Source organism: Moschus berezovskii, chromosome X, assembly GCF_049115385.1.
Source record: "Moschus berezovskii isolate FMDL1 chromosome X, NW_MosBer_1.0, whole genome shotgun sequence".
Classification (NCBI taxonomy): domain Eukaryota; kingdom Metazoa; phylum Chordata; class Mammalia; order Artiodactyla; family Moschidae; genus Moschus; species Moschus berezovskii.
This window is the reverse complement of record NC_142488.1, coordinates 127,641,949-127,714,037: the sequence shown is the minus strand read 5'-3', so window position 1 is coordinate 127,714,037 and position 72,089 is coordinate 127,641,949. Positions and strand designations below refer to the sequence as shown.

The window sequence follows — 72,089 nt, the reverse complement described above, 5'->3', positions numbered from 1 at the left end:
ATTCTTTAATCAGCCTCTCAATTAACTGCAGATGCACACAGTGAACAGAGAACAGAGACAGCTAGGAAGGTGGCCTTTTCAATATGCTTGCAATATTCACTCGGAGAATTACTGTGCTTGGGGAGAAGGCTACAGAAATCAATAGCAGCTTTCTCAGGCTTCAATTCCGGGAGCTGCAGCTGCCCTGGAAAAACTACCTTTCCTTGTGTCACTTTTGATTTCTTTCCTCAAACAGGAGAAAGGCCAGATTCAACAAACATTGACTGAGCCCCCACCAAGTGTGGAGCCCTGGGGTGTAGGCTAGAAGGGTTTTTCAGTGTAGAAAACTTGGTAAAGAGCTCTAACCCAGTGCTCTTTCTTGCTCCCATAGAGTAATGATTAAATGGAGTGGTTTGGATTTTGAGGAAATATGAGAAATGTATGAATTGGGTATTACATGATGACAAGAGAGTGTTATTAATTATATTGGCTATATTTTCAAAATGGCATTCTGGTTATCTAAGAAAAAGCCTACGTATTTTTAAAAAGGCATCCCAAAGTCACAAAGGTGAAATGACACAATTCTGGAATTTGCTTTAACAGTATGCAGCCCAAACACAGTAGGAGGTAAGGAGATGAAGCAAGCGTGGCAAAAATCATAGGTCCTGCTCAGCCTGGGTCAATGGGGCTTCCCTGTGCTATCTTCTTTACTTGTATAGTTTGGAAATTTTCCTATTAGAAAGAGTTTGAAATGAGTGGTTTAATTTGAACACAGGTATATTTTTCTTATTGCATTGATAGGATTTTGGAGGCAGAGTCTTTGGGATGGCTAATTTTTAAAAACTAAGAGTGGCATTGTTAGATGTTATATGACTTATTAAAATATTTATTTATTTGGCTGCATCAGGTCTCAGTTGCGGCATGCAGGATCTTTAGTTGTGTCATGTGAGATCTAGTTCCCTGACCAGGGATCGAACCCAGGCCACCTGCATTGAGAGGTCAGAGTCTTAGTCACTGGACCACTAGGGAAGACCCAATCTTTATGTTACTATTTTAAGCAAATTCATAGTTCTAGAAACTCATTCCTGGAGCCAGCCTCTTAAGAAATGCAGCCTTATTAGAGATATACAGGTACAATAAATGCATGAATCACAGTATAGCATTGCAATATTGATGGGGGTGGAATGGGGATAGGAAATGACAAGTTTCCTTTTGACAAAAAACTTCCTTTTTGACATTTTTGCTAAATAAAAGGTAACACTGAGCCCAACCAGAAGTAGGGGCAAAGATGAGCTGTGACTATACCTTTGCATACAGTGGCAGTACCATAGCAATGGTTAGATCACAGGGTAATTAATCTAAAAGATCTCCTGGTTTAACGAGCGTGTTTGTAAATATAACATGATAGTTCTTCGTTTAGGCAAGAAATTGGCATAAGAGTGAAAAAGTGAAAAACGCCTCTAGGTGACATGGAAGACGTTCCTCAGGGTCCTTTATAGTGCTGTTTCCCCTTGGATTTGAAAGAGTGTTTATTGTTGTTTAAGGAAATGACAGAGCAGCTTCGTTTATCCAGCTGCAGCCTTCAGGAGTCTACAGCCAGATTATGAGGTGAGCTTTCTGGCACCTGAGTAACTAACACTGTGTCCTACAGGACCCTTTTTATCTCCGAGATGATCTCTCCCCAATACAATGGCTTCCTTAACTGGTAAAGGTCTCTCCTGCGTGAAGATAGTGCTCCCGATCGACCAGATGAACCCTGACCAATGGGCATCTGTAAAGTAGGCATGCATCCTTAAAAATTAAATTCACCAAGCTAGGACCCGGAGTTGGGTTGTAAACTACTTTTTGCCTGGGCCAATCTGGCAGGATATGCAAATGAAGTTTTTCTTTAACAGACTCCTGACTGTGCTGTTGGAGGGGGAAAGTGGGTCCCCACAAGTGCCCATGATATTAAGGATCATTTGTAAAACTATAAGCTGAGAAGCCTCCAAGTTTGATACAGAATTTAGGAACAGTAAACATTTTTCTTAGGTTCGTTAAAGAAAGCTTGCATCTACATCTACAATTGAATATGATATTTAAGTTTTGAGAAATCATTGTCATGCTTGTCAACTGATGAAAATGACAGATCTGGCATTGACTGCATTGAAGAAGAGGTGGCCCCGGGAGGTGACTGTGGCAGTCTGGGACCTAGCCCGTTAGGCACAGATGTGCTTGTCTTGACTGAGCTGATGTCTTCCAGAAACGTGGACTTCGATGTCTGGTTTTGTAAATTATACCACGTTGCCCTCATCAACCTCTGTCATAAAGTTAGAGCTGTTTTCATGAGGGTTCTCTGGCCATTAAGAAGTTACACAAATCATATTTTAGAATGGGAAAAGGTGTTTGCTTGTTTTGGGGTTTTTTTTTAGCCACGATAAAAAGTGTGCAAGACTTTCAAAATTCCCATAATTTAAGATAAATTGTCCTTTTATAGCAAACGATTAGAAACGCTGCTCTGATTACATCTGAACAAGGAAGCATGTCCTGTGTGTTACCTTAGTGTTAGATGTATTCCATTGCTCACCTCTCCCTAGATAAATATTTTCTTTGAAAACTCAAAGCATTTAGCTGCCCCTTCTGTAGAAGGGTTTGTCTTATAGGAAATCCCTTCACTGTTTGTTTATTTAATCACCCTGTTCAAGGCTGCCAGGAGTTGCAATGTTTGCTCAATACCCTTTAAAGTTCAGTAGGGAGAAGACACCATATTTTTTTGCATAGTGAGATATCAGATGCTGGCTGAAGGATTATTAATATATTTTGTTCTGTAAGTATATTCCACTAAGGAGTTGTGTTTAAATAAGATCCACCTATATTCAAAGATATCCAAGACCATTCTGACAATGAAAATTCTATTTTTTTGAATAAAAAATTATTTTTATTTTTACCTATTTTTTTTGCCACACCAAGTGGCTTGTGGGATCTTAATTCCCCGACCAGGGATTGAACCCGTGCCTCCTGTGTTGGAAACATGGAGTCTTAACCACTGGACCACTGGGGAAGTTCTGAAAATTTTCTTACTATTCTTTTTTCTCCTTAACTTGTCCCCTTATTTGTGGAGTTTTATCTTACTACTAGTAGGCACCTTTTTCTTATAGCTATTTCTAAAAACTAATGGAATTTAAGTCTTTAGACACTTCTCCTTAGGATAAAATAATGTTTAAGTTGTATGTCATGGAAAGAACCAGGTAAAATTCTTCAGGGTCAGTTCTCTTTATTAGTGTTAACCCTCGCCTCCTCAACTTCAGGAGATGCAGAAGATACCAGTTCAGTCCTTGGGTCCGGAAGATCCCCTGGAGGAGGAAATAGCAAACCACTCCAGTATTCTTGCCTGGAGAATCCCATAGACAGAGGAGCCTCATGGGCTACAGTCCACAGGGTCGCAGAGAGTTGGACCCGACTGAAGGGACTGAGCACTCCAAGTTCTCCAGATTAGAATACTGGAGTGGGTAGCCTTTCCCTTCTCCAGGGGGTCTTCCAACCCAGGGATTGAACCCAGGTCTCCCACATTGCAGGTGGATTTTTTACCAGCTGAACCACCAGGAAAGCCCAAGAATACTGGAGTTGGTAGCCTATCCCTTCTCCAGCAGATCTTCCCGACCCGGGAATTGAACCAGGGTCTCCTGAACTGCAGGTGGATTCTTTACCAACTGAACTACCAGGGAAGCCAACCCCTGCCCCAAAGCTGTATTTTCCTGGAAGTTTCTAACCTACCTGAAAGTAGCATTAATAGTTGTTTTTTTTTTTTTAATTTGCAACTATATTTCAGCTAAAAAACTACTAACAAAATGGAAATGAAGGCACTACTGTAATAGTACCCATTCTCCAAAGGGTGTATTGTCCTGAGTGTCGTATGGAGACTAGTCAATAATTCTCTGAATTCAGCTTCCTATATTTTTCTTAAAAGTTTGAACTCTGAAAAAAATCACATAAAATGAGTCAATGAAAAATAGTAATCACAGTCTAAGAAATATTCTCAAAGAAAAATTTAACAATGCAAGTTTCATTCATAGGAAACTTCTCTTTATTCCTAAAATGTGACATTTTTCAAATCCTGATGTTTGAAAAACATAACATGAGTCTTTATCTGTGTCTACATCACATTATGCATCCAGACTTAAATAGAAAAATATGTATTTCTTAGCTACACAAGGACAAACATTTGCAAATATCCATAGCATTGACGGTTCCAGTCAGTTGAGGTTATATAGAAAGAGCCAGTGTCACGTGCACCAATATGCCAGCTATTCAATAACAACCCAGATTTAATTTCCTTCTGAATTAACATGATATTCATTAAATTGCTACTTCCAATGAAAACACATATACAAAAGACTCCTGGCTGCATTTTAAATGAAAACCCGCAGCATGTTAGAATCAATCATTTCCCTAATGTTGGTAAATTCATTGTTTTTCTTTTATTTCAAAAATTTTACCCCACTTATAGCATGGCCTTTCCCTGTGAGTCTGCAGGCACATTGTTAATAAATGCTTTTGCAAATATGATTATGCAAAGAACAAATGAATATTGATTAAACTGAATAATGCATTATTTTCTAGGATAAGTATATTAAATTAACTCTCAGTGAACAAACAGCATGAATTAAACTAGTTAATTTTTTGAAGCTGTAACTAGCTTATTTTGCACTGCAATGAACATTCAGATTGAAGTTTAAGACAGCATTTGCACTGCTTTTTTCTTTTTCCTTATAATTTAAAAGATGTAATATAAGTTCCTTAAAGGATAAAGAAGATACAGATCTGTTGAAAAAAGAACACCTACAGCTTCATCACTGACACACAACCATTGTTAGTGTTTGTGCTTTCTGGTTTCCTTGTGAATGGCACTGGGTTTTTCTTTTTAAATGTTTACTCCTTTTTGGCATTATCATCCAAACTTTACATTTTGGTCTTCTTTTTTTTTTCTCCATGTTTTCGTGTTTCCTTAGATTGCAGGATACTTAATACTGAGCAAAATCAATCACAGAAAACAAATCAATTCTTTCATAGCTTCAAACATTGTGTTTTAGGCTAATCTTTTTTGAGACTCTTTATTCCAGAGAATTTAAGGAAGTCTCTAAAAGGGTTTGTTTGTAGCATAAGAAGTAAGATATTAGATTTGAGGGTGGGGGTGGGGAAGGAGTTTGAATTGCCAAATGTTTTTGAGACAGATCATAGTAAGTATTCAATACCTATTATTAACATGATGTCAGATACTTGGCATGTGCCATCCTATTTCACCCTCACAACAATCTTGTGAGGTTGGTAATATTAGCTTCCTGATTTTCTAGTGGGTAAACAGAGGCGGACAGAAGTTGTTTTAACCCGTGTCGCCTAGCAATCTCACGTTTTGCATTTAGGCAGTCTGACTCTTGACTTTTGAACTCTTGTTCAAAACCTATACCATGCATAGGGTAGAAGGATGTGATCCCGTAAAGTATTTCCAAGGCCCTGAGCACATTCTGGACAGGGCCTCCAATCTTTGGACACGAAGAAGCCCTAAAGCACAGGCAACCACAGAAGGATATTGAAAGCACTATTGTCTCCGAAATCTACCCCTGTAACTACTCCACCAGTTAATTATAAACCAGGATCAAATGATACATTCTTCTTACACCTCCCAGTCTTGAGACAAATCCCTTGTGTACACTTGAGATGATCCAAGCTCTCTCTCTCTGTGGCCCTCTCAACACCCCGCCCCACCCCAGATACATCACATTTGTCTTCCTCCTGCCAGGCTGATGAAAATGTGGCCTGAAAATGCCCTACTGGGACTTGCCAGTCCTACCACTCATCACCTGAAGCAGTAAGTGCTGCCAAGCTATTTGGAATGTCAGCTTTAGGGGGTTCTGAAGAGAGGTGTGATCTAAACACATCTTCTTTTCTGCCAAGCAAGGACATATTTCTATCAGATGCCCAAAGGGCTATAGGCAAGAATCTTGGCCTCCTGGCAGAGGAAAATAAGCCACTTTCTATTGGTAGAAATGATTGTGGTTTCAACATGGGCTTAAGGTGGAAAAGGGAGGAAGGAAGCCACAGGTTTCTTCTCCTGCATGCGCACCTATCCCTGGGGTGGTTACAGCAGGAACAGGGCCGCCTGCTCTCCTCTGGACCCCTACCCCATCCATGCTGCACTCCACAGTCAGTGCTCTTTTCCCAGCACCAATCTGATCACGTCCTGTCCCACTCAAAACCTCTCACTGTCTTCCCATTGAAGCTTCACTTGACGCACGAGGCCCTCTTCCCAGTATTTCCCCTTATGCTCCACATCCTCTCACCCCAGGCCTTTAGACTAGCTGTCTCCTTGCCAGACACACTCTCTTCTTCCCTGTCCCCCTGCCCACCTGCCCCAAGCCTTTTCTACTTTCAGTTCTTGTTGTCGAGATTACTGCTTCTGGAGCTCTCCCGTGATGGACTCCACCACCAGAACCCATGACTAGATTTCTCTGTCCCCTAGAGCCGTGCATTTCTCCTTCATGGCACTCGCCCCACTTTATAGTAATTTCTTATTTGGCATCTGTATTCCCTGATGCTAGACCATTAATTCAAGGAGGGCCTGGACCGGGTGTGTATTTCTTATTCATGGAAAAAGGCACAGAGATAAGAATGATCTGAAATTAGTTAAGACGTTATGATCAGAAGCTAGTTAAGCACCAGGGCCCGAGATGAAAAGAAGTCCTTTTGGCTGGCTGGGACTTCACGAACAAAGGCAGGGAGGTAAGAAATCACTGAATAGAGGCAGGGCTCTGCATAGAGTTCAACAGCCTCATGATATAAGCTTACAGTAGGGAGTATAAGCTCTACTGTGTAAGTATGTGTGGCTCCTTTTTTCCTGAAGAAATCCATAATTTTGATCACAATCCCAAAAGGAATCAGGTGGAGGGACATTTAGGGACAGTATTTCAGGAGGTGCACAAACTTCCCTCAAGCATATCCATGGGCCCCAGTTAAGACCCCCTTTTGGAGACCTGCGTTGCTACTAGCAGCTATGGACTGCAGCTGAAATGAGGGCAGGGCCTGTGTGTACTCTTCTCCCTCAATGAACCTCCAGTGCCTAGAATAGATATCTCAAATTTAACGTGGCCTACTCCAACTCATGGGTCCCACAGCACACCCCTACCTGCCCCTCCAAACTATTTCTAAATCAGATTTCTTCTCCCTGCCCCCAGTTCTTCCAAACCTTGATTCCTCACTTTTCACTACTCCCTCCTCAACACATCGGTGAATCCTTGCTCCACCTTGCTCCACCTCCAGGGTTGTCAGCTCCAATCAGATCACAATCTCCTCCTTTGAGAGGTACTTCTATTTTCCTAACTGAAAGAAAAGTTATTTTTTTACGAACTTTTTTGTTTTGAAAACATTTTACTGGCGAATGTATAAATGGATGGGCAATATTTTATGTCCCTCAAACCTTGAATTAAACTTGGTGCCTCTAAGTGAAAGAATATTAGACAACAATCTCAGAAGAGTACTTTTCTGGCCATAGCACACCATCTTGGTACTGTTGCCTAAATTTTTTTTACATGCTTTTTCATATTCATTTCCATGATGGTTTATCACAGGACACTGAATATAGCTCCCTGTGCTATATCGTAGGATCTTGTTGTTTATCCATCCTGTATCTCGTAGCTTGCATCTGCTAATCCCAAACTCCCAATCTGCCCCTCCGCCAACCTCCCTTCCCACTTGGCAACCACAAGTCGGTTCTCTTTGTCTATGGAAACTGTTCCTCTTCTCCCTCTGCCTGGAATCTCTTCTCACATCTGGTGGTTACAGCTCAACAACCTTCTCCACCTCCACCTCCTTCTCCTCAGAAAGATCTTCCCTCTTTTATTGTCTTTCTAACATCTACTTCTATGGGAAATTAGCTTGCCCAATACATTTCTTTGTAAGTTAATTTGTTTTCTCCCCTCTTTAGGATATACATATTCTCTAAGGGCAGGAATCTTGGTGGCTTTTGTTGTTGTTCATCTATGCATCCCCTTCCCCCAGAACAAGTCTAGCTATTTGTAGGTGTTCAATAAATATGTGTTGAGTGAATAAATACATTTTGAAAACATCGTTGGGATACTGGAGTAAAGACCATTGACTATGACTTTCAGCATGTCCTCAAACCTCTCTAGGCTCCACTTCGTCTGTAAAATGGGGTTAATCATAATTGTTCTTCCGTACAGGACTTCCCTAGTGGCTCAGATGGTAAAGAATCCACCTGCAACGTGGGAGACCTGGGTTCGATCCCTGGGTTGGGAAGATCCCCTGGAGGATGGCATGGCAACCCACTCCAGTATTCTTGCCTAGAGAATCTAGTGGACAGAGGAGCCTGGTGGGCTACAGTCCATGAAGCTGCAAAGAGTCGACACGACTAAGCGACTAAGCACAGCACAGGAATGGCATGAGTTGAAAGTTGATACCAATCTTGACTGTATGTTGCATTCTTGAAAGAAAGCAATCCTGAGTACTGAGCACAGTAGGGTGATTCCAGGTACTAGATCTCATGGATACCTGCACACTCTCAGAGGGCAGCCTGGGAGAAACAGGCTGCCCTCATAACGTCACCAGGAGACTGTGGTTCTGAAGTTAGCATAGCCAGTTGCCAGTTCTGCCAGGCAAGCCTGTTCTCTGCCCAGAGCCCTGGCATCCTGTCTCTCTTTCCATCCATTCCTGTTGCCATTCTGCCTTGAGTAGGTAACCAGCTGGGTCTCTCAGGTCTTTCCTTTGGGCAGAGAGAAAAATGAAAACAGAAATACATATATTTCCCAGTTTCCAGAGGCCTTTTACATCAATCTTGTTTAACATTCCCCAAAGCCTTCAAAATTGGCTTCATCTCATTTTACTGGAGAGAAAGCTGAGGTCAGTGAGCTCGTGTGACATGCCCAAGGTCGCAAAGGTGGAAAGCAGTGAGGCCAAGATCTACCAGGTCTGCCGATGGACTTGACTTCACACAGTGCTGGATTTCCTACACGCTGCAGTGTTGGGCTCTTAAGGTGAAGCTCCCATCTGGAGTCCCACCTCCCTCTGCAGACCTGTCCTTTCGTAGCTCCCAGGGTGACAGGGCCGCAGAGTGTCGGGGCCCTCAGGACAATCACCGGGAAAGACAGCCCAAGGCTGCTGGCCACAGCAAGCTTGTGGACCCAGAGGCTAAAGTTAGAAGCAGGTCACAGCAGGCTTGAAGGACTATTTCCTCAGAGGCCTCTTAATATCTTTTAAGTGAAATAAAGTGAGTCAGTATTTCTAGTAAACTGCCCTAAGCCATGAATTTTGTGGTTTCTACTTTTGGGCTGACTGCCAAGGCCATGACAAATGTGGTCACCAGCCAGAGTCTTGGCCAGTAGCTGCCCCTGGAAAGTTGCACAGGCCTGTGCAAACAATGAGGAGAGAGATAAATAAGGTGAGCAAGAAGTGTGTGTGTGTGCACAAGTGCGTGTGTGTGCATGTGTTCACAATCTCCCCTTTAGGACTCCACTGAGCTGGGACAGGAGCTGTTACATTTTTTCCAGTTGTGTAAGGGGAATCTGGTGAAAACTTGCAGTATCTAGAACCACATTTTGATTCCTCACAGGGTACTCAATGCCCCTTTGAGGTGGTTAACCAGCCAGGAAACCTAGGGTCGAGATTGGCCCTCAGCAATGACAGTTTGGGTTCTTCTCCCCTTTCCCTGCTTTTCCAGATGTGCTCTCAAGAGTCTCCCTTCCTCAGGTGGCAGCATGGTCTCCATCAGTTGGGTTGCACCTGTGTGCTCTGGGGCCCCACCTTCCCCGAGCCCCACAGCTCCAGCCCTCATCTTGCCTGCTGTGTTGCTTTCCAGACCTCCTGAGTCTCATGAAAACCCAATTCCCCTTTGATCTGGCGGTTGGTGGACTTCCCCTCACAACTTCCAAGCCACTTCTGGGAAGTCTTCAGAGCCTCCTTTACCCTCCCTAAGTCTCATCCAGACTAGGTGGGGGTTCCTGCTCTCTGCTTCCTGAAGGTTATGGACCTCCCACCAGGGACTGTCATTGTCCCATCACTTGACCGTTTCCTGGGCAGGACAGAGAGTTCTCTAAGGGCTGTGATTCTTCTCCCTGCTTCTGGGGCCTAGCACAGAGCGGATTGTCAGTAAACAGTCCTTCATCGAATCCAGGAATGCATGCAGGAACACATATCTCTGTGGGACTTTTGGGAAGTGTAGTGTTTTGAGACTAGCTGTCGAACAAGGGGTGGTATTTGTATTTCCTTGTGTGCATGCTAAGTTGCTTCAGTCATGTCCGACTCTTAGCGATCCCATGAACTGTAGCCTGCCAGGCTCCTCTGTCCATGGGATTCTCCAGGTAAGGATATTGGAGTGGGTTGCCATGCCCTCCTCCAGGGCATCTTCCTGACTCAGGCATCGAACCCACATCTCTTAAGTCTCCTGCATTGGCAGGTGGGTTCTTTACCACTAGAGCCACCTGGGAAGCCCTTGTATTTCCTTAGCACTGGTCATCCTTCTGTAATCCCACTTGCTTGTCTCGCTCCTCCAAGGGATGACTCTGAATTCTGTGATGGAGGATTTTCTTCACCTTGTACTATACCACCTGAACAATGATGCTTAGTAAATATTTGATGAATGAATGAATGAACAGGAGTAGGAGTTAGACAAAGAGGGCCCCACACAGCAGTGGCACAATCACACTCAGTGAAGGCTTGCTGTGTGTTCACCTCAATGCCTCAGACTTTTAGCATTAATTGCAAACTGTCCAATCTCTGGGGCTTAACCCCAAACAGCCTGAAGTCTCGAAGCTCAGCAAAGAAACTGACAGGGAAGGGAATATCACCGTGTAGCCCACCTCATTGCCCATGCCCCACTCTGACTGGAACATTTGCTGGGAAATTTAAATCTAAGCACCAAAATCTTAGGTCTTAAAGCTAACATTGGGAGTGAGAGAGGGGATTGGATTTTTTGTTCATTTTATTTTTATTTATTCATCATTTATTTCTATTTCATCGAATTCCGTGTCTCTGAAGCCTGCTGAATTTTCACACCTGGAGTTTGACAATCTTTGTTTTTATCTAGAAAACTGGCTTAATTTCAGTCCCCATGGAGGATTTAAGAAAGTCGTACTCCAAGGACAGATTGCTGAAGAGGCTGGGAGTTTGGCCCAGAGAACAAATAAAAATGAGGAGCAAATGGAAAGTTATAACTCAGGCAGGTCTCAGGGACTTCTGTGTTTGCAGAAGGTAAATTGGGGACAGGGGAGCAAAGTGGTTAGTGGCAAAGCTTTAGGATTTATACACATCGAGGTCCTTACTTTGACATGTATACAGTCTGTGTGTCTTTGGGCAAGTAAAAAAAACTTCTCAATGCCTTGATTCCTTTATATGCAAATTGTAGATGATAAAACCTGCTTCACAGAGTTGTATCATTGGTGAATTCAAATAGTGCATGTAAACAACTTAGCACAGGGTCTAAGTGCACAATAAAGCTAGCGATCATTATCTTATAATGAAAATTCTTCTGTTAAAATGAGGTCAGCCTTGTGCAATCAGGCTCTGTGACTTGGAGAGGCAGACAAGGTTTCAGAACAGGCTTAATTTTTCAATTGCTGTCTCTCCACATTCTGCCAAAGGGAGAGGTGTAAGATTACATAATAGATTTGAGAATAGCCAGGGAAGAAAGATTTGTAAAATCTTATTAAAACATAGAAACCTATAGGTCCACCTTTAAATAAGTAAACAAGGAGAAGGAAAATCTCCCTGCATAAAAAATCAGCTAATAAATGTTTAAGGGATGACTGAATTAGAAAAAAAAATCACCATTTGGCACCCATCATAGTAATAATTAATTTAGCAAGAAACATCAATGGACGCTAAAATTACTGGGTGAAAGTTGATGAGGAGTGGGATATTGACATAGTCTCAGAGTACCTCCCCTCCCCACGGAATACTTATTAATTACAAAGGGAATAATTTTACTGTGCAGAAGGCTGGCAAATCCTGCCACCTTAATGAAGTGATCAAAGTGAACAGCCTTAGTAATGGGACAAATTGAAATCATGGGCCACCTGATAGGAGGCAATGAGAACATAGCATTGCTTCTATGCTATGCCTGCAAAAGATGCAGAACTGGAATCTAATCATGAGGAAACCTCAGATAAACTGAAACTAAGGGACACTATAAAAGGAAGGGTGTATAGTCTTCAAAAATGTCAAGATCATGAAAAACAAGGAAGGACTGAGGAAACATTCCAGACTGAAGGAGACTAAAAAGACAAGAAAATTAAATGCTACTCGTGATCCTGGATTGGATCCCTTTGCTATAAAGGACATTCATTGTTGGTGACTATGGAAAAACTTGGGGTTTAGGGATTAGATGGTAGTGATGCATCAACATTAACTTCCTGGGTTGAATGACTGTATTGTGGTTATATAGGAGAATGTCCCTCTTTGTAGGAAAATACACCAAAGCATTCAGGGGTGATAAGCATCAAGTTGACAGCTGACTATCAAATTAATGACAAGTATGTGTATGTGTTTATTTGCTCATAAGATTAGTATGTTTTGGTACATTTAGAGTTGAGAGTTGTTGGAATAAAAGAAAAATTCAGAACAAAACCACAAAAGCAGGAATTTTGCTTGCTTTTGTTTGTAGGGCTGAAAGAGTGCTTTGTGCAAGGTGGGCACTCCCTGAAGAGCTGTTGAATAAATGAATGTGGTTCTAAATTTTTAGGGCAAAAAAGTAAATACTCAGGGAAATTATTTCCTTTTTTTCCCCCCAAAGCCTCAATTTGTTTTTCTCACTACAGGAGACCGTGCTTATAACTCTAAGCCAACCTGATCATGGAGACTGCTCTGTGGGAAGCTGGAAAATGCCTTGCAACAATGACAGATGGTTCTGCCCAGAGGCCTATGTTACGGGAGATTCTCGAGCTTTCCTTCTAATAGTTGCCTTAGCTCTTTACATGGATCTGGCTTTGCCACACAGGTAGTATCCTGAGCTGGTGAGGTGTGTGGTAACTGGAGCCAAACTGCCCATGTTGGTTTGAACCATGGCTCTACCACTCACCAGATGTGTGATCTTGGACAAGCTACTTAACCTCTGACTCTTGGTTTCCTCATTTATAAAATAGAAATAAGAAAAATACCTGTATCACATGGTTGTTGTGAGGATTAAGCCAGTATATATACAGAGAGGGAGAGCGCACACTCTAGAAATGTTTGCAATTACTCCACTTCACTGAGCTTGTTAAAGCTCAGCCTTGGGCATAATTTAGGACTTCCCTGGTGGCTCAGATGGTAAAGTGTCTGCCTACAATATGGGAGGCCTGGGCTCGATCCCTGGGTCAGGAAGATCCTCTGAAGAAGGAAATGGTAACCCTCTCCAGTACTCTTGCTGAAAAAACCCATGGACAGAGGAGTGTGGTAGGCTACAGTCCATGGGTTGCAAAGAGATGGACACGACTGAGTGATTTCACTTTCACTTTGGGCATAAGTTATCTCAGAGTGTTCTCTCAGACTGCCTCGGCACTTCCATCATCAATGTGTCCTGCTTACCTGGATTTCAGGGCCTATGTCCAAAGGAAGGGACATTTGAACTACATCTTAAAGGACAAGTAAAAGTTCACTAGATGGAAAAAGAAGGCATTGGAGCACACTTCAGAGTTCCCAAGTATCCCAAGTCTCACAGGCCAACTATCCCTGGCCCCTGGGGGCCCAACCTTGGACTGAAAGTCATTTACCAAGAATGGACTGTGTTGTCATCATTTCTATTTAAACAGTGCTCTGGCACAGTGTTTGGTTGGCAGTTTGATGTGACCTAAAATAGCCCTTTGAAAGCCTTCGGAAGCCAAACTAATAAACTGACTCATAGAGACAGCAGAATGAGGTAGGCATGAACAGGGATAGCCTGCGATGGATCTCGGCCCCACCATTTCCGGCTGTGGAACTGTGTGAAAATTCCTCACCTCTCTGTGCTCCGGTGTCTTCATCTCTGAAATAGGGGTAAGATGGGAATAGTATCTGCCTCATGGGGTTGTTGTATGGCCACGCCAGGGAGGTTGGTAGGTGGCAGGGGGAGAGGAAGAAGAAACACTTCCCTGACCAAGAATCAAACCTGGACTGTGGTGGTGAGAGTGCTGAATCCTAACCACTAGACCAAGGGGTTGTTCAGAAGAGGAAATGTGTCCGTATTTGTAAAGTACTTAGAACAGTGACTGGTACAGAGTATGTGCTATGTAAGTGTCTGTTAAGTAGTAAATAAATAAGTGATGACAACACTCAGTATGGAAACAGAAGATGAGAGGCACTATCCATGTAAACAAACATTAATAGTGATAAATTAGTAATACCCTGTAGATGAAGCCGTAGATGTCTTCACTGGCTTCCCCCCAACTTGGTGCATAGTCTGGGGGTGGGGACGGGAGGTAAAACCTCTCTCATTACCAAGAAGACACAATTATTTTTAAGTAAATTATTAGTTACATATTACAGTTCTAAGCTAAATCAGAGGGAGAAACATGCCTTTCTTGCTGCTATTATTGCTTACAAAGTGAAGATGCATCTGTGCGAATAGGTTTTGGTGACTAATCCACTCGTTTTTACCTCTTTGTAAGCAGCAGTTTGGAAATCCTAGCACGGCAAAGAGAAAAATCACTTTTTTTTAAATGAAAAGATTGAAATGAAAGGAACAAAAAAATAAATAAAAGCACTGTATTTTTACCACCATCATTACATTTTAGGAGGAGGAAAAATGTTCTCCAGTAATCGTTAGGGCATGAATAAGCACCCATTTCATTTGTTCACCTACTCCAGGGTCAAGAAGCTGTGAATTCCAGCATGTGCATGAGTGTGGTGTCGGTCTTCTGAAGCTGCTCGACAAGGCCCTGCATTTTGGTTTGGGCCCTGCCAAGTCAATGGAGACTGGGAATCACCGTAGGAAGCACAGCAGGGTGGGCTGGGACGGATGAGCTGACTGGCAGCTTTGGCACAGCTTTCCTGGAACACTGGGTTGCCTGAGGAATTCCATGCGGAGTAACTGGGGCAATCAGGGAGACTCTAAAAGTCAAGTTTCATGGGCACATGCCAAAGCCCACCCACAAATGGGTGAGCTCTGTTTGCAGCCTTTTGCAGATGACACCGAGAAGCAGAACTCTTGGGAGAATTTTCTTTCCAGAGCTGGCAGAGATATGGCTGGTACCAAGTGTTCTGCCCATAAAAATGATAAAGTGTCAGTTACTGTCAGTCCTTTGCTAAGAGCAACAGCTGGGGCCTCTGTGCTGGCAGAGGGGGGTGAATTGTATACTCAAGCTGAGCCTAACTCTCAGGAGCATGACAATAAGCAGCTCTCAATACTCTGGCTTGTAAGGATGTGTGCCCGCCACCCTGGGACACCCCTCCCCCCCATTAGGACTCCACACCCCACATGGAGTCCACATACCTTTGGCATCCACAAGGCTTGTGGAACCAATTTTGTACTTTTTATGGACACATCCGTCTAGCTCAGTTTTTATTGTGCCAACAGTAAGTACTGTGTCACAAGAACTAAGTTCACCCAGTTAGTTACAAGTTAGCGAGTGGCTCTCGCTTTGGTGGTGTCAGCTTCACAGGGAGTGAACATTCACAGCTCTCACATGAGAGGGCTGTGACCAAGAGCACATTGAAAGCCAAGTATGAAGGGTGATGGTTGTTATTACTTAGTAGGTCCGCAGTAAGAACTAACCAGTAAAGACTCATAAATCTCAGCATGTTGAAGTAATTATTGTAACCTCAAATAGTCCTGAGGCTACAGTAAGTCCATGTCATCTTAATAGTCCCAAATACTATTTTAATTGATTCTATCCATTTGACAGTCCGCTTGTAGTAACTATGGCTTTCTTCCTTCCCTTCACCATCGCCCCTTTAAGAAGACTTGTCTGTATCTCCTTCCTGCATTTCTTAACCCTGCTCCTTAATCCCTTGTGATTTGGCTCCTGCCCTCAGCACTCTACGCACAGTGCAGTGTGTTAGTTTTCAATCGCTGCATCACAAATTAGCCCTAAGTTTAATGACTTAAGACAACATACGTTTATTCTCTCACAGTTTCTGTGGGTTGGGAAATTGGCGTGGTATAACTGGAGCCTCTGGCTCAGGGGCTCCGGAGCTACACTCTTCTGGAAGCTTGACTGGGGAAGGATTCAATTTCAAGTTCAGTCATGTGATTATTGGCAGGATGCAATTCTTCATGGACTCGGAATTAACGAGGGCTTCAGTTTTTTGCTGGCTGTTGGCTGGAGGCCACCCCCAGTTCCCTGCCCCGTGGACCACTCCACAGAGCTGCTTGTAACATGGCAGTTGGATACATCAGCCTGAGCAAGTGAGAGAGCAAGAAAGAGAAAGAATGTCAGTAAGATGAAAGTCACAGTCTTTTTAAATTTAATCTTAGAAGTCATATCCCATCATGTGTGCATGCTAAGTCACTTCACTCTTTGCAGCCCAATGGACTGTAGCCCACCAGGCTCCTCTGTCCATGAGATTGTCCAGGCAAGAATACTGGAGTGGGTTGCCCTGCCCTTCTCCAGGGAATCTTCCTTACAGAGGGATCGAACCCATGTCTCTTATGTCTCCTGCATTGGCAAGCGGGTTCTTTACCACTAGCGCCACCTGGGAAGCTGCATATCCCATCACTTTCTCTGTATTTTGTTCGTTCAAAGGTATTCTATTTGCTAGATGCAAGTCACTAGGTCCAACCCATAGGAAAAGGGAAGGGCTTACACAAGGGCATGAAATCCTGGAGGCAGAGATCACTGGGGTCATCTTAGAAGTCTGTCTAATATATGGAGATCACTTGAGACCTCATTGACATACCCAATGAACTCTTCTTAGGCTTCATCCTCTCCAGCCTTTCTGGAGCCACTCATTCTTGCAATAACCCCAGCTTCAAATGCTGTCTTCACTGCAACTGCATGGCACTTTATTTTCCCACCTCTCTATCACTCCTCTCTTGTCTCCATCTCTCTTCCTGTCCCTCCTTCTGCCCACTAAATACGTGACCTAACTCAAAGTAAGGACACTAACAAAAATTTCCAGGCTGACAGGGTAAGCACAGAAGGGCCAGTCTTTGACTCATACCTACCTTCCTGCCCTACCTTCCCTTTCCTCCCATGACAGTCCCCTCCCATCTCCCACCTCAGTTATCATCTTTATAGACATACTTCCGAAATCTTGATCTATTGGGTTGGTGAAACAGTTTGTTCAGGTTTTTCTGTGATGTTATTGTATGGAAAAAGTTGAACGAATTTATTGGCCAACCCAATACAACTTTGGTGCTTTTCTTGAGCCTCATTTCTGACTGACTGCCGTGAGACAACCCAAAGGATGGTGGGCTGGGATCTCAAAATCGGCTTACCTTTTCCCACCTTTTCCCACCAAAGCCTGCCAGCACCGCCACAATTCCCAATTTCTGGCACTGCCATTTGCCAGTCACCCAGACCTAAAACGTCAGCATTATATATGATTCCTCTTTTCCCTCCACCTGTCACATCCAATGAATTACTAGATTTTGTCTATTCTTAACCTTGCATCATCTGTCCTCTCCGCTTTGTCCCCAGAGACTGTAATTGGTCTCCCTGCCACTGGACTCTATCCTTTTTCATCTCTCCTATGCATTCCCTTCAAATGAATCTTCCTGGAGTACATCTCTGATCATTCCACTTCTTGCTCACCCACCATCAATGGTTGCCCATTGTTTGCAGAATAAACGTCAACTTCCTTAGCTTGTCTGTCATTGAAGGCCTGATGTGATCTGGTCCTATCCTTGGTCCCTACTCACTTCATGTGCTGCGTCCTCAGTCACGTGGAGCCCCTATCTTCTCCTCCTAGAGCTCTCATGCTTTCCTGCCTCAGTGGCTTTGTTCCTACTCTTTGTTCCCTCAGCCTGAAATTCTCTTTTCCCACTCTTTACCCCGATTCTCCACAGTCAGTTCCTACTTCTCCTCCATGGCCTGCCTCACAGGACACCGTCTGCTTGGAAGTTTCCCTGGGTGTTCCACACTCTCTAAGTCTAGCCTGAAGTTTATACTTTTGTTCTGAGACCTCCCAGGCTCCTTCACTTCTCTATCTTATGGCACTTTCCCTAGATATTTCTGTTCAATTGTACCTTTTCCTACTATACTGGGAGCTTCTTGATGGTAGGGTACATGCCTGATTCTTTTTTGTCCTCTGCATCCCATAGTTTTATATATCTGTATCTGTATTTAAATAGATTTTAAATGTTTTTGTAAAATCCCCATTGTATATGTATGCCCATTTGCCACATGGTCACAGAAAAAGAGGGCAGATTCAGTTAATGCACTATTATTGCTTAAAGTATAATTTTAGATTTTGATGACATCTTATTATTTCTTTTTATGTTCTTGATTATATCTGAATTTGTCTCAAAAGGGTAAACAATATGTAGTTCAACCCTAAGAAATGATGTCCAGGTTTTCCTGTTGGAAATACTAAATTAATAAGTGAATTAGTCAGACTTGTTCACTGGAAGACAATTGTGGTATTAAGCTCAATACAAATAGACATGGGCATCTGCAGTAGATGATAGGTAAGCCCTAACTCTTTAGAAAAGTCTGTCAGTGGGGGAATGGGAATATAATACAAGACAACAAGTAATATAAATGCTGAACCTCTTCCCTGCAGTGTCCAAAGACTGCCACCATCAATTAAGTGCATAAACTCATTTGCTTCAGTGTGGGAGAATCTCTAGGCAAGACTCAGTCACTTACAGAGGTAAGGGCATGGACTCCTAAGTTTCAGGTGGTTTACCTTAGAGCAGAGGTTCTCAGTGTGGTGCCTGCACTAGCGGCAGCATCACCAGGAGCTTATGAGTGATGCAAATTCTTATGCCCCAACCTAGACCCACTGAGTTGTAAACGCCACCAGTGGGTCTCAACAATCTGTGTCTCAATAAGCCTTCCCACCCAGGTGATTCTGATATACATTACAGTTTATGAAGCACTGACTTAGAACATTACTCAGTCTCGCCAAGTTCTTCCAGTTACACTTACTCCTTCTTCAATGAGATTCCATTGGTCTTCCACCTGGGACTTGTATTTTTCTGGGAGTACATGAAGACTCTCCATGAAGTGTTTTTTTTTTTTAATATTTATTTATTTGGCTGTCTCAGGTCTTAGTTGCCACACATGGGATTTTCGTTCCGTCATGTGAGATCTTTCCATGCAGTGCATGGACTCTCTAGTTGAGGCAAGTGGGCTCAGTAGTTGCAGTGCTCAGTAGTTGGCGCTCTGCATGTGTGATCTTAGTTTCCCAACCAGGGACTGAACCCGTGTCCCTTGCATTGCAAGGCGGATTCTTTAACCACTGGACCACCAGGGAAGGTCCTTCCATGAAGTTTTAAGGAAACCAAGTTCCAGATCCTCAATTTCACTCTGTACTTTTCCTGAAAACTCATCTGCTTGAGGAAATGTCCATGGTGGGGGCAGCAAACCAGTTTTACTTTCTACCTCTCTTTTGACCATAAACCTTCTCTCTGTTCACCAAAGAAAAGCTAACTTTTACCCACCGAAACTCTCACTATAGTGCATTCACCCGGGAATGTAAACACCTTGGGGAAATCAGTCAATTTGAAATACTGTGCCAGTGTTAAAAAAGCCTATGACTCTAATCAATACTAGGTAACAAGTCTCTTTTCAAGTAGGTGGTATCCAATTCTTTGCTTTTAACAAAATTGCGAAGGGCCTACTTGCATTGTCACCTGACTGATCCTTAAACAGGTTTTTCAATGGCACTCTTGTACATTTCTGGTGGAAATGTAAAACGTACAGTCACTGTGGAAGACAGTAAGACATTTCCTCAAAAAATTAAAAATAGAACTATCATATGATCCAACAATTCTTATTCTGGGTTTGAACTCAAAAGAACTAGAAGCAGGACTTAGATATGTGTACACTCATTATTTACCATAGCCAAAAGACTTCCCTGGTGGCTCAGATGTTAAAGAATCTGCCTGCAATGCAGGAGACCCGGATTCCATCCCAGGGTTGGGAAGATCCCCTGGAGAAGGGAATGGCAACCCACTCCAGTATTCTTGCCTGGGACATAACATAGACAGAGTAGCCTGGCAGGCTACAGTCTATAGGGTTGCAAAGAGTCAGACACGACTGAGTGACTAACACTTTTCAAAGATAGGAGCACCTCAGATGTTCACTGATGAAAAATGGATAAACAAATGTGCTCTATTTATACAATGGAATATTATTCAGCCTTAAAAAGGAAAGAAGTTCTGACACATGCAACAACATGGATGAAACTTGAAGACATTATGCTAAGTGAAATAAGCCAGATACAAAATGAAAAACATCATGTGGTTCCACTTGTCTGAGGTGCCTATGGTATTCAAATTCATAGAGACAGAAACTAGAATGGTGGTTGCCAGGGGAAGGGGGAATTGGAGATTTAGTGCTTAGTGTGTATAGAGTTTCAGCTGGGGAAGATGGAAAAGTTCTGGAAATGGATGGTGGTGATGGTCACTCAACAATGTGAATATACTTAATGTCACTTAACTGTACACCTTACCTGGTGGCAATGGTAAATTTTGTGATGCCTATTTTGCCACAATTTTTTAAGTTTTTAATGGTAATCATGTAATTTGGGGGCATGTAACATGAAAAGAGTTTTTAAAAAATCAGGTGACATTGCTTGAACAAAACTTCACTCTTCCTTCTAATCTAATATACTTACTTATAGGAATAAGGTTTCTTCAAACTTACATCTGTAAAAATAAGAAATAGAAATAAAATCAATGTTGATTCTTGTCTCATTTTAGCATTAAGTAATAATCTCAGGTACATGAACTAATTTCACAGAAAAAAACCTCATCAATAATTGATGACAAGATTGTGAAGAGAAGGGAACCCTTGTGCATTACTGATAGGAATGTAAATTGATGCAGTCACTATGGAAAACAGTATGAAGGTTCCTCAAAAATTTAAAAATACAATTACCACATGATTAGCAAGCCCATTTCTGAGTATATATCTGAAGTAAATAAAAACAGTATCTTGGAACAGTCGTATGGATCAATGAGACAGAAGACAGAGCCCGGAAATAAACCCATACACCTATGTCAATTAATCTTCAACAAAGGAAACAAGAATATATACAATGGAGAAAAGACAGTCTCTTCAGCAAGTGCTGCTGGGAAACCTGGACAACTGCATGTAAATCAATGAAGTTAGAGCACACCCTCACATCATACACAAAAATAAACTCAACATGGCTTAAAGACTTAAATATATGACAGGACATCATAAGACTCTTAGAAGAAAACATAGGCAAAACATTCTCTGACATAAATCAGAGCCAGTTTTCTTAGGTCAGTCTCCCAAGGTAATAGAAATAAAAGCAAAAATAAACCAATGGGACCTAATCAAACTTACGAGCTTTTGCAGGGCAAAGGAAACCACAAATAAAACAAAAGGACAACTTATGGACTGGAAGAAAATGCAAATGATGCGACCAACAAGGAGTTAATGTCTAAAATATACAAGCAGCTCATATGGCTCAAACAAGAAACCAAACAACCCAATCAAAAAATGGGCAAGATATCTAAACTGGCATTTTTCTAAATAAGACATGGCCAATAGGCAGATGAAAAGATGCTCAACATCACTAATTATTAGAGAAGTGCAAATCAAAACTACAATGAGGTATCACTTCACTCTGGTCAGAATGGCCATCATCAACAAGTCAACAAATAATAAATACTGAAGAGGGTGTGGAGAGAGGGGAACCCTCCTACACTGTCAGTGGAAGGTAAATTGGTGCAGCCACTATGGAGAACAGTTATGGCAGGTGCTCAAAAAACTAAAAATAGAGTTAACATATGATCCAGCAATCCCACTCCTGGGCTATATCTGGAAAAAACTCTAATTCAAAAAGACACATGCACGCCACTGTTTATAGCAGCACTGCTTACAATAGCCAAGACATGGAAACAACCTAAATGTCCATCAGCATAATAATGAATAAAGGAAATGTGATATATATCACACACACACACAAATATATATATATATATATATTCAGGCTTCCCTGGTAGCTCAACTGGTAAAGTAAAGAATCTGCCTGCAATGTAGGAGACTGCGGTTAGATTCCTGGAGAAGGGATAGGCTACCCACTCCAGTATTCATGGGCTTCCCTGGTGGCTCAGCTGGAAAGAATCCGCCTGCAATGTGGGAGACCTGGGTTCAATCCCTGGGTTGAGAAGATCCCCTGGAGGAGGGCATGACAACACACTCCAGTATTCTTGCCTGGAGAATCCCCGTGGACAGAGGCACCTGGTGGGCTACAGTGCATGAAGTTGCAAAGAGTCGGATACAACTGAGTGACTAAGCATATATGTATATATAATGGAATACTACTCAGCTATAAAAAAGAATGAAATAATACTATTTTTAGCAACATGGATTGACCTAGAGATTATCATACCAAGTGAAGTAAGTCAGAGAAAAAAATTATCATATGATATCATGTATCAATAATTATATAAGGGGATGAAGATGTTAATTTAACATTACTATGGTAATTATTTTCCAGCATCCATTTCAAATCATTACATTGTACATGTTTTTAAAAATGTTTATTTATTTATTTTTGGCTGCATCAGGTGTTAGCTGCAGCATGTAGGATCTTTCATTGCGGCGTGAGTGTTTGTTGCGGCACACCAGTTTCTCTCTAGTTGTGGCCTGCAGGCTTCAGAGTGCCTGTGCTCCACAGTGGCTGTCCGTAGGCTCTCCAGTTCAGATGAACATGCTCAGCTGTGGCATTTGTGCTTAGTTGCCTGTAGTATGTGAAATCTTAGTTCCCTGATCAGGGATCAAACCCACATCTCCTGCACTGAAAGGCAGATTCTTAACCACTATATCACCAGGAAGTCCCGCATTGTACACGTTGAACTTGCATAGGTTATATGTCAATAATAGCACAATAAAACTCGGAAAAGTTTTTGAAAGGCTTGTTTTTTATTGAATGAGTGATCTATGTAATTGCCATTGTTGTTCACTCTTTGTGATCCTATGGACTACAGCATGGCAGGCTTCCCTGTCCCTCATTATCTCCCAGAATTTGCTCAAACTCATGTCCATTGAGTTGATGCCATCCAACCATCTCATCGTCTTCTCCTCCTGCCCTCAATCTTTCCCAGCATCAGGGTCTTTCCCAATGAGTCAGCTCTTCGCATCATGTGCCCTATATATTGGAGCTTCAACTTCAGCATCAGTTGTTTCAGTGAATATTTAGGGTTGATTTCCTTTAGAATTAAGTGGTTTGATCTCCTTGCAGCCCAAGGGACTCTGAAGAATCTTCTCCAGCACCACAATTCAAAAGCATCAATTCTTTGGCACTCAGCCTTCTTTATGATCCAGCTCTCACATCTGTACTAGAAAAACCATAGCTTTGACTATATGGATCTTGTTGGCAAAGTGATGCCTCTGCTTTTTAGTATGCTGTCGATGTTTGTCCTCTTGCCTTTGGAGTACCCTAAAAGCCTTCAACTTTTTATTTGCCTGGGTTAGGAGTTTCCGAGTCTTGTTTTGAGTCACCTTTCTTCAGATATTCACCTGAAAGCTCTCATCACTGTAAAACTTCTGCTTTCTTTTAATTGAAATACAGTTGTACAATATTATATCAGTTTCAGGTGTTCTACATAGTGATTTGACATTTGCATGCATTTTGAAATGGTCACCACGATAGTCTAGTAACCATCTGTCCCCATACAAAGTTATTACCATGTTATTGATCACATTCCTTATCCTGTGTATTACATCTCTGGTTATTTATTATATAACTAGAGGTTTGTACTTCTTAATCCCCTTCATCTACTTTGCTTCCCCCCCCCCTCCCCACAGGCAGCTACTCATTTATTCTCTGTAGCAATAAGTTTGTTTTCATTTTTTTGTTTGTTTTGTTTTTATAGATTCCACATATAAGTGAAATCATATAGTATTTGTCTTTCTATCTCTGACATTCATTAGCACAATACCCTTTAGATGCATCCATTTGTTGCAAATGGCAAGATTTCATTTTTTATGGCTGAGCAATATTCTACTGCATATATATATATATATCTCATCACATATATATATATATATATATATATATATCTCACATCTTCTCTCCAACACTTTGTTTGCTTCCATATCTTGGCTCTTACAAAGAGTGATTCAGTGAACACAGGGCTGCATATATCTTTTCAAATTAGTGTTTTTGTTTCCTTTGGGTAAATATCCAAGTGAAATTTCTGGGTCACATAACAATTCTATTTTTAATTTTTAAAGGAAACTCCATAGTGTTTTTCATAACAACTGCACAAATTTAAAATCGCACCAACAGTGCACAATGGTTCCCTCTTCTCCACATCCTGGCCAACACTTTTTATATGTTGTCTTTTTGATAATAGCAATTCTGACAGGTGTGGGATTATATCTCATTGTGATTTTTAACTTGCATTTCCTTAATAATTAGTGACATCGAGCATCTTTTGATGTGTTTGTTGGCCACCCATATGTCTTCTTTGGAAAACTGTCTATTCAGATTGCCCATTTTTTAATTGGGTTGTTTGATGTTCAGTTTTATGGATTCTTTGTATATTTTGGATATTAACCTGTCATTGGATATGTCGCTCACAAATATCTTCTCCTATTCAATAGACTCCCTTTTAATTTAGTCAATGGTTTCCTCTGCTGTTCAAAAGCTTTTTAGTTTGATTAAGTCCTATTTGTTTATTTTTACCCTTGTATCCTTTGCCTGAGAAGACAGATGCAAACAATGTAACTAAGATTGATGTCAAAGAGCATCCTGCCTGTTTTCTTCTAGGAGTTTAATGGTTTCAGGTCTTACATTTTATGTTTTTAATCTGATTTGTGTTTACTTTTGTAAGAAAGTAGTGTAAGAAAGTAGTTCAAAAGGATTCTTTTGCATGGAGCAGTTCAGTTTTCCCAATACCATTTATTGTAACACTTCCTTTCCTTAAAACATCCTCATGACTCAACAACATGACTCCTGACTGAGCTGCTGCATTCCCACCTCTATGGTTTCAGTCAGCTAGCTGATAGCTGAGATCACTGCAATCACCCCGGGGAAGGGCTCTTTGCCACAACTTAAGAAGTAACATGTACCATATACAGCCTCATTTACAGACTTGATCCTTGTATTTTTCACCTATGCTTAATTAGTGGCATCTGAGAGTGTCCTTTCTTCTAAATAGTTGGTCAGTTCAGTTCAGTCACTCAGTTGTATCCGACTCTTTGTGACCCCATGAATTGCAGCACACCAGGCCTCCCTGTCCATCACCAACTCCCGGAGTTCACTCAAACTCATGTCCAACAAGTCGGTGATGCCATCCAGCCATCTCATCCTCTCTCGTCCCCTTCTCCTCCTGCCCCCAATCCCTCCCAGCATCAGGGTCTTTTCCAATGAGTCAACTCTTCCCATGAGGTGGCCAAAGTATTGGAGTTTCAGCTTTAGCATCAGTCCTTCCAATGAACACCCAGGATTGATCTCCTTTAGAATGGACTGGTTGGATCTCCTTGCAGTCCAAGGGGCTCTCAAGAGTCTTCTCCAACACCACAGTTCAAAAGCATCAATTCTTTGGCGATCAGCTTTCTTCACAGTCCAACTCTCACATCCATACATGACCACAGGAAAAACCATAGCCTTGACTAGATGGACTTTGGTTGGCAAAGTAATGTCTCTGCTTTTTAATATGCTATCTAGGTTGGTCATAACTTTCTTTCCAAGGAGTAAGCATCTTTTAATTTCATGGCTACAATCACCATCTGCAGTGATTTTGGAGCCCCCAAAAATAGTCAGTCACTGTTTCCACTGTTTCCCTATCTATTTCCCATGAAGTGATGGGACCAGATGCCATGATCTTAGTTTTCTGAATGTTGAGCTTCAAGCCAACTTTTTCACTCTCCTCTTTCACTTTCATCAAGAGGCTTTTTAGTTCCTCTTCACTTTCTGCCATAAGGGTGGTGTCATCTGCATATCTGAGGTTATTGATATTTCTCCTGGCAATCTTGATTCCAGCTGGTGCTTCTTCCAGCCCAGCGTTCCTCATGAAGTACTCTGCATATAAGTTAAATAAGCAGGGTGACAATATACAGCCTTGATGTACTCCTTTTCCTATTTGGAACCAGTCCATTGTTCCATGTGCTGTTCTAACTGTTGCTTCCTGACCTGCATACAGGTTTCTCAAGAGGCAGGTCAGGTGGTCTGGTAGTCCCATCTCTTTTAGAATTTTCCACAGTTTATTGTGATCCACACATACAAAGGCTTTGGCATAGTCAATGAAGCAGAAATAGATGTTTTTCTGGAACTCTCTTGCTTTCTCCATGATCCAGCGGATGTTGGCAATTTGATCTCTGGTTCCTCTGTCTTTTCTAAAACCTGCTTGAACATCTGGAAGTTCACGGTTCACGTATTGTTGAAGCATGGCTTGGAGAATTTTGAGCATGACTTTACTAGCGTGGGAGATGAGTGCAATTGTGCGGTAGTTTGAACATTCTTTGGCATTGCCTTTTTTGGGATTGGAATGAAAACTGACCTTTTCCAGTCCTGTGGCCACTGCTGAGTTTCCCAAATTTGCTGGCATATTGAGTGCAGCACTTTCACAGCATCATCTTTCAGGATTTGAAATAGCTCAGCTGGAATTCCATCACCTTCACTAGCTTTGTTTGTAGTGATGCTTCCTAAGGCCCACTTGGCTTCACATTCCAAAATGTCTGACTCTAGGTGAGTGATCACACCATCGTGATTATCTGGGTCCTGAAGATCTTTTTTGTACAGTTCTCCTGTGTATTCTTGCCAACTCTTTTTAATATCTTCTGCTTCTGTTAGGTCCATACCATTTCTGTCCTTTATCGAGCCCATCTTTGCATGAAATGTTCCCTTGGAATATCTAATTTTCTTGAAGGGATCTCTAGTCTTTCCCATTCTGTTGTTTTCCTCTATTTCTTTGTAGTGATCACTGAGGAAGGCTTTCTTATCTCTCCTTGCTATTCTTTGGAACTCTGCATTCAGATGCTTATACCTTTCCTTTTCTCCTTTGCTTTTCACTTCTCTTCTTTTCACAGTTATTTGTAAGTCCTCCTCAGACAGCCATTCTGTTTTTTTGCATTTCTTTTCCATGGGGATAGTCTTGATTCCTGTCTCCTGTACAATGTCACGAACCTCCGTCCAGAGTTCATCAGGCACTCTATCTATCAGATCTAGTCCCTTAAAATCTATTTTTCACTTCCACTGTATAATCTTAAGGGATTTGATTTATGTCATACCTGAATGATCTAGTGGTTTTCCCTACTTTCTTCAATTTAAGTCTGAATTTGGCAATATGGAGTTGGTAGAGAAGTTTAAACAATAACTACCAGCAGTCACTTTGCAAAGGACCCTAAGAGGCTGATGCTTTTATTCAGTCTCCTGTTGCATCCTGAGTTCTTAGGGCCTGACGATTCTGTGGGAAGATCTTCACATCTGGGAGCCTACAGACCCAAATCTTTAGTAATGCAGCCTTTTGGCAACATCTACAAATAACAATGGGCTTCCCTCATTGCTCAGTTGGTAAAGAATCTACCTGGAATGCAAGAGACCTGGGTTTGATTCCTGGGTTGGGAAGATCACTTGGAGAAGGAAAATGGCTACTTACTCCAGTATTCTTGCCTGAAGAATCCCATGGACAGAGTAGCCTGGCAGTGATGCCATACAACCATCTCATCCTCTGTCATCCCCTTCTCCTCCTGCCTTCAATCTTTCCCAGCATCAGGGTCTTTTCTAATGAGTTCGCTGTTCGCATCAGGTGGCCAAAGTATTGGAGCTTCAGCCTCAGTGACATCAGACCTTCTAATCAATATTCAGTGTTGATTTCTTTTAGGATTGACTGGTTTGATTTTACATCCCAAGGGGCTCTCAAGAGTCTTTCCAACACCACAGTTCAAAAGCATCTATTCTTTGGTGCTCAGCTTTCTTTATGGCCCAGCTCTCACATCCACACATGGCTACTGGAAAAACCATAGATTTGACTAGATGGACATTTGTAGACAAAGTAATGTCTCTGCTTTTTAATATGCTGTCTAGGTTGGTCATAGCTTTTCTTCCAAGCAGCAAGTGTCTTTTAATTTCGTGGCTGCATTCACCATCTGCAGTGATTTTGGAGCCCAAGAAAATAAAGTCTGTCACTGTTTCCATTGTTTCCCCATCTATTTGCCATGAAGTGATGGGACCGAATGCCATGATCTTAGTTTTTTGAAAGTTGAGTTTTAAGCCAGCTTTTTCACTCTCCTCTTTCACTTTCATCAAGAGGCTCTTTAGTTCCTCTTCACTTTCTGCCATAAGGGTGGAAAGGGCAGTAGTAGCCCAAAGAAAGGTCTTCTCATGGCCATGGCAGAAGGGCAAGAGAGCAAGTCCAACTACTCAAGCACATTCAAGCCCTTGCTTACATCACAGCTCTATTGGTCAAAGTAAGTCACATAACTGAGTCCAAAGTTGAAGGGCGGAGAAGTATATTCTGTCTCTAGTGGACCTGCAAAGCTACATGGCATAGTGTGTAGATACAGGGAAGATGAACAATTTGGAATGACCACAGAAATTCCAGGCAGAGAAAGTGCAAAAAATGATCAAAGCAAGGAAGTATGAATGTATATGGATCATTTAGAGTGAGGTACGAAGAATAAAGAATGAAGTTAAATTTTAAAAAGTTTCTAGCAAAATTAAAAAAAAACAGTTTCTAGCCTTGAATGTTATGCTAAAGAATGTGAGCTTTCTTCTGCAGGTTCCAGGGAGCCACTGGGGTTTACAAGATTATATCTGGGTTTTAGACAAATTGAAAGCAAGGAGACAATTTAGTAGGCCAGTGTAATGGTCAAAGAATGCACAAAAGTTGGGTAGATATGAGATGTTTAGGAGATTTTAAGATATGTCCATAAATTATCTGATACACCTCCTTTCAAGAGGACTTTAATTGTCCTCTTTTAGTAAATATTAGGTAACTTGTCTCTACTGAATAGAAGATGGTAGAAGTGAGGGTGTAAAGCTTCTGAGACTAGGTTATGAAAGACACGCGGTCTCCTCCTCACTCTCTCTTGGGTTACTCACTCCAGGGAAGATAGCTGCCATATTATGAGGTCACTCAAGCAACTCAGTGGAGAGACCCATCTACACAGGAATTAGTACTTTTTTTGCCAATAGCCAGGGAAGAAGTGAGGCCTCCTGCCAATGGCCACTAAGTAAGAAATTTTTAATATCGATCCTGAAGCTCTAATCAAACCTTCAGATGACTACATCCTCAGCCAACATTTGACTGCAACCTCATGAGAGACTCTGAGCTAGAACCATCCACTTAAGCTGTTCATAGTTTATCACCCGTAGAAACTGAGTGAGATAACAAGTGTTGGCGGGCTCCCCAGGTGGCATGAGTGGTAAAGAACCCATCTGCCAGTGCAGGAGACACAAGAGACTCAGGTTTGATGCCTGGGTTGAGAAGATCTCCTGGAGTAGGAAATGGCAACCCACTCCAGTATTCTTGCCTGAAAAATCCCACGGACAGAGGAGCCTGGCAGGCTGCAGTCCATGGGATCTCAAAGAGTCGGATGTGACTGAGCACAAGGTACCTATTGTAGTAAGATGCTAAATTTAGGGATAATTTGTTATATAGAAATACATAAATGCTGCAGCTTAGATGTAGAAGGTGAGGGAAAAGAATAAGGCAACGATGATTCTTAAGTTTTTGGCTTAAGCCACTGAGTGGTATGATTTACTGAGAAGGAAAGAGACAGGTAAGGGTAAGTTTGAGGGACAGTGATAGAAGAAATAGGATAAAGAGTTTATTTTAGGACAGTTTAGGGAAATGAATTGTGTGCCCCCCAAAATAAAATTGATATGTTGAAGCCCTAAACCCCAATGTGACCATATTAGGAGATAAGGCCTTTAGGGAGGTAACTAAAGTTAAATGAGGTCATATGGTTGGGACCCTACTCGAATACGACTGGCATCCTTATTACAAGAGGAAGAGATACTAGAGCTCTCTTTCTCTCTCCTCATGTGTGCACAGAAAAGCGGTCATGTTGGGAAGCAAGAAGGTGGGAATTTTCAACTCGAGGAGAGAGAGTTCTCATCAGACACCAACCCTACTGGCACCTTGATCTTATACTTCCAGTCTCCAGAGCTGTGAGGAGAGAATTTTACGTTGCTTAAGCCACCCAGCCTGTGGTATTCTGTCATGGCAGCCCAAGCTGGCTAAAATACACAGGTTGAATTTGTCTCAGCAGGGCACTTACATTGTGGATATGTAGTGGTCAATTGGAAATACACATGGAGCTCAGAAAAGAGTTGTCCCTGTGGGAGTCATCTAATCACTGGCATTTGGAAGTGGATGAGAAAGATCATCCAGAGAGAAAAAGAACACAGAAAAGAAAGAGGAGAGCTAGGATGGAACAAGGAGGTGGGGACACATCCATGACTGAATGGTTCACTGAGGAACATAGAGCAATGACTTGGAAGGAGTTTCGGAAAAGTAAAAGTGAACTACAGCAGAACTGAAGGGAGGTTTCAAAGCCAGACAAGTTGATTAGCAATGCCAAGTGCTCGGGAAATTCATGTAAGAAGAGGATCAAGACAAGGCCGTTGCACTTTCTAATGAGGGGTTTGTTGCTAACCTTGGCAAGAGCAATTTAGTTGACTTCTGAAAAGCCAGCCTGTGGTGGGTTGTAGTAGCCACTGTGATGCACCACCCAGATCTCCCTTCAGTGAAAGATCTGTTGCTCAGCTGCTGGGAGGACTATCTGCAGAGTACCCAGCAGCCCCTTCAGAGATGGCTTCAGCTTCAGAGAGACCCCTTACCCAGAGGTCACACTTCTTTTCATGGAAGCATTCATCTAATAACTGATCTGTGTGGGAGCATAACGTTTCCCAGTCATCTCAGTTTTACTCAGGGCAGCTCTGAAGGACGACCTCCATCCGGAGAGCTCTGTGAGGTTGGCTGAGCAATCACTGAACCTGCATTATGGTCCTTCTCCAGAGAGAGAAGTGCTTCCTCTTCCTGCTTCAAGCCTGCTTCCTCTCCCTCCCTCCCACAGATGTTAATCCCCACATTCTACCTCTGTCTCAGACTCTGCTTCCCAGAGAACGCAACCTGAGACAAAGGTTAAGGAAAGACACAGAGGTTTCAAGCAGACTGCTCTTCCAAGGCCTCAAAGAGCTGAAGAAACATGGGCAGTAACCTGAGGGCAAGGACCTTGTGCTCCAAGCGTCCCTCTATATCAGGAACAGAGCTGGACACAGAGTAGGTGTTTTCCGCTTGGCTAGATCTCCAATTGGCAACTGGAAGACTCACCCCTCAGATGTTTTCCTTTCAAATATTTAAATGAAAGTATGGAGCCATAAAAATCTTTGATTGATTTGTTTTGCCCCCTCCCTGCCCCCTAACCCACTGCATGCACGCGCGCGCATGCACACACACACACACACACACACACACACACACACACACACACACAGGTCTTCTCATCTCCTAGAAATAACTGATCCCCTTTTAGCCTTTCCCTGGTTTAGGTCAGACAGTAAAGGTTATTACGCTGTCTATCTATTTCCCCTAACTAAGACGGTTATAGGGAAAGGAAAAGAGAAGGAGACAGATGACTGTCTAGAAGCACTTTCAGACTTGAACTACTTAAAACTTTTTCCTCAGGTGATAGGAATGCAGTCAGCTGGGAACAAACACATGGCTGGGTTGAAATGTCTAGGAGAATCATGGGGCAGGTCCAGACGGAAGCTATACCATTCTCAACAGCCCTCCAACATGACAGACCCCAAGTCTCCTCTCTTCAGAAAATGGGGCAGAAAAGAATGTTTAATGAGATGCATTGTGCTCACTGAAGAAGGAGCTTCCCCACTAAGGCTCCAACCCTCAATTCAAAGGGCTCCTTTTTCATAGAGTGCTCCAACTGGAAGCCAGTCACACAAGCTCTGACTGAAAGGAAGCTTGTGTGTGAGAGACATGCAGGGAGACAGGTGGGGACCATGGGTGTCATGATTACCCAGCACCAGAGCAGCAAAAGACAGGCACTGGGGCATTTTAGGAGGTGCAGGTGCTGACTGCAATCTGCCTAAGCCCAAAGTTAAGGGCTATGGAAAGATATAGGATTAAAAGGATACATGCAGGAAAGAAAACAGGAAGTATTTCACAGGACACTTGACATCACCCATGTAAAATCATCAATCTTCGGAAGCTTGTTAAGTGAAAGATAACAAGAAAAGAGCTGAGATATGAGAGGTGGCAAGATCAGTCAGAATGGCTGCTATCCAAAAGTCTACAAGCAATAAATGCTGGAGAGGGTGTGGAGAAAAGGGAACCCTCTTACACTGTTGGTGGGAAAGCAAACTAGTACAACCACTATGGATAATGGTGTGGAGATTCCTTAAAAAACTGGAAATAGAACTGCCATAGACCCAGCAATCCCACTGCTGGGCATACACACTGAGGAAACCAGAATTGAAAGAGACACGTGTACCCCAGTGTTCATAGCAGCACTGTTTATAATAGTAAGGACACGGAAGCAACCTAGATGTCCATCAGCAGACAAATGGATAAGAAAGCTGTGGTACATATACACAATGGAGTATTACTCAGCCATTAAAAAGAATACATTTGAATCAGTTCTAATGAGGTGGATGAAACTGGAGTCTATTATACAGAATGAAGTAAGCCAAAAAGAAAAACACCAATACAGTATATTAACACATATATATGGAATTTAGAAAGATGGTAACGATAACCCTGTATGCGAGACAGCAAAAGAGACACAGATGTATAGAACAGTCTTTTGAAATCTGTGGGAGAGGGCGAGGGTGGGATGATTTGGGAGAATGCCATCAGTTAGTTAGTTCAGTCGCTCAGTCGTGTCCGACTCTTAGCGACCCCATGAATCACAGCATGCCAGGCCTCCCTGACCATCACCAACTCCCGGAGTTCACTCAAACTCATGTCCATCAAGTCGGTGATGCCATCCAGCCACCTCATTCTCTGTCGTCCCCGTCTCCTCCTACCCCCAATCTCTCCCAACATCAGCGTCTTTTCCAGTGAGTCAACTCGTCGCCTGAGGTGGCCAAAGTATTGGAGTTTCAGCCTTAGCATAAGTCCTTCCAATGAACACCCAGGCTTGATCTCCTTTAGAACGGACTGGTTGGATTGAAACATGTATATTATCATATGTGAAACGAATTGCCAGTCCAGGTTCGATGCATGATACAGGATGCTCGGGGCTGGTGCATGGGGATGACCCAGAGCGATGATATGGGGAGGGAGGGGGGTTCAGAATGGGGAACACATGTACACCCGGGGCGGATTCATGTCAGTGTATGACAAAACCAATACAATATTGTAAAGTAAAAATAAATAAATAAATACATAAATAAAACTGAAAAAAAAAAGAAAGGTGGCAAGACAAGGGTGCGTTCAGGTTTAAACAGTTCCCCAGGAAATGTTGTGGGGGGGGGGGGTGGGAAAGGACACGCTTCAAACACTGTCCCAGTATAAGAGACTCTTCAAAATTTCTCTGATGGTGTTTTGTATTTGAGGTTAAGAGGATGCTATTCTAGAAAATACAGAGGACTTCCCTGGCAGTCCAGTGGTTAAGACTCCATGCTTCCAATGCAAGGAGCACAGGTTTGATCCCCGATCAGGGAACTAAGATTCCACATGCTACTCGGTGTGGCCAAAAAGTAAAAAAAACAAATAAAAAATACAGAGGTGCAATGGGCAGAGAAAGAGATGGTAAAGAAGTCAGAAAAGCTATAGAAGAAGGAATTGGAACACACAGGAATCTAAATGGCTGGATACTTTAAGTCAGTACAACTGGAAACGTAATGCTCATTTCCCCAACAATTGCCTTTAAGTAAAAAAGCTTCACACTATTCAAAAAAAAAGCCTAAACCAAAAAAAGAAGAAGAGATAATTCAAATCCAAGAATATAACTATATGTTTTGCAGCCACTCACTCCCACCTCCCACATGCTAACCTCATACTGGTTTAGTTTCCCCACATTAACTTTTTTCAGGTTCAAAAGCATTTTTAAATCTAAAGAGCAAAAAAAAAAAATAATGAAGATAGAAAGATAGCTAGAGGTATCAATCTGGATATGTATTATAGACTTAGAATCTATATATGCAGCAGGAAGGGTGAAAGAAATAGACTCCAAGGATATTCTTAAACTTCTGCTTCAAATTAACATCTCCTCCAAAATCCAGTGGTTTTCCACTGAACTACCATGTTACACTGTTTCATATCACTCTAAAATGGAATACTCAGATGACTGCAATGAGAGCAGATTCCAACATGGAACTTCCATCACCCCAGAGCCAAGATGCTCTTTCATCTTCTAGCAACCCACTCACTACTTTGTATTCAACCTCAACTACAAATTGTTCTGGCTCCAATATCCTTAGTTCTCATTGGTCAAACTGTGTACAGAACTGCCAATTTTTCATCCACTAACTCAGCACACTTTGATTGTGTGCTACTTCTGTGACAGGAGCCATGTCATGCCCTGGGAGTGCAGCAATGATGGGACCCAAGTTTCCACCTGTGAGCAGCAGGTCTCCAGATTGGGAGACCTTTAAGTGGACAGGCAACTAAAACATGGAGCAACAAGGTCTGTGGTGAGGGACACACAGATTACAAAAGAGGGACAAGGGAAGAGAATAAGGAGCCATGGAGGCTTCCTCTAGGAAGTGATGTCTGGGTTCCACTAAAGCCCAGCCTTTGCTATTGTCAACCATGAGCCCTGTGAGAGCAAGGACTGTTTGTCATGTCACCAGTGCATCCTTAGTACCAAGGAGAGTGGCTGACTCAACAAATGATACTCAGGATATATGCCTTTCTTTATAAAGGTTATAAGGGAAAGAATCTGCTTAAACAATTTTCTCCTTCCATTTTCATAGCAGAAAACATATTCATCATGGAGTGTGCTAAATAAATAAATGAATGGGGAAAACAAATATTTCAAGAATGAGACAGTTCAGTTCCATATCTGTCCAGAAGGACAGTTCTGTTTACTAAGCTTTGAGTGTTGGACTTGGGTGCTGGGGCTACGAGATGGGTTAGACACAGGCCCTGTCTTCAGACTGCTTGCTGTCTGCTGGGGTGACAATGCAGGATGACAGAAGAGTGATGACTCTGTGTCTTAAGGTCATTTGGGTGTGAAGACATCTTATCCATCAGCAGATATAAAGATGCATGAGTAAGGCAGATGTGGCCTTGGCAAAATGTTCCTTGAGACACTTCCAACTCCATGACAGCCTGGACACTTTCAGAGTAACTCCTCTCATTAGAAGAAATGGCAAGATATCAAGAACTTCAGCTTTTGTTCATATCAGTACTAGGATTTTAACTTTTTGGAGAAATCTGCTGAAAATGTATAATCATATTTCAAAGAATTCGAATCTTACACAGTCTGATTGCTTCAGTTTAAATTTTAACATAACTAATGCTCAAGCCGTGGTCATGTATGGATGTGAGAGTTGGACTGTGGAGAAAGCTGATCGCCGAAGAATTGATGCTTTTGAACTGTAGTGCTGGAGAAGACTCTTGAGAGTTCCTTGGACTACAAGGAGATCCAACCAGTCCATTCTAAAGGAGATCAATCCTGGGTGTTCTTTGGAAGTACTGATGCTAAAGCTGAAACTGCAATACTTTGGCCACCTCATGCGACGAGTTGACTCACTGGAAAAGAGTCTGATGCTGGGAGGGATTGGGGGTGGGAGGAGACGGGGATGACAGAGAATGAGATGGCTGGATGGCATCACTGACTCGATGGACATGAGTTTGAGTGAACTCCGGGAGTTGGTGATGGACAGGGAGGCCTGGCGTGCTGTGGTTCGTGGGGTCGCAAAGAGTCGGACATGACTGAGCGACTGAACTGAACTGAACTGAATGCTCAAGCCACTCTTGAAAGCAATGGCAGACTCCAGGGTGGAGATGAATGCATTTCTAGGACTAGAGAGTAGTGGAAGGAAGGGAAGGTTTGCATACGCTCATTGGAAATTAGAGTTTAAATATAGACTATGAGTTCTAAAGTCATTTGTCTTGGTATGTCATACACCATCCTAAGAAATCTAGACAGAATCTAGCCAAAATCTAGATGATAGATAAGCTAGGAAGGATGGCAAACTTTGAAGTATTGGGTTAACCAAAAAGTTCATTCGTGTTTTTCTGTATTATCTTATGGAAACATCCGAATGAATTTTTTTGCCAACCTAATACATTGGCTATGAGCCTGATTCAGGCTAGAGTTGTGTTTTGCTTGGTCATCACAGCATTTAAAAAATCAAAAGGAAGAAGACTTTGAAAGCCTTTAGCTACAATCAGCTCTCTCTGGTTTGCCACGACTCTTACCATTTCTTATTGTCTCACCCTCACCCACTCTGCCTGACCCTTGAGAAGGCATTTGGCTCTTTGACGTAGTGGCTTTTTGTTCCCGTTCAACAGCTAAATGAGAAAATGCTTCAAGCTGGCACTATAGAACTCTTTGGGGAAAACTGTACGAGTGCCAGCAGGTGAGCAAGTGCCAACGAGAGGAGCTGAGATTGTGACCATGCTAATGCTCAGTTGCTAAGTTGTGTCTGACTCTTTGTGACCCTATGGACTGTAGCCCGCCAGGTTCCTCTATCCATGGGATTTCCCAGGCAAGAACACTGGAGGGCTGGAATCTTGCCCTAGCTCCTCATTGCTCTATATCTTGGGCCCCTCATTTGCCAGCACTGTCCCTTACCGCTGCCAGAGTCCTAGAAGTGAAGGTGGACCAAGAGGACCACTCCCTCCAAAACCTGCTGTGTTTCCACTTCCGGGATGGGAAACCTACTTCCGGGATGGGAAACCTACTTCCGGGATGGGTCCTTCCTCATTTTCCATCCCCAGCAACTGGAGAAGTAGAACAACACAAAAACAGGAGAAAGACAGTTCTGGCATTGCTTAGGGGGACAGAGGGGAGAGACAGAATCAAGAGCACAGAGTGTAATGGAAAAAGGTGAAGAGGAAACGAGGAAAAGTAAAGCAAGGAAGAGGAAGTGCAAAGAGAACTTGAGATAGGCCCGGTGATTATGAGTGGGCAAAGGCTTCTCTATCCCTCCCCATTCAGAGTCCCAACATTGGAAGGTGCTGAGAGTATCTACTTGGCACAATCTTCTTCCTATGCCGAGGAAGGAAAGGAGGTTAGGAGACAAGTGACTTGCTTGAGGTCACACAATGAGTGAGTGACTTGCTGAGCTGCACCTTGAACTAAGGTGGCCTGTAATTTTCCAAGCTCTTTTCACTCACAGTCATGCAATAGCAGGTGGAGTTGCTTGGGGGTAAGCATTTCCTCCTAGCTGTCTGTTCCAAAGTCAACATTTCCTTACTTTGGAGTATTGGAGGGCACATTCATCCAAGTGTAAGCCTCTAGGATCTGTCAGTCACTGTACTTGACCCTGGAGATGCATCAGCAAGGAAATAGGGTCTATTCCACTGCTGGACACAGACTATGTGTGTAGGAGCTCCTGGCCAACTGTCTAGGGAGTGCTACCCAACAGAGCCGGAATCTGAGGCACAATTGTGAACCACGTGTGTAATTTTTATTTTCTGGTAGCCCTATTTAAAAAGTGAAAAAAAAAGCACAGCTGAAATTATTTTAGTAATGTATTTAACCCAGAATCATTTCCACATGTAAAACATGAAAATTATTACCGAGATATTTAGCATTTTTTTTTTTTGTAACCAAGTCTTTAAAATCTAGTGTGCATTCCCTGCTTACAGCACACCTCAGTTTGGGCTAGCCACATTTCAAGTGCCCATGTGACTAGTGACCACAGTGCTGGACTGGGCAGGCCTAGAGTGAGTGTCAGAACCTACTCCTAAACACCTAACTCTGCTAAATGCCAGCTTCATCTGTCTGGGGCTTCAGAGTCTATGGAGCTTATGAGTCCACAGCTTGGCCACATAAAGCTGGGAAGTGAAATGGAGGGGACAGAGGAAGGCTAAGTATGTCATGATTTTGCCTATTCACAACACATTCTAAGCTACTCAGCAAGTGAACAAGTGTACATCCACAGCTACAATGACTTTGTCGTCATTTTAGAAACTTCATTCCAGTTGAGTGGAGTAACAAAATTAGCGGTGGCCCTGCTCGCGGTGGCCCTGCTCGCGGTGGCCCTGCTCTTTGTGTTAACCAATCTACTATCTGCTCTAGACAGAAACAAGAAAATCCAATTCAAGCAACTGCTTCAGGTGTTCACACCAGTATATAAATTACTCACTGGGGGAAAACCAAAATTTTACTGTGGGTTGAAAAGGCCTGAGGAACACAAATCTGTCAACAGACATGACAGTGACCTTCTTGCATCTGAGGGTTCCCCAAGGTCACTAGACTGAGCACGGGAGAATGTTAAGGGTCCACTCGAACTTAAGCAATCTGGCCTGGCCCCGGGACCTCAGCCTTCCGTAGTGGACAGTGTCTCAAGGCTTTTTTTCCTCAACAATTTCTACTTACAACCCAGTTGCTGTCTGGATCTATCAGCCCAAGAACACTGTTTCCATTGTTTGTTTCTACTGTTTCCACCATGCAAGCTGAAATGTTGTTCTCAAAACAGCTCTCAAGCTGGATAAGGCAAAAAGTTAGCATCATAGAATCTTTTTGAAACCAGGGTTTGAGGATCCTAGAATATGAACATTAAATTCTAAGTGGGTTCAGATTTCATTTTGTTTCTAGGATCCTATCCTGTTAGAGCAAGAAGGGACTTTAGAGGTGATCTAGTTCCATTTCTACTCCTTTGTATTACAGATGGAGAAACTGAAATGCAGAGACAGGAAGTGACTGGACTAAGAACTCACTGGAAGGTACTAAGACCAAGGGCATTCAGTGTCATATTCAGTGATCCTTACAGCATTTACAGCTGCTTCCTGATTTTGAGAAGGCAAAAGTGTTTCAGGATATCACGGACATACAGCAAACATCAGCTCTTTATTCAGTGGATACTCTGACCTCAACCTCATACCTGAGGAATCAAGATTTTCAAGGTCGTTTTTCCAGTCCTGAGATACTTTTACTTTTTGGACTATACACGGCTATAAAGTATACCAACATGTCCTCTCTTGCTCTCTTTGTTTTTACTTTTAAGAAATAGACTTTTTTTTTTTTTTGCATTTTCTAGATCTCCACTGGAGCCCCATTCAATTGAGATTATATCCACCGTTCTTGCCTTTACCTACCATTTGTTAAGTGTTAAGTTGCTTCAGTCCTGTCCGACTCTTTCCAACCCCTCAGACTGAAGCCCACCAGGCTCCTCTGTCCATGGGACTCTCCAGGCAAGAATACCGGAGTGGGTTACCATTTCCTTCTCCAGGGATCTTCCCAGCCCAGGGATCAAACCCGCATCTCTTTTGTCTCCGGCATTGACAGGCGGGTTCTTTACCACTAGCGCCATCTGGGAAGCCCCTAGTTACCATTGTCACCTCCAAATCTGCCAATAGCGTTTCACAGTGACGAGTGCGCCCTCTGCTGACTAAATGTCTGTCCTGCACTCATGTCTGCATAATTCACACTCGCACATTTGGATCCTCAGCTACATGAGAGATACAGAAACACAAACAAGACATGAATGAGGGTTTCCTCATTTCTTATCAAGAATCCACACATATTTTTGGTCAAATCAATGTTTTGTTACTCCTAGTCAGCTCTTATCATGAGAAAACTATTATTGAAGAGGCTACCAAGTTTTGATTTTCTACAGATCCTGCCAGAAAAGTACATTTCTAGCATTTGCTGTCCTTCCACCCTATACAACAAGTTCACATGTATAAACAGTGCTTTCAACATGTGGACTGTAACTCAGCACAATAACAAGCTTTTAAAATAGAACTTAAAAGGGGCCCCTTTCCTGGGAGTATGAAAAGTAATTAGAAATACATTTTGAGTCCTTCCTAGATCCCCAGGTCTCCTGGGGCGTGCTTTAGGACATGTCACTTTTCTCACACGCCTCCTCCTGCCCTCCCGCCACCAAAGCTGCCTTGGGAGCCTCTCATACTCAAGCCTTTTCAGCTGGAGGCCTCCCAGAGCTCTCCCAGAATTGTTTTCCATAGGGGCCTCTCCGTTCCCACTCTCCCTTCCTTCTTTCCTTTCTTCTTTCTTTCCTTCCTTTCTTTTTTCCCCTCTTTCCTTTCCTCCCCCCCTTCCTTTCTTCCTCCCCTCCATCCTGCCTGAGAGTAAGAGAGGCACCTTCAAGGCAACCGCGCAGGGTTGACACTGGAACGCATTTGCTATCTGCAGCGAAGTGTAGATACCACAGAGGAACAAACACCAACCCATATGGAAGTCGCTCAGACTTCATTGATGAAGCTTAGATCTAGTTGGAGGGTAGAGGTCTGTACCTCTTGATTGTCTGCACATTCTCTCAAACCACCTGGGGGATTGGCACATCCTGAGTTCTGCTTGCGGAGAAGGCAATGGCAAACCACTCCAGTATTCTTGCCTTGAAAATCCCATGGATGGAGGAGCCTGGTAGGCTGCAGTCCGTGGGGTCGCTAAGGGTCGGACACGACTGAGCGACTTTACTTTCACTTTTCACTTTCATACATTGGAGAAGGAAATGGCAACCCACTCCAGTGTTCTTGCCTGGAGAATCCCAGGGAAGGGGGAGCCTGGTGGGCTTCCATCTATGGGGTCGCACAGAGTCGGACACGACTGAAGTGACTTAGCAGAGTTCTGCTTGGGATTCTGACTTCACTGTAGTTAGATTCTCCGTGAAGAGTCAGGGATGAGAGGACAGGAAAGCTGTTTCAAAGAGGTTTAGAAGGAGAGGGAGAGAGAGGTCAAGGGATGGCTCAGGATAAACCTCAGGTTGAAGCAGGAAAAGAAGCAAAATGAAACCACCAGACCGAGAGGGTGAAATAAATCCAAGAGAATCCAGGAGGAAGAATGCTGAACAAAACCCTACTTCCTATTCAAACCCCGGGAGGCCTTGTGCAGAGACAGAATAATTAAGGCCTTCCCCAGATGCCAGTCCAGTTCACACCTTTGCTACAAGTGGCCAGTGTCAGCCACCTTTAATTCCTAGCTAAGCAGCCCGTGGCCACTGCTTCTGAATGTAAGTGAGGGAGACCCGAAACCCAGTTAGAAAGGACAATTGCTAGAATTCAGTTCAGTTCAGTGGCTTAGTCATGTCAGACTCTTTGAGACCTCATGGACTGCAGCACACTAGGTTTCCCTGTCCATCACCAACTCCCCATGCCTACTCAAACTCATGTCCATCACATCGGTGATGCCATCCAACCATCTCATCCTCTGTTGTCCCCTTCTCTTCCCACCTTCAATCTTTCCCAGCATCAGGGTCTTTTCCAGTGAGTCAGTTCTTCGCATCAGGTGGCCAAAGTATTGGAGTTTCAGCTTCAGCATCAGCTAGAATTCATGTTGACAATAATTCAAGGTATGGGCTCAGTGTGTGTGTGTGTGTGTGTCTGTGTGTGTGTAGGGTGAATCAAGATACCTTAGGAGATGACAGGCAAATAGTTGAATACAATGGCTAACACAAATTCTCTCTCCAATTTAATTAGAAGCTAGAAAAGATCATCAAGAAAAAGTTTAGCAGCACCCGTTACTGTTGAGAAAAACAGCCCTAGACTGAAGAAAGGAGTACGTCAAGGCTGTATATTGTCACCCTGCTTATTTAATTTATATGCAGAGTACATCATGAGGAACGCTGGGCTGGAAGAAGCACAAGCTGGAATCAAGATTGCTGGGAGAAATACCAATAACCTCAGATATGCAGATGACACTACCCTTATGGCAGAAAGTGAAGAGGAACTCAAAGGCCTCTTGATGAAAGTAAAAGAGGAGAGTGAAAAGGTTGGCTTGAAGCTCAACATTCAGAAAACAAAGATCATGGCATCTGGTCCCATCACTTCATGGGAAATAGATGGAAAAACAGTGGAAACAGTGTCAGACTTTATTTTTTGGGGCTCCAAAATCACTGCAGATGCTGATTGCAGCCATGAAATTAAAATACGCTTACTCCTTGGAAGGAAAGTTATGACCAACCTTGATAATATATTAAAAAGCAGAGACATTACTTTGCCAACCAAGGTCCGTCTAGTCAAGGCTATGGTTTTTCCCGTGGTCATGTATGGATGTGAGAGCTGGACTGTGAAGAAAGCTGATCGCCGAAGAATTGATGCTTTTGAACTGTGGTGTTGGAGAAGACTCTTGAGAGTCCCTTGTACCGCAAGGAGATCCAACCAGTCCATTCTGGAGGAGATCAATCCTGGATGTTCATTGGAGGGACTGATGCTGAAGCTGAAACTGCAATACTTTGGCCACCTCATGTGACGAGTTGACTCACTGGAAAAGACTCTGATGCTTGGAAAGGTTGGGGGCGGGAGGAGAAGGGGACGACGGAGAATGAGATGGCTGGATGGCATCACCGACTCTGTGGACATGAGTTTGAGTGTACTCCGGGAGTTGGTGATGGACAGGGAGGCCTGGCGTGCTGTGATTCATGGGGTCGCGGAGAGTCAGACACGACTGAGCGACTGAACTGAACTGAACTGAGACTGAAGAAAAGAGCACGTTGGGAGTGGGCTGGTGGTGTGTGTGAGGTGAAGCTGAGAGTTGGTGGCGGCTGCCCCCTTTCCGGAGGAGGTGGAAGCTTATCCCAGCCGCAGCCCCCAGACGATCAGGGACAGTTAGAGAGGGGGGCAGCTCACCCCCACTCCCCAGGACACGCCACGCCTAAAACTTTCTACTTTTGTTCCTTTGATGAGAGGTTTCCTGGATCTGGCAACCAGTGGCGACCGGGGGGTGGGGTTGGGGCGTGTATTTGTGGGCCCTGGGAATATGTGTGAGAGCAGACATCCCAGGCTACTAAGAGATGAGACTGTGTCTTCCTAATTTGTGGAGATCGGCTTGAATTGTGCCCGGTGAAGCGGGGCCAAACGGATTAGTTTTTAACAGCTTTGTGGGGGTGTCACTGGGAACTTCGGGTCCAGTTTCTTTGCGAGAAACAGTGAAGTGTGCCAGGTGCTGTACCAAGAGGTGGAGATCTCCGGTCACTGCGTTTGACTTTGGGCTCGGGTCAGGATTTTCGGTGCCACGCTCCCCACTCCGCAGACCCGCTGCCCCTCACCGCATCCTCTGAGCCTGGAGGGCGCTGGCGTGGTCCTAGACCTCAACCCCGGCACCCTCTCCCCCGCCCGGTCTACCTGTAGCTCTGGGTCCCTGGAACCCCGGGCTGGGCCGCTTAATGAGTGGATTGTGCAGCTCTCTCTGTTGATCTAATACGAGTGCACCGTGAATGCTGAAAAATAAATAGAAGGACCGAACATACGATTCTCCGTAGTGAAAAGTCTTTTCGAATAAATAAAAAAAGGCAGAGTTTTCACTGTTGAATGTAAATTCCTTTGCAGTGGAACGAATCATTTCAAGGATAGTTCACGTTGTCCTAACAACGCGGGTGAATGGCCAGGGTCCTTCTTTTTGTTAAAGATATGTTTTCTTTCTTTCAGTCAGAACTGATGATGATACCTCTTTCACGCTCTGTCCTCCGGGATCGTAAATCTCCACTCCCAGCTACCCAAATCGAACTTTCAGATGCCAAGCCCCCGCGGGTGACCGCTTCTCAGGCGGGACCCGCGAGCACCCGGCTTCCCGCCCCCCAACCGGACCCACCCCCCGCCCCGGGGGCTCCCCGGGGCCCGCCGGCTCCCACCTTCGGGCCTTAGGGGGCGCTGCAGCCGGGGGGAAGGGGAGTGGGCCTCCTGGACTGGGGGTGAAGCCTCGTCCTGGGGCGCACAGGCTGCAACGTCCAACTAAGCGGGACGCCGCGACTCGCGTACCTTCAAGGCCCCTGTCAATCCTATCCTGGCCCCAGGAATGTGAAAAGTGTGCACAAAGACTGCACGCCCCTCGTGCGCGATTGTCAGCTGCTGGTGCCCACTTACTGGGGAGAAAAGGTCATTCCGAAACCATCCTGGCCAGCCAAACCTCTCAAATCTAACTTTTCTTTCTTCCCCCAACCGGCGCCTCCCGCCACAATCCCGAAGACCTTTGCGGCCCAGACCCCCCTACTTCCCAGCCCAGTCCTCGACCCCCCAGCCTCCGGGCCGGCGTTTGGACCGAAGCCGATGGGGGCAGAGGGACAGGCAGGGGATTCGCGGCCCCAGAAAGTGTGCTTGTGACCTTGGGCTGAAGAAAGTTGCTCCCAGTTCACCCACTCATGGCAGAGGGGGCTTCAGACGGCCGGACAGTCCCTCTAGGGTCCCAGAAATGACGATCCTGCGGCAGGGGCGGCTAGCTGGGGTTCCCCGTACCGAGGCGAGGGCGGCTGCCCCCACCCCATCCTCTGCGTCCCGGGGAAAAAAATAACGAGGAAAGGGCTCCGCCGAGACAAAAGGAGAGGTACTTCGGTCGGGGCCGGCCGAGAGCCCCCGAAAGGGTGGGCCTGCGAGTGGCGGACCCGGACAAAAGCGTGGGGAGCGAGCTTCCCCAGAAGGAGCAGCACTCGTTCCACCCGGGACAAGGCGGCGCTTCTGGCGCCCCGGCCCAAGGCGGGTCCCGCTTGCTGCTCGGGGCCGGGCGTCGGGACGCTGACCCAGTCGGAAATGTCCAAGGGGAAAGCAAGGGACGGGTTCCTCCGCGGGGTTTCGCGCCAGGTCTGGCCCCTCGGGAAGAGAAGGTAGCCGTGATCGGACCCCAGCGGTGACCATTCGCGTTCGCCCGGGTTTTCAACTTGCCGCCACCTCCGCGGAGAACCGGCCTGCACCCCGCGGGCGGTCCAGTCCCCGGCGCAGCTGCCCCAACGTGGGTGGAGGGGCTGGGAGGGCCACCCCTCGTCCCTGCAGCCGGGCTCGCGGGTCCGAGCAGCTAAGGCCCGCGTGGCAGAGCCGCCCCCCCGCCCCCCACGCCCAGCTTCACCCCGGCCTCGGGCGCCCGGGGACCTGGACGAGCGGCTCCCGGACCCGGGAGGAAGCAACTCGCGGAAAGTTCATCAGGCGGGCTACTCCGAGGAACTTGGAGCCAGCCGCTAGCTCAGCTCAGGCCTTGATTATTCAGACGAGTTCCTCTTTCTCAAAAAACAAAACGAAACAAAAATCCCAAACTCCAGCCGCCGACTGTGCTCAGCCAACTCCGAGGCACGCGCCGGGCCCGGCGGCCGGTTCTGCCCTGGCCCCCACGCCCTCCAGCCTAAGTTACTGAGCAGAACGTTTTTGGAGGACTCTGAGGGCAAACTGGGCAAGGTTTTTCTCGAACTTGCCTTCTTCCCGAAGAGCCGGGCTGGGCAGATGGCAAGAAGTAGCCAGGACAAGTATTGGCAAGTCGCTGCCAAGGGTCCTTCCGGCCTCAGTGTCTGCATCTGTTAAGGGGGAGCAATATTACCCTCTGCTGGGATAGAAGGAACTAACTGTGGCTCAGCAGGTGTTCAGAAAACTCTGATTCCTTTTCCGCACCCCGCCAGCCCCAGCTCCTTAACTAGCCAATTTGGCTAGAAAGGCTTGAAAAGGAAAGCCGGCTTGAGCACCGAAAGAACCTTCGTTGTCCAGATTCTCCGCTGCGGGATGGGCCCGGGGCCCCACACACCAGACCTACCCCCCCGCCCCTCTCTCGCTCAGCGTCCTGGCCTCTGGCCTTTGGGCCGGGAAAGTGGCTTAGAGGCCGGCGTCGAGACTTTGGGAAGAGGGGGAACAGAATCGAGCGGCTATAGCCTGTGCGATCTCGGCAACTCCGGGGCCGCTGGCGGCCGTGCCTGACACTGAACGGCGCGTCCCCGGCTCCCGGGGCCGGGCGGGGCGCGGCCGCCTGCAGTTCGTTTGGCCGGACTCGGGGGGGCTCGGCCGGCGGGCGGGCGGGAGGCGAGATCCCGGAGGCTCCTTCCCGCCACAGCGTCTACTGCGGAGGTAACATCTGTGCCCACCCCTCCTCACCACCCCCTCCGCCCGCCACGCCACTTACATATATATGTGTTTTTTTTTTTTTTTTAAGAAAGAAAGAAAACGAAAAAGCAACCTTCCTTTCCTACATAATAGACGCACCAGGGCGCCTTTCACTTGGCCAATCTCAGGAGTTTCATATGAACTTCATTAAATCAATTACTCGGTGAACACATCACAATTTATTTGCAATTAGTATCAAAATGTCTTACTTTTCTTAATAGGTCGGAGCAGATGTAGCTACAGAAGGGACAACGCGTTTTCGTGAAATCTATCTCTTGCAACACATTAAATCCTCCGGTCAGAAGAGAAGGAGAAATTCAAAGGCAGTGTAGAGGTGAAGAGAGAAATCAAGCTGGAGACCTTGCAAATGAGATCCGTGCAGGTGTTGGAGCAGCTTGCGTTATAATTATATCTAGCGAAAATGTTGCCTTTATTATCCGTAATGATCGAACAAAAGTCACCATAATTAAATGTCTGGTTTTCTCTGATGACTGAGAGGTGCATGTCTGAAAGGCGCCGAGTACAGCGAGGGACTTCAGAAATGGTTAACAAGACGCCCCGTTCTTTGAATAGTGGCTTTGTCTTATGGGGGTGGGGGGAGGAGAAGAGACGGAGCGAGAGAGAGAACAGTTATCTAATTTTCATTGCCCCAAACCAGAGATTTATTGATTGCGACAACAGTTTTATTGTACTCGGGGAGGGGGTTGCTGTAGGTTTATAGAAACTGATTTACTTTCGTTTGGAAGTAAAATCATATGCAACAGTCTCCCCGTTGGAAGGTTGGACCTCAGCTCCTGTTAATACCATTAGTGACACAGGATCGAATTTCAAATGAAGCCTGGTGACAATTACAGACGGAAACAGATGCCCTTGGAAATTTAGGTCAAGTGTTCAAGATTCTGGTTTCATGGTCAAGGTTGTCTTGGGGGTAACCTTGAGGAGACGCTCATAAATCTATCCTCCTCTCCGAACTGGGGATGCGCCTTCCAGTGGGAGTGATATGGAGAAGGGGAGGGGGCAGAAAATTTATTTAGAGGGTCCTCAGGTCACCGAAAACAGAAGAGGCTGAAGTGTGGTAAAACCGGGCAAGTGTGCTGGGCGGGTAGCCTTAGTGTGTGTGGTGGTGCGGGGGGTACCAGCCTGGGGGTACCGCGGGAAAGAACGACTGCCCCCGGGACTCCCGCATCCACTTACTAGTCCCGAGCAGGCAGACCTGGAGGCTGGCCCTTAGCCTCCGAGACCTTTTTTATTTTTTTTAACCCATCTGCAAAATGGGAATCAGGGTCCCGCCTGGTCTTGCTGGAAGGGTGGTGGCGAGGATTGAGGGTGATAACGAGTTTGAAAGCGACCAGGCTTTCAAATGGAAGGTATTATTCTGAAAGTGCAGCCTCCTTCCTTTGCATTTTAATCACTTGCCCCTCAGCTCTGTGAAAAAGGCGTCGTGTCTCTTCCCTCCTGCCCGCGGGAACCTTCCCCCAGAGCTGTCAGCTCCGGCTTCCGCGGCACCAACGCCTTCGTTCAGGGTCGAAAAACATGTTGTCTTTTCTCCGGTTCCCCATCCCAACCGGCGTCTCTAAGCGTGGCAATCTTCGGGGTTTACATCCCTCTGGTGGGTGTTTTCCACTTGACAACTCTTTTAAAGACATAGAACCATATTTTATTTACTGCCTACTATAAATTATTTACTAGCAGTCTGAGGTAATTCCATTAAAGCCTCACGGTTTGTTTATACTAAATAGTTATCTGGGGACTCCTGGCTCGCCTTCGAGCTGCGAGGATCCGGGGAGGTGGAGACGGTCTGCTCGGGCAAGAGAGGCCCCCGGAAAGGAGAGGGTCCAGGGGCAACGCAAAGGGTCTTCTGTCTCTTGAGGATTCATTAAAAATTAAACACAATCTGATAATCGTCGTTTCTGCTCGGTGCGAGGTGTTACTGCCCCCACTACCCCTCCCATGCCCCCCGCGTGCACGGGCTCACCCTTGAGAGCAAGCAGACTTCGTCCTAGGAACTAACTCGGCGGTGGCATCAATCCGATTTGGGGAGGGTGGAGGGTACAGCTGTGGGTGGGGTGGGGAGAAGCAGGGGGCCATTCCAGGGATGAAGGGAGGAGGAGGGGAGGGGAAGGCCGGCCCTCTTTGCCGCGGTTGCTGCGGAAAGCATGCAAACCCTGCGAACTTTGCCTCTGGTCCCCTCCCCCAACGCGTGTACCGCAGGCAGAAAAGAGGGACTAGAAAAAAATCAGCCTGAGGGAAGGCACTGGGCTTTAGAGGCTGGCTGCACGCGCACATCTGTGTCTTCCCTCGCCAAGATCTTAGCACTGGCCTGCTGAGTTGCTGCTTTCTACTTTTCTGACCCTGAGTCTTAACGCGTATATAAAACAACTTACTTCTGTCTCTCAACTTAGGGACCTCTCTGGAAATACCAAACACCCCAGGAAATATATTGGCCTTTAGGGGAGGGAGGGGGGATTCAGCCAAACAACTGTAAATGAATTTTTTGCCTGATCTGGCTGCCATAAGTTATGTTGGCCTTGGAAGGAAAGTTGGGGGGGGGATTTATCTGTTTCTGCTGAAGGCTTTTTCAGAAGGGGCTCTGGAGGCATGGAGTAATGGTGTGTAAGTTTCCCACCTGGTTTTGCAGACGAGGATTTCAGAATGGTCGGGTTATTGCCCTAACACAGGAAGAGATAAACAAGACACCTGGACAAAAAGTCAGTTGTCTAAAGCGACTGGGAAGTGATCTGCAATAAATAGAAAGGTCACCATATTTCATAGATTTTTCTCTTTTTCTTTCAGCTGTGAGATGCAAGGTAGGAGGAAAAATCATATTGGTCTCAGTGAGTGAGAGACCTACTGCTGTTCATTATAGAGCTGAAGAACTGGAACTGACAAACATTCAGGATACAGCTTTCATTCTCAGTAGTTAGGTTCACCAATAATTTAAAATTCAATGACATATTTTTAATATTCTCGGTTTATATTTTCTGGTAATTTGGTTACCTTTATTAACTTAAATCCTGCTTTATCAAAAAGGAGGAGAAAATTGTAATATGTATAAATACTTAAGTATACAAACATGAAGGAGGCATTTTATGGTGATGGAGATGCAGGTTAACCCTGTGAATGCCAAGTTGAATGTGTTATGTAACCACTATATTTCAAAATATTTCAATACCCACATGTATACATTTTAAAAAGTAGAGGTGCAATTTATATAACAAAATTAACCATTTACACTTGAACAATTCAGTGATATGTAGTACATTCACAAATCTGTACAGCTACCACCGCTAAGTTACAACAGGTTCATTGAAGACTGTGATGATGATCACACAATGACGTAAATGTACTTAATACACCTGAGCTGTACACTTTAAAATGGTTAAGATGCTGTCTTTTTTTTAAAATTAACTTATTTTTACTATGAAATTCAATCCTAATCCAATCATACAAAAATACCTACTAAAAAAAAAACAAACAGAAAATGTAACCCAAACCAAACCAACCAACAAAAAAATGTTCAACCCCAAATAAAACCTTGTACCCAGTAAATCATGACTCCCCATTCTGCCCCACTCCAAGCCCCTGGCAGATCTTTTTTATTGGTGCTGGTATTTTCTTCAGCAGCAAAATTTCTGTCTGCTACTATTTCCTTAAAATCTATGTCATCACATTCTATTCCATACATCTAACTACAGATACAAAGAGGGGATAAACGACATAATCTGCTTATTTGTATTTGTTCTAGAAGCCAATAGAAGGTTTCCAGATTGGTATTTGCAACTGGGTCTTTTTAATGAGCGAGTGGATCCCTGGGCAACACATACAAATACTTTGTTAGTCATTGTGGGAGGGACATGAGTTTGAGGCAACAGTTAATCTTGCTGTCATCAATAGAAAGTGGATTAGCATGGTATTTTCTCTTTTGAAATGTAATTCATAAAGTTTAACAAAGCAATAGTTATCATCAACCTTTTGGGAAAAAGAGTGCTAAGATGAGATTTTTTTGCAAACCATTTGTTTCTGGGCATCAAAACTGTGCCCTGAATTCACAATTATGGAAAAACTTTGTGAACAGCTTACAATTGTCACAGTCCCATCTCCTTGGTCTTGTGTGTGCTGACGCATTCATTTATTTCACAGGGTTCACCACAAAGACGAAAGAAAATATGACTGTGGCTAAAGAATTTTAATCAAAATGGAAGCTACTATTCATGTAACTAGGACCACAGGGTTCGAGGCCATTGGAGAAGCTATTTCTGTAAGATGGCAGCAAGAGGTCAGGACTGGCCCAGAGTTGTGAGCTCGGACAGATTTTTGAACCCTATCCATCACTGTGGATTAATGGGAATGAAAGGAGCAAAGAATATGTTGGTGAACAAAAACATGGGTGGTCAGTTCTGTAGTTCAACTTTGTGCGTTATTCTGTTTGAAGAATGATAACTTTCAAAAGAGTTAGCTGATTTTGACCCGTGTTGTTAGCAAAAGTGAGTTAGCAAAAGGCATATTTTACATTTAATGTTCAGATTAGTTTGTCATGAGGGGAAAACAAAAAGTGGCACTTAAAGAAATTCCATTCCTCCTAATACATTCCTCCAATGAAACCTATTTCCTTTTTCCCCCCACTATCGACATTTTGGGCTGCTTAGTGAGTTAGTATTTATGAAAGTGTGAAAGTGTTAGTCACTTAGTCGTGTCTCTTTGTGACCCCATGGACTGTAGCCCACCAGGCTCGTCTGTTCATGGAATTCTCCAGGCAAGAATACTGGAGTGGGTTGCCATTTCCTTCTCCAAGTATCTATGAGCTAGGTACTATTATTATTCTCATTTTATGGAGGGGAGAAATTGAGGTATGGAAACCTTACATAAATTGCCCAGAGTCACAGAGCTACTAAGTGCAAGCCAGAATTCAAGTCGAGGCAGTCTGACTCCAGAGCCCAGACTCTTAACCACTCACTACCTTGCTTCAGTTCAGTTCAGTCGACTCTTTGGGACTCCATGGATCCCAGCACACCAGGCTTCGCTGTCCATCACCAACTCACAGAGTTCACTCAAACTCATGTCCATCACCTCGGTGATGCCATCGAACCATCTCATCCTCTGTTGTCCCCTTCTCCTCCTGCCTTCAATCTTTCCCAGCATCAGGTCTTTTCCAATAAGTCAGTTCTTCGCATCAGGTGGCCAAAGTATTGTAGCACATGGAGAAAGCAAGGGTGAGTGTGGGGTATGAGGAGGCTGGTAGGGGGAAGAAATTGGGGCCAATCCCTGTGAGCATTGTGTAGGTCTCAGGAAGGAATTTATCTTTATCCTTGACGGGAGGGGAACCCCTGAACTGTTTTGAGCAGAGGAGTGATTTGATCTGGTTTACATTTTCACAAGATCACTCTGGCTTCTTGTTGAGGATAGACTATAGGAGTAAAGGTTGGCATCAGCCAGACCAACTAGAGGCTACTACAGTTATTCAGCTGGGAGATGAGGGAGATTGCACCTAGGATGGTGGTGATGGAGAGGAATAGAGGGATTTAGTAAATATTTTGGAAATAGCAATTATGCGATGTACTGGTGATGCCAGACTTGGAAATGTTAGGTGGAAAAGAGAGGAATAAATCAGATATGATTGATAGGTTTCTATTGAGCAACTAGATGGATGGTGGTACTTAGCTTCTTCCCTGCTCTTTCAGTTCAGTTCAGTTCAGTTCAGTCTCTCAGTCGTGTCCGACTCTTTGCGACCCCATGAATCACAGCACGCCAGGCCTCCCTGTCCATCACCAACTCCCGGAGTTCACTCAAACTCATGTCCATTGAGTCGGTGATGCCATCCAGCCATCTCATTCTCTGTCGTCCCCATCTCCTCCCACCCCCAACCCCTCCTAGCATCAGACTCTTTTCCAGGGAGTCAACTCGTTGCATGAGGTGGCCAAAGTATTGGAGTTTCAACTTTAGCATCAGTCCTTCCAAAGAACACCCAGGATTGATCTCTAGAATGGACTGGTTGGATCTCCTTGCAGTCCAAGGGATTCTCAAGAGTGTTCTCCAGCACCACAGTTCAAAAGCATCAATTCTTCAGCGATCAGCTTTCTTCACAGTCCAACTCTCACATCCATACATGACCATGGGAAAAACCATAGCCTTGACTAGACGGACATTTGTTGGCAAAGTAATGTCTCTGCTTTTTAATATATTTTCAAGGTTGGTCATAACTTTCCTTCCAAGGAGTAAGCGTCTTTTAATTTTCTGGCTGCAATCAGCATCTGCAGTGATTTTGGAGCCCAAAAAAATAAAGTCTGACACTGTTTCCACTGTTTCCCCATCTACTTCCCATGAAGCGATGGGACCAGATGCCATGATCTTCGTTTTCTGAATGTTGAGCTTCAAGCCAACCTTTTCACTCTCCTCTTTCACTTTCATCAAGAGGCTTTTGAGTTCCTCTTCACTTTCTGCCATAAGGGTGGTGTCATCTGCATATCTGAGGTTCTTGATATTTCTCCTGGTAATCTTGATTCTAGCTGGTGCTTCTTCCAGCCCAGCGATGAAGTTAAATAAGCAGGGTGACAATATGCAACCCTGACGTACTCCTTTTCCTATTTGGAACCAGTCTGTTCCATGACCAGTTCTAACTGTTGCTTCCTGACCTGCATACAGGTTTCTCAAGAGGCAGGTCAGGTGGTCTGGTATTCCCATCTCTTTCAGAATGTTCCACAGATTATTGTGATCCACACAAAGGCTTTGGCATAGTCAATAAAGCAGAAAGAGATGTTTTTCTGGAACTCTCTTGCTTTCTCTATGATCCAGCGGATGTTGGCAATTTGATCTCTGGTGCCTCTGCCTTTTCTAAAACCTGCTTGAACATCTGGGAGTTCACGGTTCACATATTGCTGAAGCCTGGCTTGGAAAATTTTGAGCATGACTTTACTAGCGTGTGAGATGAGTGCAATTGTGCAGTAGTTTGAGCATTCTTTGGCATTGCCTTTCTTTGGGATTGGAATGAAGATTGACCTTTTCCAGTCCTGTGGTCACTGCTGAGTTTTCCCAATTTGCTAGCATATTGAGTGCAGCACTTTCACAGCATCATCTTTCACGATTTGACATAGCTCAATTGGAATTCCATCACCTCCACTAGCTTTGTTCATAGTGATGCTCTCTAAGGCCCACTTGACTTCACAGTCCAAGATGTCTGGCTCCAGGTGAGTGATCACGCCATCACGATTATCTTCGTCGTGAAGCTCTTTTTTGTACAGTTCTTCTGTGTATTCTTGCCACCTCTTCTTAATATCTTCTGCTTCGGTTAGGTCCATACCATTTCTGTCCTTTATCGAGCTCATCTTTGCAAGAAATGTTCCCTTGATATCTTTAATTTTCTTAAAAAGATCTCTTGTTTTTCCTATTCTGTTGTTTTCCTCTATTTCTTTGCATTAATCGCTGAGGAAGGCTTTCTTATCTCTCCTTGCTATTCTTTGGAACTCTGCATTCAGATGCTTATATCTTTCCTTTTCTCCTTTGCTTTTCACTTCTCTTCTTTTCACAGCTATTTGTAAGGCCTCCTCAGACAGCCATTTTGCTTTTTTGCATTTCTTTTCCATGGGGATGGTCTTGGTCCCTGTCTCCTGTACAATGTCACGAACCTCCATCCAGAGTTCATCAGGCACTCTATCTATCAGATCTAGTCCCTTAAATCTATTTCTTACTTCCACTGTATAATCATAAGGGGTTTGATTTAGGTCATATCTGAAAGGTCTAGTGGTTTTCCCTACTTTCTTTAATTTAAATCTGAATTTGGCAAAAAGGAGTTCATGATCTGAGCCACAGTCAGCTCCTGGTCTTGTTTTTGCTAACTGTATAGAGCTTCTCCATCTTTGGCTGCAAAGAATATAATCAACCTGATTTCGGTGTTGACCATCTGGTGATGTGCATGTGTAGAGTCTTCTCTTGTGTTGTTGGAAGAGGGTGTTTGCTTTGACCAGTGCGTTCTCTTGGCAAAACTCCCTGCTCTTTTCCCATGTGGATTCTAGGTGCTATCTTGCCTTTCTGACCTCTAGGAACTATTCAGCCATTACCTCTTATTCTTTTCTGGGACAAATGTCAATGCTTTATATCCAGAATTCTCAGAATGCCCCAGGTTCTCCACACTCAGTCCTAGTGTTCAGTATGAACTAACACCCAGCTCAGAGCCAGTTTGCATGGCAAGTATCAGTGGTTAAAACCACTGAGAGTTCTCAGGTCACCCCTAAGACATTCTATTATGAGTCCCCCAGGTAACTCCATTTCTGATGTATAGGCAGTATGGAATAAAGAAAAGATAGTATAGCATGGAAGATGAGATAACTGGCTCCGGAGTCAGAGTCCTACCCCACCATTGATTATCTGTGTGATCTTAGGCAAGTTACCTAACCTTTCAAAGCTCCAGTGTCCTTATCTGTAAAATGGGTATAATATTATATTTTCCATTATTAAATGAAAGAATGTATGTAAAGTGCTAATTATAAGTATCTGCCATGTCAGTATGTTAAAATTAATCTTAATTATTGTTTTATTTGTATTTCTTATTTTTATGTTCAGTTCAGTCGCTTAGTCCTGTCTGATTCTTTGCGAACCCATGGACTGCCACACGCCAGGCATCCCTGTCCATTACCAACTCCAGGAGCTTACTTAAACTCATGTCCATTGAGTTGGTGGTGCCATCCAATCCTCTCATCCTCTGTTGCCCCCTCCTCCTCCCACCTTCAATCTTTCCCAGCATCAGGGTCTTTTCAAATGAGTCTGTTCTTCGCATCAGGTGGCCAAAGTATAGGAGTTTCAACTTCAGCATCAGTCCTTCCAATGAATATTCAGGACTGATTTCCTTTAAGATGGACTGGTTGGATCTCCTTGCAGTCCAAGTGACTCTCAAGAGTCTTCTCCAACACCACAGTTCAAAAGCATCAATTCTTTCGTGCTCAGGTTTCTTTATAGTCCAACTCTAACATCCATACATGACTACTGGAAAAACCATAGCTTTGACTAGACGGACCTTTGTTGGCAGTATTATTTTTCACATACCAGTTTTAGTTCTGCCCAGGAAGCAATATAAAATGACTCCTCTTCCTCAAGGTGGAATTTAGCATCTGTGAAGAATTTCCACCTTACTGAATGTACCTTTCTAAGAACAAGACCAGGAGCTGACTGTGGCTCAGATCATGAACTCCTTTTTGCCAAATTCAGATTTAAATTGAAGAAAGTAGGGAAAACCACTAGACCATTCAGATATGACCTAAATCAAATCCCGTATGATTATACAGTGGAAGTAAGAAATAGATTTAAGGGACTAGATCTGATAGATAGAGTGCCTGATGAACTCTGGATGGAGGTTCGTGACATTGTACAGGAGACAGGGACCAAGACCATCCCCATGGAAAAGAAATGCAAAAAAGCAAAATGGCTGTCTGAGGAGGCCTTACAAATAGCTGTGAAAAGAAGAGAAGTGAAAAGCAAAGGAGAAAAGGAAAGATATAAGCATCTGAATGCAGAGTTCCAAAGAATAGCAAGGAGAGATAAGAAAGCCTTCCTCAGCGATTAATGCAAAGAAATAGAGGAAAACAACAGAATAGGAAAAACAAGAGATCTTTTTAAGAAAATTAAAGATATCAAGGGAACATTTCTTGCAAAGATGAGCTCGATAAAGGACAGAAATGGTATGGACCTAACCGAAGCAGAAGATATTAAGAAGAGGTGGCAAGAATACACAGAAGAACTGTACAAAAAAGAGCTTCACGACGAAGATAATCGTGATGGCGTGATCACTCACCTGGAGCCAGACATCTTGGACTGTGAAGTCAAGTGGGCCTTAGAGAGCATCACTATGAACAAAGCTAGTGGAGGTGATGGAATTCCAATTGAGCTATGTCAAATCCTGATAGATGATGCTGTGAAAGTGCTGCACTCAATATGCCAGCAAATTGGGAAAACTCAGCAGTGGCCACAGGACTGGAAAAGGTCAGTCTTCATTCCAATCCCAAAGAAAGGGAATGCCAAAGAATGCTCAAACTACCGCACAATTGCACTCATCTCACACGCTAGTAAAGTCATGCTCAAAATTTTCCAAGCCAGGCTTCAGCAATATGTGAACCGTGAACTCCCAGATGTTCAAGCAGGTTTTAGAAAAGGCAGAGGCACCTGAGATCAAATTGCCAACATCCGCTGGATCATGGAGAAAGCAAGAGAGTTCCAGGAAAACATCTATTTCTGCTTTATTGACTATGCCAAAGCCTTTGACTGTGTGGATCACAATAAACTATGGAACATTCTGAAAGAGATGGGAATCCCAGACCACCTGACCTGCCTCTTGAGAAACCTGTATGCAGGTCAGGAAGCAACAGTTAGAACTGGACATGGAACAACAGACTGGTTCCAAATAGGAAAAGGAGTACGTCAAGGTTGTATATTGTCACCCTGCTCATTTAACTTCTATACAGAGTACATCATGAGGAACGCTGGGCTGGAAGAAGCACCAGCTAGAATCAAGATTACCGGGAGAAATATCAAGAACCTCAGATATGCAGATGACACCACCCTTATGGCAGAAAGTGAAGAGGAACTCAAAAGCCTCTTGATGAAAGTAAAAGAGGAGAGTGAAAAGGTTGGCTTGAAGCTCAACATTCAGAAAACGAAGATCATGGCATCTGGTCCCATCACTTCATGGGAAGTAGATGGGGAAACAGTGGAAACAGTGTCAGACTTTATTTTTTGGGGCTCCAAAATCACTGCAGATGCTGATTGCAGCCAGAAAATTAAAAGACGCTTACTCCTTGGAAGGAAAATTATGACCAACCTAGATAGTATATTAAAAAGCAGAGACATAACTTTGCCAACCAAGGTCCGTCTAGTCAAGGCTATGGTTTTTCCCGTGGTCATGTATGGATGTGAGAGTTGGACTGTGAAGAAAGCTGATCGCCGAAGAATTGATGCTTTTGAACTGTGGTGCTGGAGAACACTCTTGAGAATCCCTTGGACTGCAAGGAGATCCAACCAGGCCATTCTAGAGGAAATCAATCCTGGGTGTTCATTGGAAGGACTGATGCTAAAGTTGAAACTCCAATACTTTGGCCACCTCATGCGTCGAGTTGACCCACTGGAAAAGAGTTAGAATTGGGGGTGGGAGGAGACGGGGACGACAGAGAATGAGATGGCTGGATGGCATCACCGACTCTGTGGACATGAGTTTGAGTGAACTCCGGGAGTTGGTGATGGACAGGGAGGCCTGGTGTGCTGTGATTCGTGGGGTCGCAAAGAGTCGGACACGACTGAGGGACTGGACTGAACTGAACTGAACTGAAGAAATGTCTGTCTTTGATTTGTCTTTGGGGTGAAACATTTCCAGATATTTTTACATCCTTAGCTTGTTCATAGGAATACTGTGAAGAATGAATGAGGTAATGTTAGTGAAAAGACCCTGTAAACTGTGGAAGAGCTAAATAAATATTTTTATTCTTTAAAACATATATATGATATATAATAATGTTATCCTAATTTGCATATGAAAAATCAGGGCACCAAAATTCAACTGAAACAAATCATGAATTTCTAAATTTTTATCTTATGTTATTGAAAAAAGAAAGCTGGAAATCCAGTGTGGGCAAAGATAACTGCATTACAAGAAAGGAGTTCGAATGTATGGTTAATTCCCAGGATATATAAGTTGTGGTTTGAAATGTTTATTACCTAGCCTACAATTTGACCTTGACATGCAGTGTATAAATAGCATACTTAACTCTAGATTTACAAATTTAACTCACCTCTATAACACAGGAGATGAAAGAGAATGTGGAATGCTTTTGTGCCAGGTTCTGTGGTAAATCATATATTTATCTTCTAAAAATCAAAGTATATATATATCACCAATTAAAAGACTAATATATATGCTACATCTATTAGTTAAAATTATTCAAAATTCAGAATTATTTGTGATAAAAAATCCACATTTTAATTTAAAAATATATCCATGCTTTTTGTGAATGTCAAACAAAAACTGTTTTAATTATACATGTCTCACTTTGCTTTAAAATTGTGAAATAAAACAGGTCTGGTGTCTCTTTCATCAATATCTGAAAGTCTTAGAAATGTTTGAGGTTTTACTTCATCATCAGGGTTGATGAAAAATCCTTCTACTTTGTACAAAAAAGCTTCAACATTCTTTGTATTATTGAAGTGGTTCCAAAAGGAGTCAATTTTTTTGCTATTTAATAGCTCTTTAAAATAAACTTGGCAAATTTTTAACGACTAGTGAATTTAGGTGAAGGCTATATTCTTTAAAATTTTTTGTAGTTTTAAAATTTCCAAAATGAAAAGTTAAGAAAATATATTTAAAAAAATTTTCATGAGTGGTAAAGATTTCATTGCATATTGAAATAATTAAAAGCTAATGCAGAAATAAAATAGAAATTATTTGGCAAAATGTAGAGTAGATTTACTTTGAAATGTATGGGCTTACAATTAACCTAAATAATATTTGGAAAATGCATTTTGAATTTTATTAAACTGCTTATTTTACTTCTTTTAAAAATACTTAAAATCTCTTGGCTTCTGCAGTCATTCTTTCCACAGATATTTATTGAGAACCTCCACCATGGCTAGTAATTGTCTAGATGCTATGTGAGATACAAAGATCTATAAGACATGGCCTGTGCCCTCAAGGAATTTACAAGCTAGAAGTAGTATCATATTCTTCAAAAAGCTTCCACAGTGTAAACAGAAACTATAAGCTTATAAAAGAAAGCAAGCAAATCTACTCCAGAAGTCCACTTGGCAATATCACTACCCTGATTCTGTAGTTGATGTCTTTTTCTAAGGCAGTAGTGGTGGTGGTGGTTTAGTCACTAAGTTGTGTCTGACTCTTGCGACCCCATGGATTGTAGCCCAGCAAGGCTCCTCTCTCCATGGGACTTCCCAGGCAAGAATATTGGAGTGGATTACCATTTCCTTTTCCAGGGGATCTTCCCCACCCAGGGATCAAACTCACATCTCTTGTGTCTCCTGCATTTCAGGCAGATTCTTTACCGCTGAGCCACCAGGGAAACCCTCTCTCTAAGGCAGAGATGGTGCTTATCATTGCTTCTTCATCCTCTTTGTCCTCTTTCTCTGCTTCCTCTTCCTTCACCTCCACTTTCTTCTTCCTTTTTCTTCATTGTTCACATCATCACATTTTCATTCATAGTTTTTCAGTGCTTGCAAATAATTTTCGATCCTCAAAGTTATTTATTGTCTTTATGCTTTTAAATTGTAGGAAGGACAGAAGCATAAACTATAATTGACCTAGGGATATTGGGGGAAAAGTAAATAAAATAATAAAAATAATGTTAGCTTCACATGATCAGTGCTTTTCTCATTAAATAATGTTTTACTACTTTAGGTAAACTTATCCAATAAGACATTAGAACATCTTTTAATACCCCATAATAGAGAACTTTCCTGTGAAAAGAGTGCTTCCTTTATGGTTTCCATTACCTGCTCTCTTGGGTTCCTGCCTTAACTCTGTTTTATGAAGATACTGTACAGTATCTCATAAATAAGGATTGAGAGGTGTGACTTTGCATATCAGCAACAATTACCACAGAATATGACTTCTTTCTTTGGCTGGCCTCTTTTCACTGCTCTGGAGCGTTTTTTGTTTCAGAGGAAACAGAATGTTCGAATACCTGCTTGATAGTGTTTGCATTTAACTATAGAAGTATGTTCACTTTATGTCAGCAAAACATGGAGATCTGTGAACAAGAGCAACAATAGAGGTGATGAGGGGTTTAGCCTGATTATAAGATTCAAAGCTGAGGACTTTTTAAGGAAGGAAGGAAGAGACTAGCAATGAGAAGCAAAAGGACGTCTACTCCACCTCTTTATAAACCTTGGGGATCTTTCTGTGTCAACTAGTATAGAACTACTTTATTCTATTAATCTGCTGCCTACTATTGCATAATGTGGGCAGGTCATAATTTAGTTAACTTTTCAAACATCTAATGGATATTTAGTTTATTTCTAATTTTTTTGATATCACATACAATTGCATGCAGATTTTTACTATGGTTCTTATACAGAAAGAACTTGTTGCTCCCTACAAGGGGGCAAAAAGTGAAGGATCTTCTGTATTTTATCTTGTTCTTCAAGATCACAGAATGTCAGAATTGAAAGGGGTTTTAGACTTTCCATTTCTCTAGTACCTCTTCTCCCATCCTCATTCTCAGCTAATGATCTTGTTTTCTATTTCCTTGAGAAAATAGAAGAGATCAGCAAAGATCATCCACAAGTTGCCAGTACCATGTGTCCATATCTACCTGGAGCTTCTGTACCCCGGACTTGTCCTTCTCTCCAGATACTATGGATGAGCCATTGTGCTACTGGCTAAGGAGGAGACACCCTCTAGTATACAATAGTTCTACTCTTCTTGCATACTCAAAGACACAAGCTTAACAATTCTTCCCTCTCCCTTCTGAATCATTAAAATTTCTCTCTCTAATGGATCGTTCCTGTTACCATACAATCATGTTGTTATTTCTCCTGTCTTAAAAAAGGATACTCTTTCCTGACCCTACTTCCTCTTCTATATACTGTACCACTTCTCTGCTCCCTTCTGCAGCAAAATTCCTCAAAAGAGTTGTCTATACTTATGGATTTTAATTCTTCTTTCACTATGTTTTGAACCTGATTCACTGACTTTTGTCCCTACTACCCTGCCAAAATTGCTTTTACCAAGGTCACAAGGGAATTCAACCAAGAGCAGTTTTGCATCCTCATTATTTCTTGACCTAGCAGCAGCATTTGGCACATTGATTGCTTCTTCTTACCTTGACACTTCCACCTTGGGTTCCAGAATACCACTTGTATGATGTCCCCTCTCTCACTCTTAACATTGGTAATTTGTGGGGTGTTTTCCTTCTTCCTGATCAGTCTATATAGAAATCAATTTATCAGTTTTATTGAACTTATCAGTGAACCAGTTTTTCGTTTTATTGATTTTCTCTATTGTTTTTCTACTTCCTATTTCATTGATTTCTACTTTCTTCTACTTTGGGTTTTCTTTGCATTTCTTTTTTTTTTTTTTGATCTTCTTAAGGTGCAAATTGAGGTCATTCATTGTCTTCCTTTTCTAATGTAGATGTTTCATTCCATACATTTCACTGCAAGTATTGCTTTAGGTGACATCCCATAAATTCTGTTTTATTGCATTTTTATTCAGTGTAAAAAATTTTAATATTTCTTTGGATTATTTTCTGTGACCCATGGGATATCCAGAAGTGTGAGGGTTTGGCTTTGTTTTAATTTCCAAATATTTGGGAATTTTCCAGTTAACTTTCTGTGACATAGTTTCCATTTTAATTCCACTAAGTCAGAGAACAGACTGCCAATCAAAACCACAATGAGATATCATTTCATACTGGTCAGAATGGCTATCATCATAAAGAACACAAATAACAAATGTTGCTGAGGATGTGAAGAAAAGGGAACCTTCCTACACTATTGGTGGGAATGTAAATCGGAGCAGCCACTGTGGAAAACAGTATGGTAGTTTCTCAAAAAACTAAAAATAGAATGACCATATGACCCAGCAATTTCTCTTCTTATATATCCTAAAATAACCAAAAACACTAATTTGAAAAGATACATGCACCCCATTGTTCATAGCAGCATTATTTATAATTGCCAAGGTGTGGAAGCAACCTAAGTGTCCATCAACAGATGAATGGATAAAGAAGATATGGTACATATATACAATGGAATACTACTCAGCCATAAAAAGAATGAAGTTTTGCCATTTGCAGCAACATGGATGGATCTTATGGGCATTATGCTAAGTGTGATAAGTCAGACGGAGAAAGACAAATACTTTATGATATTGCTCACATATGGAATCTAAAAAGTACAACAAACTAGTGAATAAAACAAAAAAGAAGCAGACTCACTGATATAGAGAACAAACTAGTGGTTACCAGTGGGGAGTGGGAATGGAGGAGGGGCAATATAGGGGTGGAGAAGGAGGTACAAACTATTGGGTGTAAGATAGGTTCAAAGATATATTGTACAACACAAGGAATATAGGCAATATAGGTTTTGTAATAACTGTAGATGGAAAGTAACCTTTCAAACTGTAGATGGAAAGTAACCTTTCAAAAATTTTTTTTAAAACTTTTGTTCAAAGTTTTAAAACTTTGAACAGTTACAGATTTTACCATTTGTTATAAACTGGTATATATAATTTAACCAGAACCAAAAGAAAATTAGTATTGTGTGAATTCTGAAGCACTTTCAACTTGTTGTAGGAATAATGTGGACTTTTACACATTCATCAGTAAATGGTCTGTATCTCGTGCCTTTGTTGGTTTTCTGTGAGCTGTACTTTCTGGGAAGTGAGCAGCTCTCATTCCTGTAACTCTTGTAATCCAGTCATTCGTGTGCCTCCTTCATGAGGTTTCAGTACGGCTGTGGTGCTGTTGTCCCTCTGATAGGAACTCTAACTCTGTGTAAAGCCCCAAAGTTCTGTTCCTTATTTTTATTTTATATTGTACTATATTTCATTTACAGTGTTGTGTTTGTGTCAGGTATATAGCAAAGTGATACAGTCATATATATATATATATATATATATATATATATATACGAATTAACAAAAGCAGTTCCCGTCTTTTGATGGGGTGCTCATGGTTTATAACATAAATGGCATTATTTTGAGAGAGGGTTAACTTAGTTATGGCATTGGGTTTTTTTTTTTTCTTTTTGCAACCTGAGGCAGTTGTAAAAAAAAAAAGAAAAACAATTAGATGTTGTTATGGGATTATATGAAACATGTGTGTTCAACTTTTGAAAACTGTAAAGTACTATAGAATTTAAAGAATCTTCCATTTAATAAAAAAATTACTGACACTTTTTTATGGCCTAGAATGTGATATATGTTGGTAAATGTTCCATGTCACATGAAAAGAACGTGCATTCTGCTGTTCTTGGGTAGAATATAATAATGTCATTTAGGTCAAGGTAGTTCATAGTGTTTTTCTAAACTATTGTATCTTTGCTGCTTTTCTCTTTACTTTTTATATCAGTTATTGAGGGAAGGTTATTGAAATCTCTAACCATCATTATAGGTTTCTCTATTTCTCCTTGCAATTCTATCCTTCTCCAACTTTCTCCTCATTCCTTTTCAAAATTATCTTGACTATTTTTGATCAGTTATTCTTACATGTGGATTGTAGATTAGCTTACCGAGTGCTATGTTTGGAATCTATCTAAATTCTTATCTTTATGATACCATGTCTTCTTATCCATGAATACGGTATGTTGCTCTGTTGATTTAGGTCTTCAACTTCCTTTTTATAACTTTTATTATTTTTGCCTGTAAAGGTTGTACAAAGGAAATGCATGCATCAAATATACATTGAGTCACCATGATGCATCAAGAACTGCTCAGGCTCTGAGAATCCACTGGCAAATAAACAAAAGTAGACATGGTCCCTGTTCTCCTGCAGCTTGTATTTGGGGGAGGGTGTGCAGTGAACAGGCACATAATAAAGAAGTAATAAAAAATAGAATAATTGAAGAGTGACACATGCTCTGAAGAAAATAAAACAGAGTAACATAATATAGAATGATGGAAGAAAGTTTAATGCATTGAGTAGTCGGGAGAGTTTCTCTAAGGAGGTAACATTTGAACAAAGACTCAAATGAAAAGAGGCCAGCCACAAGAATTCCTAGGGAAAGAAAAGTACAGGCAGTACATCAAGTACAAAGCATCTGTTGAGGGAATACAATGATGTCAACAGTCTTAAAAATAATAGCTACTCTTTGTTGACTATGTCACTTGTACTGTGCCAGGCACTATTTTAAGCACCTAACTTTCACTGTATCATTATTAATCATTATTGAAGCAGATACCAGCTAGCAAGTGCCAGAACAAGTCTTTAAACCCAGACAGCCTGGATTTCAAGCCTTTTTTCTTAACCAGTATGCATCGTTAATCTTCCCCCCTTAAGCACAGATCAGTGGGGCTGAATTGTATGGGGTAAATTGTGTGAACTGTGTGGTAGAACTTGAGGTTAGGGAAGGAGCATTTTAATAAGACTCCTCTCTAGTGATGCAGATACTTCAGTGACCACACACAGAAAAGAACATAGACTTCAGAGAATTCATTCAGAAAAGTCACTAAATAAACATACTACAACAACAAACTCTGGGAAGGGAAAGAATCTGATTTCCAGAGTTGCCACATTATATTGTTTAAAATGCTCATTTTGCAACAAAAAATTATGAGGCATGCAAAAAAAAAACCCAAGAAATTATGGTCCATACACAGGAAAAAATATAACGAAGAGAAACTGTGTTTGAGAAAGTTTGGATATGGTGTTTACTAGACAATGACTAAACATTAGCCATTTTATATATATTTAAGAACTAGAGGCAACCCAGTCTAAAGGACTAAATAAGGTATGAGAAAAATGTCTCCCTAAATATCAATAGAGACATAAATGATAAAAAGCAAATCAAATGGAAATTCTAGAGGTGAAAAGCAGAATAACTGTAATGAAAAAGTCACTAGAGGAAGTCATCAGCAAATTTGATTAAGTAGAAGAACCAGGGAACATAAGTCAACTGAAATTATTCAGTCTGAGGAACACAAAGAGAGAAGAATAAAGAAAAACTGAACAGAGCTACAAAGAACTCTAAAAATTCAACCATAAGAAAATGAACAATTTAATTGGAAGCATGGGTAAAAGATCTAAATAGACATCACACCAACAGTTGGCAAATAAGCATCTGGAAATATGCTCAACATTAGAGAATTAGGTCATTAGGGAAATGCAAATTAAAATGAGATACCATTATATACTTAGTAGAGTGGCCAAAATCCAGAATATTGCAACAACAAATGCTGCAAAGGAGGCAGAACAACAGGAACATTCATCCATTGATGGTGGGAATGTAAAATGGGACAACAATTTTGGAAGACAGTTTGGTTGATTCTTATAAAACTTAATATTCTTTTACAACATGATATAGCAATCACCTCCTTGGTATTTACCCAAAGGAGTTGAAAACTTAGGTCCACACCAAAACCCTGCACATGGATGTTTATAGGAGCTTTACTCATTATTGCTAAAACTTGGAAGTAATGAAGGAGTCCTTCAGTAAGTAAGGAATTAAACTGTGCAATGCAATATTATTCAGTGCTAAAAAGAAATGAGCTATCAAGGCATGAAAGGACATGGAACAACTTGAAATGCATATTACTAAGTGAAAAAAACCAATCCGGAAAGTCTACATGCTGTATGATTTTAACTATATGACATCTTAAAAAGGCAAAACTACGGAGAGAGCAAAAATATCAATGGTTGTCAGCAGTTAGGTGGGAGGGATAAATGGGTAAAGCACAGGAGATTTTTTTATGGTAGTAAAAATATTCTGTACAATATTATTATGGTGGATACATATCATTACATATTTGTAGAATATACAAGAGTGAGCCCTGACATAAACTATGAACTTTGGATGATAATGATGTCTATAGAAGTTTGTTGATGTTAGCAATGGGAGAGGTTGTACAGGTGGTATATGGAAACTTTGTCTCTTCTGCTTAATTTTTCTGTGAACCTAAAACTGCTTTGAAAACAGTCTATTAGAAACATAAAATTGTCTCATGTCTTTTGGATCTCTCTTGTTAAGTATATATATGCTTATAGGTGTTTTTTTGGAAAGATTAACACTCTTAGCATTATAAAATATACTTTTTGTCTCTCGTAACAATTTTTTAATTAAAGTCTATTTTGTCTTATATTATTGATAGTAGCCATTCCAGTTCTTTTTTGGTTAATGCTTTCATGGTGTGTCTTTTTCTATTCTTTTATTACTTTCCGCCGACTTGTGTCTTTAAATCTAAAGTATGTCTCTTATAAACAACATATAATTATATCATGTATTTTGTACCAAATCTGCAAATCTTTTCTTTGGAGTGTTTAATTGATTTACATTTAGGGTAATTGGTGATAACATACATTTTCCATTTTGATATTTGTTGTCTATCTGTTTTCATTTTATTTTGTTTATTCCCCATTAGTGCTTTCTTTTATGTTAAATATTTTCTCGTCTACTATTTTAACACCTGTGTCATTTACCTTATGGTAATTTTTGAGTTATTTTCTTAGTGATTTCCCTGGGAATTGCAATTAACATTTTACCATAACAATCTAGTTTCGATTAATACCAATTAAATTTCAGTATTACATCAAATAAAACTTTGATCCTCATATCTTCTTTTCCTCTTTCCTTTTTTTGTGATGTTACTGTCATATAAATTAAAAGTTTATCTATTGTGTGTCCATCAATTTACACTTACAATTTATTACTTTGTACAGTTGTCTTTTAAAATCAGATAGAAAAAGTATTAACCAACAAAAATACAATTCAATAATAATACTTGGAGACTTCAATACCCATATTCAATAATGAATAGAACTACCAGACAGGAGATCAAAATGGAAAAATAAGACTTGAGCAGCACTATACACAAACTAGAATAAACATATATCTACAGAGCACTTCATGCAACAGTGGCAGAACACAAATCCTTTTCAAGTGCACATGGAAGATTTTTTAGGATAAACCAGAGGTTAGGCCATAAAACAATAAACTTAAAAGAATTAAAATCGTAAAATGTACTCTGACTAAAATGGAATAAAATTTAAAATCAATAACAAATATGTAGAAATTAAAGAACACAATTCTAAATAACCAACAGGTCAAAGAAAAAATTGCAAGAAAGATTAGAAAATACTCTGAGATGAGTGAAAACGAAGCACAATATATCAAAATTTATGGGATGCAGTGATAACAGTGCTAAGAAGGAAATTTATAGCTGTAATACCTATATTACCAATATTTTCATCATCTGATGCAAACTCATTGGAAAAGTTATGATGCTGGGAAAGACTGAGGGCAGAAGGAGAACAGGGCATCAGAGGATGAGATGGCTGGATGGCATCACCAATGCAATGGACATGAACTTGGGTAAACTTTGGGAGATGGTGAGGGACAGGGAGGCCTGGCATGCAGCTTCCCATGGGGTCACAAAAAGTCAGACATGACTGGATGACTGGACAACAATATTTATATTAAAAAAAAACAAACCTCAAAATCACTAGCTTAAACTTCCACCTTAAGAAACTGTAAAAAAGATCAAACTAAAATCAAAGTAAGCAGAAAGAAAGCAATAATAGAGATTAAATAAAACATAAAAACAATAGAGAAAAACAACAAAACTGAAAACTGATTCTTTGAAAAGATCAAAAAAATTGATAAATCTTTAGCTATATTGGCCAAGAAAAAAAGTGAGAAGGCTCAAATTCCTAAAATTAGGAATAAAACAGGATACATTACTATTGACTTCACAAAATAAAAAAGATTATAAGGGAATATTATGAATATTTGTATGCTAACACATTAGGTATCCTACCATATGACCTAGCAATTTTTCTTAGTTATATTCTGAAAAGAACAGAAATGGAAACAACCAAAAAGTCCATCTTACTGATGATCAGATAACCAAAATGTGATCAATACATAAAATGGAATAGTAATCAGCCATAAAAAGGAATGAAGTAGTGATACATTATTCAGCATGGAAGGAAGTACACTAAAAACATCATGCTAACTAAAAGAAGGCAGACACAAAAAAACATATATTGTATGGTTTTATTTATATGAACTCTCTAGAAAAGGCAAATCCATAGAGGCAGAACAAGTATTAGTGTTTTCAAGGGGCTGGAAGTAGGAAGCAATGGAAAGTGATTGCTAAAGGTATGCTGTTTCTTTGGGGGTGATTAAAATGTTCTGGAATTAAATAGTAGTGATAGGTGCATAACATTGTGAATACACCAAAAAGCACTGAATTGTAGTTTGAACGGGTGAATTGTATGGAATATGAATGATATCTCAAAAATTTTTAAATAAACGTATAAAGCCAGACTGCCTGGATTTGAATTTCACCTTTGGACACTCTCATTCACCTTAGCTAAATTATGAATTAGTAACCATGTTAGACTTAATAATTGGTCCCACTTCTTCATTACATCAATAGTGGTATATACTCATACCCTTGTAATTTCATTATGGAGAGCAGATTATATTTCCCCCACCTTTTGATTTTGGTCTTGGTCATGTGACTTTCTTTATCCAGTAAGATGTTAGAGGACATGATGCCACTTCAACAGTTTAAAATATGCTCGACAACCTAGATGTCCATCGGCAGACAAATGGATAAGAAAGCTTTGGTACCTATACACAATGCAATATTACTCAGCTATTTAAAAGAATGCATTTGAATCAGTTCTAATGAGGTGGATGAAACTGGAGCCTATTATACAGAGTGAAGTAAGCCAGAAAGAAAAACACCAGTACAGTATATTAACGCATATATATGGAATTTAGAAAGATGGTAATGATGACCCTATATGCGAGACAGCAAAAGAGACACAGATATAAAGAACAAACTTTTGGACTCTGTGGGGGAAGGCAAGGGTGGGATGATTTGAGAGAATAGCATTGAAACATGTTCATTCCGTTCCGTTCCGTCGCTCAGTCGTGTCCGACTCTTTGCGACCTCGTGGACTGTAGCCTACCAGGCTTCTCCGTCCATGGGATTCTCCAGGCAAGAATACCGGAGTGGGTTACCGTTTCCTTCTCCAGGGGATCTTCCCGACCCAGAGATCGAACCCGGGTCTCCCGCATTGGAGGCAGACGCTTTAACCTCTGAGCCACCAGGGAAACCCCAACATGTTTATTACCATATGTGAAACAGATCACTAGTCCAGGTTCGATGCATGAGACAGGGTGCTCAGGGCTGGTGCACTGGGATGACCCTGAGGGATAGGATGGGGAGGGAGGGGGGTTCAGGATGGGGACCCATGTACACCCATGGCTGATTCATGTGAATGTACGGCAAAACCACTACAATATTGTAAAGTAATTAGCTTCCAATTAAAATAAAAAAAATAAAATCTGCTTGAGCAGTTGGACTTGCTCTTTTGTGATTCTGCCACTGTGTTAGAAGGACAAGCTACTAATAGCTGGTGGTCCTCCATCTTGGGTCCTTCAATGAGACACATGGAGCAGGCAGCCCCATTGACCTGCCAACTTGAAAACAAGAAATAAATGTTTATTACTAAATGCCAATGAGATCTGGTGGCTGTATGTTACATTGCTAAAGATGAGCGTGGCACTAGTGGTAAAGAACCCACCTGCCAATGCAGGAGACATGAGAGAGTTTAGTTCTTGGTCATGTTATGTGTACTCTGTGGGTCAGCTCCATTTCTGTTCCACCTGTCTTCATTCTCAAATCCCATGCGAAAGAATGTCCCTTCTCTCAAACACAGGTTTGATTTCTGGGTTGGGAGGATCCCCTGGAGGAGGGCATGGTAACCCACTTCAGTATTTTCGCCTGGAGAATCTCATGGACAGAGGAGCCTGGTAGGCTATAGTCCATAGGGTTTCAAAGAGTCGGACACAACTGAGGAGATTTAGCACACATACATGCACACATGCAAAGATGACAGACATATAAACAAATAACCCAAGGGTTTGGTTGGTTTACAATCACAACGGTTTTGTTCTTGGTCATGTTATACGTTACTGTGTGGGTCAGCTCGTTTTGTTCCATCTGTCTTCATTCTCGAATCCCATATGAAAGAATGTCCCTTCTCTCAAACACTGTTGGGCTTATGGATAAAGAGGAAAATGAACACGGTTAGCTCTGAGCTGACTCTAAGGCTTTTGTTCAGAATATTTTACTTCTGTTCATATGTCACAGGACGATGCAAGTTACATGGCCAACCTGAATGTAAATGGAGAAAGGAAGGCACCACAAGTAACATAGCTCAGATTGATGCCAACAGGGAGGAGCACCTAATATTTTAAACATTAATATAATCCACTACAGTGACCTTGAACATGGTATTTGACCTCTTTGTGCCTTGGTTCTCTCATCTTTAAAATGGGAGCAATAATAGAACCTACCTCACAGGTAGGTTATTATAAGGATTGCAAGACTTCTTCTGGTAAAGCAGTTAAAACAGTGCCTGACATACTAAACACTAAATGTTAAATAGAATAAATCCAAGCTTCACCCATGCCATTGTTTCCTCTTGCCATGGTGAAAATCATGTATTCACCCCTTCATCATCACACGCTGAAAGGAAAAGTACTTTATTTACCGGCATTTTTAAAACAAGACACTTCTATTTTTCAGAGTCTGTGCATTTAAAATGAAGTCTTAAAAAGTTGTGTCATTGGTTAAACTCAGTGAAAGACATTTCTATCGTGGGCTTTGCAGGCAGATTAGTTCTTGTCTGGAGAAGGGGAGAAGAGTTCTGTGTGGTAGGAACAGGACAGCAGGTGGTGGTAGCATAAAACAGAAGAAAAGCTTCCTGGCTGGAAAAAGATGGCAGCCAAAAGAGGTCCAAAAAGCTGTTATGGCTATGATGGGAAGAGCATCGCGGGAACTCAGGTATGTAAGCTGCTGTCTGAGTTGACAGTACCCTTGGAATAAAAGGATTTCTATTCACACTATGCTTTTTTTTCTCTTTTCCTGCTATATTCTGAGTGCTCACCGTGTATTTTGATTGAAATACTCTGCTCACTCAGCATGCCTGTTAATGCCCTTCAGGAGCACTGTACACACCTGGGATTTACTAAAAGCATTCAAACATTTTTTCCTCACTTTCTTCCTGAGTTTAGCTGAGGTTTGACAGAAAAAAACAAAATTCTGTAAAGCAATCATCCTTCAATTAAAAAATTAATTAATTAAAAAAAAAGACTGCAGAGGAGTTTAGTCATAGATGAAAACTCTCTGAAGAATTGTACTTTATAAGTAACATTGAAAACTATAATAAAAAATTACCAGACCAAAAAAAGAAAAAAGCAGTAATCGATACACACCTGAAAATAAATTGGGGAAAAAAACATAACGACAGAAAAATGCAGCCTGTTCAGTACAGTGTCCAATTCCTACCAAAATAACAACTACTTGTGTGGACTGAGAAAGGAAAGTTCTGAATATCTCTTTTCTTACTGATCCTGCCTTGCACAAGAGAGCTTAATAAATGCCCATGATATTACACTTCTCATTAAGTATTTCCTATATCTTTTCTTTGTATATCCTAGGATTTTTAAGGTGACTTCCAGTCCTGGAGATTCTATACAGGGTATAAATATAATATAAAGCTTCACTGTGAGAGTGGTCAGGGAGGGGGTGATCTCAAGTTCTTCTGTCTCTAATAACTTATGTTCTACAGTCTTAAATTAGAATGAATTGAACCATTTTCCAGCTTAGCCAGAAAGGTTTACTCTATTTCTTTCTTTTTAAAAAAATTATTTATTTAACTGGAAGCTAATTACTTTACAATATTGTAGTGGTTTTTGTCATGCATTGAGATGAATCAGCCATGGGTGTACATATGTCCCCCATCCTGAACCCCCCTCCCACCTCCCTCTCCATCCCATCCCTCAGGGTTGTCCCAGTGCACCAGCTTTGAGTGCCCTGTTTCATGCATCAAACTTGGACTGGTCATCTATTTCACATATGGTAATATACATGTTCCAATGCTATTCTCTCAAATCATCCCACCCTCACCTTCTCCCACCGAGTCCAAAAGTCTGTTCTTTATATCTGTGTCTCTTTTGCTGTCTCACATACAGGGTTATCGTTACCATCTTTCTAAATTCCATATATATGCATTATTATACTGTATTGGTATTTTTCTTTCTGGCTTACTTCACTCTGTATAATAGGCTCCAGTTTCATCCACCTCATTAGAACTGATTCAAATGCATTCTTTTTAATGGCTGAGTAATATTCCATTCTGTATATGTAGCACAGCTTTCTTATCCATTCGTCTGCTGATGGATATCTAGGTTGCTTCCATGTCCTGGCTATTGTAAACAGTGCTGCAATGAACATTGGGGTACACGTGTCTCTTTCAATTCTGGTTTCCTTGGTGTGTATGCCCAGCAGTGGGATTGCTGGGTCTATGGCAGTTCTATCTCCAGGTTTTTAAGGAATCTCCACACTGTTCTCCATAGTGGCTGTACTAGTTTGCATTCCCACAAACAGTGTAAGAGGGCTCCCTTT

General features: G+C 42.3%; 1 long non-coding RNA gene across 2 annotated transcripts; it reads left to right on the top strand.

The window, feature by feature from the left end:
* Positions 1 to 13,840: 13,840 nt before the first annotated feature.
* Positions 13,841 to 43,347, top strand: LOC129534900 (uncharacterized). Of its 2 annotated transcripts, XR_008681515.2 has the most exons (4): positions 13,841 to 13,974; positions 38,826 to 38,881; positions 41,364 to 41,466; positions 41,594 to 43,347. It is a non-coding gene; the product is annotated as an uncharacterized LOC129534900 (long non-coding RNA). The 2 variants fall into 2 exon arrangements; XR_008681516.2 differs by lacking the exon at positions 41,364 to 41,466.
* The last annotated feature ends 28,742 nt before the right edge of the window (positions 43,348 to 72,089 follow it).